This window comes from Syzygium oleosum, unplaced genomic scaffold, assembly GCF_021117445.2.
Source record: "Syzygium oleosum isolate NSW1041296 unplaced genomic scaffold, Sole_v2.1 Sole_v2.10, whole genome shotgun sequence".
Classification (NCBI taxonomy): domain Eukaryota; kingdom Viridiplantae; phylum Streptophyta; class Magnoliopsida; order Myrtales; family Myrtaceae; genus Syzygium; species Syzygium oleosum.
In genome coordinates this window covers 5,360,895-5,416,971 of record NW_026607494.1, presented here as the reverse complement: position 1 = coordinate 5,416,971, position 56,077 = coordinate 5,360,895, and the positions used below count along the sequence as shown (strand labels likewise).

The 56,077-nt window shown below is 42.0% G+C and overlaps 4 protein-coding genes across 8 annotated transcripts; all 4 read right to left on the bottom strand.

Moving 5' to 3' along the window:
- Positions 1–1,700: 1,700 nt before the first annotated feature.
- On the bottom strand, positions 1,701–52,606 carry LOC115683294 (5-methyltetrahydropteroyltriglutamate--homocysteine methyltransferase). 5 transcript variants are annotated; one of them, XM_056315261.1, is made up of 13 exons: positions 7,708–7,856; positions 6,405–6,757; positions 6,236–6,323; positions 5,511–5,638; positions 5,041–5,432; positions 4,778–4,941; positions 4,318–4,398; positions 4,046–4,212; positions 3,839–3,944; positions 3,469–3,719; positions 3,167–3,368; positions 2,672–3,075; positions 1,701–1,871 (listed from the first exon to the last, which is right to left on the bottom strand). In XM_056315261.1, exons 2-12 carry the CDS (start codon positions 6,752–6,754, stop codon positions 2,707–2,709), a joined length of 2,298 nt encoding a protein of 765 aa, XP_056171236.1. In that variant the 5' UTR covers positions 6,755–6,757; positions 7,708–7,856; the 3' UTR covers positions 1,701–1,871; positions 2,672–2,706. The 5 variants fall into 5 exon arrangements, with proteins under 5 accessions (XP_056171236.1, XP_056171235.1, XP_056171233.1 ...); XM_056315260.1 differs by lacking the exon at positions 1,701–1,871 and adding an exon at positions 2,462–2,588; XM_056315258.1 differs by lacking the exons at positions 1,701–1,871; positions 7,708–7,856 and adding an exon at positions 52,601–52,606 and having other exon boundaries at positions 2,462–3,075.
- LOC115683295 (protein VAPYRIN-like) lies at positions 16,521–18,507 on the bottom strand. The gene has a single exon (XM_030607767.2). It carries the CDS (start codon positions 18,367–18,369, stop codon positions 16,723–16,725), a length of 1,647 nt encoding a protein of 548 aa, XP_030463627.1. The 5' UTR covers positions 18,370–18,507; the 3' UTR covers positions 16,521–16,722.
- LOC115683305 (5-methyltetrahydropteroyltriglutamate--homocysteine methyltransferase-like) lies at positions 29,902–35,292 on the bottom strand. Its single transcript, XM_056315255.1, has 11 exons — positions 34,939–35,292; positions 34,756–34,843; positions 32,977–33,104; positions 32,503–32,894; positions 32,240–32,403; positions 31,761–31,841; positions 31,488–31,654; positions 31,283–31,388; positions 30,913–31,163; positions 30,611–30,812; positions 29,902–30,495 (listed from the first exon to the last, which is right to left on the bottom strand). The coding sequence occupies exons 1-11, from the start codon at positions 35,286–35,288 to the stop codon at positions 30,121–30,123; spliced, it is 2,304 nt and encodes a 767-aa protein (XP_056171230.1). The 5' UTR covers positions 35,289–35,292; the 3' UTR covers positions 29,902–30,120.
- LOC115662602 (5-methyltetrahydropteroyltriglutamate--homocysteine methyltransferase-like) lies at positions 48,036–52,495 on the bottom strand. Its single transcript, XM_030584723.2, has 11 exons — positions 52,143–52,495; positions 51,974–52,064; positions 51,118–51,245; positions 50,644–51,035; positions 50,380–50,543; positions 49,894–49,974; positions 49,621–49,787; positions 49,414–49,519; positions 49,043–49,293; positions 48,740–48,941; positions 48,036–48,625 (listed from the first exon to the last, which is right to left on the bottom strand). The coding sequence occupies exons 1-11, from the start codon at positions 52,490–52,492 to the stop codon at positions 48,251–48,253; spliced, it is 2,307 nt and encodes a 768-aa protein (XP_030440583.1). The 5' UTR covers positions 52,493–52,495; the 3' UTR covers positions 48,036–48,250.
- Positions 52,607–56,077: the final 3,471 nt, after the last annotated feature.

The following is a 56,077-nucleotide window of genomic DNA, read 5'->3' as shown; positions in this document are numbered from 1 at the left end:
ATAATATCCGGCTAAATTAGAGAAAGGACTGAATTGACACTGGATCAAAAGGTTTAAGATTAAATTGGTGCAATTAAAAGGTTTAAAACTAAATCGAATAAATTCAGGTTTTTTTCTGACACTTTTCCCCATTGCAAGGTAAAGCTCGGTATGGTGGCGATTCATTTCTCCTGAAGTTAGCTTGCGTAATACGGAATGTCACTAACTGTATCCACCATCAAGTCAGGAAGAGTATAAGAACGCGAGCCAACAGCCAAATACGTTACAAAGTAACCAAAGTTATGCATAGCGATTCGAGATTGTAAGGTATAAGACTCATATTTAGCTATTTATTTTCACTCCGCCAAACTCAAAGAGGTGGCAGATTCGAGTTGATCCACACGAGCTCTAGATCTCTCGGCAATTCTCCGGTATCTTTCCTCGAGGGCGAGGTTGTCGGGCAATAGAGACTTATCAACCGGGTCTAGTGGGATTAAAACTGATGCTGAAGCCATGGGTTCGAGACGGGTCGTTGGCAACGAAAACGCCAAAAAAAAACCTAGAAATGCCAACAAGAGTCACATTATACTTTCTCTTTTCTTTTGCCTTTGTTGTCGGTGTGCGACTACATCTACTTTAAAATGGATTTATGAATTAGGGTTCTGCATAAATTTTTCGGTCGTAGCTCTCTATTAATGATGATGCCAAAATGAAATAAATGAAACAACCGAAGCAAAAAATGAGACAAATCAAATAGACCCTACTGCACCAATTAGATATCTTTTGATTTCTTTCTTGTTTCTTTCTTATTAACTCTCTTCTGTCTGTCTGATACTGGTATTAAATGCTTTGCATTTATTGTGTGATTTCCTTCCATAAGGTCGGATTATGTCGAAGATCTCGCTAAAAGTGCTTATAAAGTTGCGTTTTCATTTATTTTCAAAATCCAATGTTATTTTATATATGCATTTAAAAGTGTTCCTTCCATTTCTAGGTTCTTTATTAAGTGTGCCCACTTGTTAATAAGACCCGTTTAAGGATTTTAAATAGAATGAAAGAGCAAACTGAATACTCAAATTTGTTCTCTTGTCCTTCTACGGTGACATAAATCTTAATGATATGTTTGCGAAGAGGGCTGAGGTGGCGCTGGAGCCAACCTCAAATTTGAGAGAGTGAGAGAGAGAGAGCGTGTTTCATGGTTCGAGCTCGAGGGAGACAGAGCAGCTATGGTCGTGTGCTGATGGACGATATCGACAGGAGAAAATTGCACAAAAAGTCTTATTTTATTGTATTTTTGCCAATTCAATTTTAAACCTTTCAATTTTGCCAATTGAGCTTTAAACTTTTTCACATTTTGCAAATTGTGATTGAAAATCGCTGACGTGAACGCCAGCCATCCTATATGACACTCCAAGCTTCTCCTCACCCAACTCACCAGTGCTAAGTAAGTGGTATACGGATTTGAGGAAGCAAACTTCCCAAGGTAATCGATTCTTCCTACACACAATAGTGTATTCCTTGTCTCTTATTATTGATTAAGAAATTGTGTTTCTTTATGGAATGTTAGGAGCCATTACATAATCTTTGGGGTATTTTATTTGTGCGCTCGTACGCTCTCTCTCTCCTAGAAAATGTTTTGTGTATGTAAGAGGATGGAAAAATGAGTCAGCACTGACTTGGCATTCCAAATCAGAAAATTACAAATGACACGGTGCAGCACCTAACAGAAGAACCGCATTAACTTGATTTTTCAGAGTTTACGGACTATTTTTTTCAAATCAAAATCACATATATATAATTTCATTACGCGGGATCTTCGAATCTTGCAGCTCAACTAACCTCTCGAGATGTATGCAAATCGTCCCGTCCGAGTGTATCGGACAAAGCTCTACCTATGAAGTGACGGACATTGTCCGATCGTTACTATGAGCGGGAGAAGCCATGATTTGAACGCTGAATGTACAATTCAAACGTGACTAATTAACAAAAGAATATCCAACAGCTTCTTCTCACCGAAACAGTTAGTTCCACTGCCAACGTATTACATAGCCTTCTTAAAATTTGCAAGAAACGTGAAACGATCGACAGAATGCTCCAGTTTACTAAGGTTCCACGTCCTCAATCTGTATCAGCGAGCGCAGAAATGAAGATGGACAACGGCTACGTCAGTCGGCTTTGTGTTTGCCGACGTATCATCATTCAAACTTAGAACAGGAAAATGTGTTGTTGTCCCTCCTGATTTGAACTTTTTTCAGTCAAAAGATTGACTTTTGAATAGTGAGATTTTGAAAGGCTCGGAATCACGAGGAATGCTAGCTTATAATTACCCACTATGCGCGAATACTACGGGTGGTAAGAAGACCCGAACCGACCTGAGCCGGTCCACATTTGGCAGTAGGCATCAGAGGTTTTAAAATGAAACAGCAGGAAAGTTTCTTTCGAAGGGGACAGTACCCATAGAAAAGAAGTTGAAAGCATGAAGTTGATGCGCAAGAGGTAATGATGTTTACTCATTTTCCTTCCTCTTACATACACAAAACATTTTCTACGAGAGAGAGAGAGAGTACAAGAACAAAAAATCAAATACCCCAAACAGTATGTTGCGGCTCCTACCATTCCATAAAGAAACACAATTATAGAATCAATAATAAAAGACAGGAATACACCGTCATGTATAGGAAGAATCGGTTACCTTGGGAAGTTTGCTTCTCCAAATCCGTATACCGCTTACTTAGTACTGGCGAGTTGGGTGCGGAGAAGCTTGGCGGCGGCGACCATGTTCTTGAGCGCGGGCCTGACCTCAGGGTATTTGCGGGTCTTGAGTCCACAGTCAGGGTTAACCCACAATATGTTGGTCTCGAGCACAGCAAGCATCTTGGTGATTCTGTCAGCGATCTCTTCAGTTGATGTAATTCTGGGAGAGTGGATGTCATAGACACCGGGGCCAATCCCAGCACCATACTCGACTCCCTTGCAGAAAACTGAAAGGAGCTTCTCATCAGAGCGAGAGTTCTCGATCGTGATGACATCAGCATCCATGTCAATGATTGAGTGGATGATGTCGTTGAAGTGGGAGTAGCACATGTGAGTGTGGATCTGCCAGTCCATAAAAGCCGCCAAGTGGAATCAGCATGCGTAGGAAAAGGAGCTTCTCAAAAAAAAGAAAAAAAGGAAGCTATGAATGAACCTGGGTAGTATCAGTGACACCACAGTTGGTGATTCTAAAGGAGTGGACAGCCCAATCCAAGTAGAAAGATTGCTCAGACTTCCTCAGTGGCAGACCCTCTCTCAAAGCTGCCTCATCAATCTGTATAACATTAATTCCTGCCTTCTCAAGATCCTCGACTTCGTCCTTAATGGCCAAGGCAATTTGATAGCAAGTTTCGAACCTGTGAAATAAATATATATTATCTTAGTCCCAAAAGGAGAAATAAAAATTTTGATCTTTCATCGACCCCAAGTACACATGAAGTTCACGTTCTTCCATACCTGGGTTGGTCATTTCGGACAAAGGACCAGTTGAGAATGGTGACAGGGCCTGTAAGCATTCCCTTCATCGGGCGAGCAGTCATGCTCTGGGCCATGGTGGACCAGAAGACAGTCATTGGCTTGGGGCGGCTCACATCACCATAGATGATGGGTGGTTTCACACAACGAGATCCATAAGATTGCACCCACCCGTTAGCAGAGAAAGCAAAACCTGACAACTGCTCCCCAAAGTATTCAACCATATCGTTCCTCTGCATTGGATACATCCAGATCAAGATGTTAAAGAAAGAAAACATAGCTCATAAGATGCTACCTATTTATCCGACATAACCTGTCTTAATTACAACACCAGATTCTAAGACTGTCTTACCTCAGGCTCCCCATGAACCAAGACATCTATGTCAAGCTCTTCTTGAAGCTTGACAACTTTGTTAATTTCCTCCTTGATGGCCTTAACGTATTCTTCCTCAGAGATCCTATACAGTCAGAGGACCAATGAGGGTCATAACGAAAAAAATAATAAGCCATGTCATATCAAGCATTGTTTAATTAGAAAAGGAAGATCTAGTTTACTCACTTTTTGGCCTTGAACTCACGGCGCACTCTTCTGAGTTCAATGGTCTGAGGGAAGGAGCCAATGGTGGTTGTTGGGAGGACTGGCAAATTAAGCTTCTTTTGCTGAGCATCAAGTCTAGCACTCACAGTTGTGGCACGGCGATGATCAGAGCCCCTCAAAGCGGCAGCCTGAGAGAGATGAGAATATCGAGAGTTCAAGACACCAGTAAAATCATTTAATTGGTAGCATTGGAATGCATAAAAAATGAAGAGTAACTAAGCACAGGAACATACAGCCTTTTGGACAGCTTCGTTTGTGACTCTTGGAGAGGACTTTCTTGAGGCCTGAGCAGCAGCATTAGCTGAGAAGAATGCCTGAAAACAGAGCCATCAGCAGTAAGCATTGAAATATCCTCTCGCCACATTAGCAATCAATACTTTAGAAATTGAACATTATGCTTAGCAAACACCCTAAAGGTGCTAGTTAATAGGCCTAGTTTAACTTAAGAACTTTGCATCCTAGTGACCGTATTTACCCCGTTGTTGCCATATGTATGTAGCTCTGTACAGCCAGTTATTAAGTCCATTGGTTTCTGCTGATGACAATACAGAATAGAGTAGAAGCAACTAATTCTAGAAAATAAGCTAACAATATGGATTACCACGACTGCTAAGACTACCTAGTAGCAACAATGACAGTCATATTATGCTGCTTTTCAGCATCATCTTCAACAAAAAGATAACGATGCCATACCTCATCCTTTTGTCCAGCCAATGCCTTAGCCAAGGCATCGACTTCAACGACCTTCTGAGCAGCAAATGCAAGCCATGACTTGATTTCCTTATCCAACTTAGTCTCATTAACTAGGTCAACAGCAGTGTGCATAAGAGAGCAAGAGGTGGAGACCACAAGTTTGTCTGCAGAAAAATAAGAAATTTCAGATATCAACTTAAGGATCCATAACATCCAGATCTTTAAAACACACTATGCTGAAAAACATATGCAGAAAGTAGTACCTTTTCCCACAATGCTCTCAAGATCATGGAGGGTGCTGAGTGATCCAGCAAGGTCATTGGCCCAGATGTTCCTCCCATCAACAACTCCAGCAAAGAGATACTTGCCTGAGGGGAACCCGCCCTTGATTAATTCAAGGGTCTTGGTTCCACGGATCAAATCAAATCCAAATCCAGAGACACCCTTCAAGGATGTAAGAACTTTATATGCCTCAGCAGGAACATCAGCAAAATAGGTTTCGATGACAACATTCACGCCAGAAAGACACGATTCTAGTTCCGAGTATGCTTCAGTGAATGCTTGCAGTTTGTGAGAATCAAGATCCATCACAAGGGTGGGCTCATCAAACTGAATCCATGAAGCACCAGCTGCCTTAAGTTCAGACACAACTTCCCTGAATGGTTTATGTGGTCAGGAAACATATTCAAAACTTGAGCAAATGAAAACTGCTAGAGAAGAGATAATTTCTTACTTGTAGATGGGAAGTATTTTTCCGAGAAGGGACAGAAGAGAAAAGGTCTTCTCAACACCCTTTGCAGGCTTGGATAGCAGCAGATAGGACACTGGGCCAACAAGGACCGGAACAGTGTCTACTCCAAGCTGGAAATTAGCAAATAGATTAAAAACAAGATAGCTTTAAATAATACTAAAATTTTGCAAAAGCACAAGGAAAACAAAAATGTATGAGCTGACAAAAATATAGAAAAGATAAAGAAATAGCTCCAACCAACAAAGAGTCAGAATTTCCTCAAAAGGGCAAATCCAACTCCACCCCGTCCAAATTATTAAAACGGAAGGAAGAATGCCACGTTTTCGTGAATGCCTTTATTTTCCATCACATGGCACCTTTATGGTAATCAACAAAACTTTAGCAATCCATGATTCTTATACTTTTTTTCCCACAAAATGTGATAACTAGAGTTTCTGTCAATATTTTGTTGAATAAGGCTTTGCTGAAATTATTCCCAACTATATATCTTAGAAGTTCATAAAATTTTGACCCACAGTGAAGGTTCAGATAATTAAATAAGGAATTGGTTAATTAATTAGCCAACAAGCCTTCATCAACCATTGCTTATATTCCCCCCGCCCAGAACAAAAAAGAAAAATAACTCCAAGAACAATCGATTCGCTACTTTAGCCTTTTCAGATCTCATGAGACAGCATAAATGAAATAGTAATAAGACCAGCACATACCGCCTTGGCCTCCTTGTACTCAGTGACAGCCTTGTGAGAAGCATAAGAGAACTTGACATCAGGACCCAATTCAGGCACAATGTAGTGGCTGGACCATATGAAATAGATAGGTTAGTTAAACATCAAAACAAAATGATTTATTCATGCTTCTCCAAGATCCATCACTTACTAGTTGGTGTCAAACCACTTGGTCATTTCCATAGCAGGGACAGAGGCATTTCCTCTGCCCATCGAGAAGTAAACATCGAATCCGATCTCGCCACCATTCCAACCATATCTGGGAGGAACAGCGCCAAGCATCGCCGTGGTGTCGAGCACCTGATCATAGTACGCGAAGGTGTTGCTGGGAATGTACTTGATGCCGGCATCGGCCATCTGCTTCCAGATGGATGCCCTGAGATCAGCTGCAACTTTCTGCAAATCTTCCGCGCTGCTCTTCTTATCCCAGAACGATTCCAGGGCAAACTTGAGCTCCCTCTTGGGGCCCATGCGAGGATATCCAACGATGTGGGACGCCATTCTCTGGATCCCCGCCCAAACATCAACAACAAGAGGTTAGTAACCTAGTCCAACTCACTCACGCACCTGGATAATGTTAATTAGCTGATGCAACGACTATATCATTTTGCTTCTCTTGTCTAGATCCGGTAAGAAACCGACACCCACACAAAATTTGATCTCACTACAACTATTTATGCTCTCATCTAAGAGTAGATCCAACCACACTTGAAGGAAGTCTTGAGTAAATGAGCAGGTATAGTACTTATAAACACACACTCGGATGCCTTACAACTTGGAACATTTTGATTGGAAGGAAGTCCTTTTGGAAAATGGGGTGACATGAATAGGTGAAAAGCAACGAAACAGACATACGACACCAAACAAAATCGCCGGAGTCGGCACAAATGCAGATCTGCCAAATAACCACAAAGAAACGATTCAAAACAAACGGTCCTCCATTCGCAAAACTAGATAAACCGGCGAGATCAGATCGGACAAGACAAAGCAACACCGAGATCCGCCGAAGATCTACAACCGACACGACCACCGCGCACGAGATCTGACGGCACGGGGAGGCACCGGACCTCGATCCGAACAGAAAGCACCGCAGCCAACCCCGTCTAACTCCTAGTACGCGACAAGCCCGCGCTCACCAGTCGATCTCGATCCCTCGAAATGGCTCCGAAGAGATCCAGAAGAAGACGACAGTAGAAAAAACAGAGAGTCCCAAAATCAATCTAACGGCGGAAACCGAACTAGGCGGGACGCGACACTGAACCCAATCAGAGCACGACTCCAGCTACGGTGAGCTAAACGCAAACGCGAACGCAATCACGTCCGCCATGCGCGAGCAAAGCCATGTTCAGTATCATCAGCTCAGAATCTAGCGGCTATCGCGACCGGTCACGCAAGCGACGAAACACGGGGGGAAGGTAATGGAGGAATGCAGGAGCGATGCGAGGAGCCCCTACCTTCGCGGAGATTGAACCGGGGGGGTAGGGAGGACGAGGAGGACTCTGTTCTTCTCTCTCGCGGAGTGACGAGACGGCGATGGTTATAGAGATAGAGAGAGAACGGCGCGAGGAAGAAGAAGAGGTCGCCCGGTTATTTATAGAGAAGAAGGTTGGTGGCGATGGCGGATAGATCTGGGGGCATTTTTTTTTTTTTTACTGTGCCGCCCCCCTCACGCGCTCCGCGACGGCGCGTGGGAGCGAGAATCTGGATCTCGATTGGTCGTCGGTTGGTGTGCCAGCACTGTCGGAACATGGGGCCTGAAAAAATAAAAATTAAATAAATAAGCACTTCGATTCCCGTCTTCGTCAATTTCTTCTTTCTTTATTGGTGGTTTTGGTAAGTGATGCTCGCCAAATTCTACTAGCAAAACTATAATGGTAAAAGACTTTGCGTCAAACTGATCATTGGCCGACTCGATGAATCTACCCCGACTTAAGGTGCATGTACTTCGTCATGGAGAAAATGTGACATTTTCAGGTCGGTTCGAGCTCTATAACTAAGGATGTATTTGGTTAAATTTTTTGAAACTAACGAAAATATGAGGTGTTTAGTAAGTATTTTTGGAACTCTATTGGCCAAATGCTAGCCTTGCAATTCTATTGTGAGAGTTTATTGACTTTTTTTTCTTTTCAATATTGCCCTTACTGACAAAAAAAATACTGTTCATCTTCTTCCTTTGGCTCGATGGTTCATCGTTGAGGTCGAGATCGAGGTCGAGGTAGCCCGCCATCGAGGTTGAGATCAAGGGTCGCACATGCCGTCAAGCCGCTGTCTTCGTCGAAGCTACTATCTTTGCCTAATCTGCCGTGGGTCAAGGATAAGGTCAAGGGTCAAGCGACCAATATTTGGTCCTTCGACCGCGGTCGTGCAACTTTAGCGTTGCGCATCCTCAGTGACTCTCACCTAGGTTGCGGACAGTCGAAGGACCAAATCTGGGTCACCCAGAGGTTGCGCGACTTGACCGTTGCTTTTGGTATGATAAGGATCGCCGGTCGAAGCTCGCCTATGGTCGTCGTCGATGCTTGCCCACGGTTGCTGCCGGCAAAGCTCGCCTAGTCCCTGTCTTCTCTTCTAATACTCGCCCAAGTCTGCCATTTGTTTTTCTTTTTTTTTTTTTTCATTTTAAAGTTGCTTTACAAAATATACACGACAATGAGTTATCCAAACACTATTGATTTCACCAAATGCATCTTCATCTAAAGATACTTGGGGGAAATGCAAAAAGTTGAAACAAACAGGCCCTAAATCCTTTGTTTGAACTCGCCCACCAAACTGCCTTGGAGCACATCGAGCTTTAGGCCTATGGAGTACTAGGAATGTGTTTTTGGATCCTCTGGCATTGGATCGACGCAAATGAATAGAAGCTTGGTTTATGAAACTTCATTTGGATGGACCACACTACATACTACCATGTTAGCAAGAAAGGCTAAACAACTTGTAGTTAGTTATAAGCACTAGAAGGTGTTTATGGACTATATATGATCATCAAGATACTAAGGCTACGTTTGGTAGTCGAAATAAAATTCAGGATAAGATAAAATTTATCATATCATCATGTTTGATGTCTATCCAAGACAGAATAAAGTCGAATATACGAGGGATATAGCCCGGGTAAAATTATCCTTTGAGGGAGGTGGGATAAAGGTGGATAGAATTTCTAATATCCATAATATAAAGTTATTTTTCTCGAATAACAAACTTCTTAAATTAATAAAATTAAAATAACATTTGAATATAAATAATATTTGAATTTTATTATAAAAATTTCAAAATAACAATAATTTCGTTTTTTATTTATTCTTATTTTTATTATATATTCACATGTCTTTCTATCTTATGATATATACATATATATAAATAAATACATTTAGTATTTATATTTAGTACATATTTGAGGTATATTAGTATAATTTACTATTTAATAAAATTTTATTAGAGAATGATGGAAGGGGAAAAAAGAAATAAAAAAGAAAAGAATTAAAAAAGATAGGGAAAAATAATAAAATAATAAGCAAATAAAAATAAATTAGGTAAGAGTATTGTGAGAGATTTTTATCATCTCCGTTTGTACAATTTTTAGATTCATTTACACTGATCTGACATTGATAGCAAATAATGGACATGGTAAGATGTGAAAATATCCGGCTTTATTACTGCGATTCACCAAACAGTAGAATATAACAAGGGTCGCGCTTTTTCCACTCCTCATCCTTTTATGTGTATTTTGACCATACTATCCCTTGTATGGCCCACTACTTCTCTTATAACTCTACAAAAGCCGTCCATTTTTATTTTGTTTCTTTTTTTTTTCCTTGCGAGTCCACTTCTTTCTTATCAAGCCTAAAATCGTCTCTCTGTTTTCTCTCTTATTCTTTTCTTTCTACGCCTCCCTACTCGAATATCTATCATGCCAATCCCATCGTCCTCCACACTTTCCCTAGCATCACACTTTCGCCAGAACCGACATTGGGCTCAACCCAACGAGCCCCTTTTCTCCGCCACACGCAGCCTGAATAATTCCGTACTTGTGAGGGGGTCTCTGAGGTTTTGTGGACCGATGGATTGCTACTTGAATAATTCCGTATTTGCTTTGATTTGTTTCATGAGCAAGTTAGGGAGATCTTTGCTCTAATTATCGATTTAGAAGCACAAGCTAGAAGGAAAACAGAAAGCAAAAAGTATCGGAGAAGCTCTTTTAGCAATACTGTCAATGGAGAGTCATCATCCATCGACATTGTTGTCCATGAACTCTGGCTTTTTGTCTCATGGTGAATTGGAGAGAGAGATAGATGGCTCAATCATCCATGGAGGACCACTTCAATCCCCCTTTGTCATCAAGGCCTAGTCCACCCTCTCTGCTTTGGAACGACCCTTGTGATATTTTAAATGTTGTTTGGGACCCCAACTTTACCAAAGAAAGATGAATGTTAATATCCTAAAAGTGGGGCTTAAGAGTAACAAGCGCCTTGATAATGCGTGGAGCGCCTGATTTTTCTTTAGTTTCTACTTCAGGTCTATTTTGAATGAAAAATCAAAGTCCAAAATAGCTCAAGACCATAATGGTGTGTCCGGCTTTGAGAAATCAGACTTGCCACTCAATGCTTTTTTGGTTCAGCACGACATGGAAAACATTTACATGTGGGTTTTCAAGGAAAGGCCTGAAAATGCTCTCGGCAAAATGCAGTTGAGAAGTTACATAAACGGGCATGGTTGGCAAGGGGAGCATCCATTTCCCTTTAGTGTGGATAGGGGTTTTGTGCGTTCTCACAGGATGAAGAGGAAGCACTACCATGGCCTCTCCAATCCCCATTGCGTTCATGGGATTGAAATTGTACGGTGAGCCCAATGCCAGTGCTAGGGAAAGTATGGAGGACAACGAGGTTGGCATCACATGGAGATGTAGAAAGAAGAGAATGGGAGAAAAAATAGAGAGACGATTTAGGCGTATAAAGAAAGAAGAAAAAGGAAAGTAGGACCCTCAAGAAAAAAGAAGAAGAAACAAAATAAAAAGGAATCGATTTTGTAGAGTTATAAGAGAAGTTGTGGCCATACAAGGGATAATAAGGTCAAAACATAAAGAAAATGAGTGTCTAAGTCATATGAAGAGTGGAAAAAGCGCGGCCCTAAAACAAATCTCTTACATTTCATATTCTATCCTATCCAGTCTTATCTTGACTAGAAATCCAGACGTCCAAACACAGTCTAATAGGAATAGGGATAAGATATGATAGGATGAGATAAGGTGAGGTAAAAGGAAAATTTCTCTATATATCCGGTACACCTAAGATAGAATTGAAAAAGAGAGAGAGAGAAATTCAATAAAATATCGAAAAGGAAAAAACACTAGGTAGGTGAGGGGGAGAGTTCAAGTAACCTCCTTGACTGAGATCAAGGAGGATGGCCACTGCAGCTACAGTGGTGGCTCGGGAATTGCGACCACTGCAAGTGATTGTCGTAAGGCAACTTAGGTCTCAGATCTAACTATGAGGAATGACTCCCGTGACCACCGCATGGTAGTCGCCTAGGAGTAGCAACTACCACATGGAGGTTGCTTGCAACGTCGCTGTGACACTAACGGCACACAACATACGCCAAAGAAAAGGATAGTGGTCCTTTTTTTTCTTTTTTTTTTAAATTACCAATCCTCTCCTAGTGATCCCACCCCTTAGGTGGGTATTTTTTTCTGTCCAGCAATATTTGAATATATCCGATTCCACATTTGCACCAAATAATTTATAGAATTAAAATTATTTAGTTCAGAATTATATCCGGTCCATCAAATATCGCCATGAAGATAAAAGAAAGCTTGGGAATGTTGGTGAGTAGCTTTCCAATGCCTGCTCTAGATAAAGAGTGGTTAAAACATTATTGGTGTTGATTTTTTTTAAAGGATGGTTCCATGATTAGTTTTTAATTCCTAAGAGGAACAAGAGCCTAGCAAAATCGAAAGCGTTATATATGAAATAATGTATTGTTTTTTTTATGTTTATAGAGTATTACAGCTCTTCACATTTTTTTTAAAGATAGATCTAATATATCGATCAATATTGTACATAAATCAAGCTTTCAAATTATATGCTCGTATTTTTAAAAAATTCTAAAATAGTGAAGTAGTCAAGGGGTGATATTGGCTTTTATCATTTTGCAGTTACACTTACTATCCGAAAATATCGTCTACACTATGTAAAAATTGTTTTAGGTCGACAAATAAGAGATAGAGGGAATAATTATATTTTGAGAAAATAAGAGAAACTTATGATTTTATTAGTTTTTAGATATTTATCTAATTTATTAAGTGTCCTCACCTCGTCAGATGAAAATTTGTTACCAACTTACCTAGAGTAACAATTTATTTCATATTTTATTTTAGTAATTACCCATTTTTTGCGCACGTGACGCATGCATTGCTTCTGGTATCTATACTATATATTAAGAAAACTCTCGAATTTTAGTGTCTTTCCAAATTTTGAACTTTACCCTCCCACTCGTATTTTACTTTAAGTTAGTAATAGTTCAGGGATAATACTGACCTTTACCATTTTGCCGTTACAATTACAATTTAAACATCCCAGTTACACTATATACGCATTATTTTAGGTTGTGAAAAAAAAGGGATATAGAGGGAAGATAAATAATTATATTGATGGAAAATCTGAGAAAATTATGCTCTAAATAATAATAAAAAAAACTATTGAGTGTTCTTACCTCGCCAAAAAGGAAAAAAAGAAGAAGTTATTATCAACTTGCATTGAGTAGCCACTCACTTCATGCATTAATTTACTTTTTAACTTTGATGAGCGCATTGCCTCTGGCATGTGTTATAAATTTTAAAACCAAATCTTTTAATTTATTTTTACACACACATATATATTACAAACTTGTATCGTGTCATTAAATGAAGTGCATTCATTATGAGTATTTATTCATTATTCATAACAATTTCTTAAAAAATGTCCATTAAATGACACGAGTCAGTTATGTATTTTTTGGTTGTCAAAAAATAAAAAATCTACAGGATAAGAATGAGAGTAAAAACCTAAACGTGTCTGAGCAAACTACATAGATGTGAATGCCTACGGATTAAATTCAAAATTAGAAAATGCAAAGACACCAAAAGGGTTTTATTTCTCTTCTACTTTTAAATTATCCAAGACCAATTTAATGGGTTGATGAATGACTTAACAAAAATCATCTAACAGATAAAATATTACATCTACCCATGGAAAAATTACCCAAAATGTCCTAAACTTATTGCATTTGTACAAATTCAGTCATAAACATTTTAATTGTGCCAATTGAGTTATAAATCTTTTTATGTCTTGCCAATTGAGTCCATCCGGCTAAAATTGACTGGAAATTACTATCGTAATGGTGGCCATCGGCGCTGACAGTGGACATTTGTCATAATGTTTTGAATTTTTCTAAATATTACATTGAATTTTTTATTTTTTCTCCTTTTCTTTTCTTTTTTTTTACTTGTTTTTTTTTAATTAGGGCCGACGAGGGCCGCGACACCCTCGGCTAGTGCCGATGTGGGTGTCAAGGCCCTCGCCCGCCCTAAATTAATGAGGCAAAAGGAAATAAAATAAAATAAAACAAAGTAAAAAATTTCAAACATTCAAAAAATATATTAAAATATTAATTAAAAATATCCACGTTAGTGCCTACATTGTCATTCCGGCTGTGCCACGTAAGATGGCCGACGTCCACGTCAGCGATTTCCGGTCAAAATTGACCTAGGTTGACTCAATTTGTAAAACGCGAAACCGCTCATGACTCGAATGGCGCAACTGAAATGTTTATGACTGAATTGACATAGTTTTAGGACTCTTTTTTTGGGCAATTCTCTCTCTAACCATCAATCGTGGATCCAAACGCATGTCCTTGCGCGCTCCGCCTTTGACTTTATCTCAGTCATCAATCCGTGTTCGCGCATTTTGATGGGCAAAGCTATTGCCAACTTCTCGACGATGTCAATTTGCCGTCCGCGCGCATAGGGTAGCGCCCGTTCGAGATCCAGTTTGTAAGGAATGCGGTATTTATTTATTTATTTTGGTCGGAAGGAATGCGGTATTTGGTTACATGGTCTTTTAATAAAAACCGACGACTCGGAAAGTCAAAACGCCCCATCGTCGTGAATCACTAAAAAAAAACCAAGCCACGTCAACCGCGTGCCCTCACGCGCCGCGCCGGCGCTTGCGCACATGGTGGGGGTGGGCGGGTGGTAAAATCACGTCAGATAAAAAGGCACGGGAAAAAGATGGGAAGAATAAAATAAATATAAATATGCACGTAAGGACAAAAAAGAAAAAGAAAAAGAAAAAGAGTTGGTGGCCGGGAGTTGGTGAGGGATTGGTAGTGGGATTAACACTTTCATTGCACGACGGTTATAATATATACGAGGATGTCGTTTTTGTTTAAGCCCCCCCACTCCTCGGCGCGAATTGCCCGATTTGCCCTCCGTTCGACGTGGGAATGGCACCGGGGTTTGTTGAGACTGAGGGAGGGGGGTTGGTAGAGGAGGAGGAGGACGTGGGGCCCGCGCCAAGACACCGGAGCTCGTGCTGATTCGCTCGCGCGTCCTATTCGTCGGAGGTGGAGCAGCTGTTGATACTTTTGGGAGTCGCTTGTTTTAGTTTTTGTTCATTTTTTAATCTAGTCTCCCTTCGCTTTGAGCATAAAAAAAAAAAAGAAAAACTTTCTTCTTCTGTTTTTTAAATGAATAAATTGCCCTTTTTCCTCTCATTATTAACCTGGAAAGGAGAGGAGAATAAGGGGGGGGGTGAGATGTTCTGCGGGCAAGTACAGGATAGGGCGCCGAGATCTACACGGTATGATTGGGTACGGTGTGGTGCTTCCATATTTAATGCGACGAGATCACAAGGATGGGGCCAGGTTCAGAGATGAGCTTGTGTCGGCCGAAGGTGCATGCCATGTCGAGGGGGAGTCCCCGACCCCGAGACCGGTTTACAAAATCGATTTATCGAACGGTGTATGTGATAATAAGGCATCGCTTTTTCGAAATCGATATCTATAAATCAATTTTTTTATCCGGTTACATGAATTAGAAACATGTCAAAGAATGTCGTGATTTGTGCCTCCTTTAAAAATATCGTCTCGTGACAATAGACTTGATAATGGAGTGACTCGATTAAAAAGTGACATCATCTCTCTCAACTCAACTTAATTCGTCTGCATGTCGCAATCATGATGCGGTCATCGCCCTCACCGTCACCGTCACCCTCTCCCTCTCTCTCCGCATATATGGGAAGCATTGCCGTCATAATGGTGTCATCCTCGACGGCATCCGGACTTGAGATTTGGGGACAACGGTGCAATGAGTCCAAAGAGGAAAATGATGCGAGGATCCACAATAGCGTCACAACATCTGGACCAAGTCGCTTGGGTAGACTTGGATCTATTCAATTTTCATAAAGTTCCAATTTCTTACTCCCCTTGTCAAGTAGCATGGACTCATTCTAACTTTTCTTCTTGCTGTGGGCTTGGGTTCCACTTAAAAGCATCAGTTGGGCCTCAGATGAATCATCATTTGCTCATACATGTAGTTTTTGTTCATGTACCATGTAAGTTAGGTAGTTCTATACTATATTATCAGAATTTGGGTAAATTTATTTATTCCACCCAATAGCTAATATTTCGTAAAATTCTTTTATTACGACACTAGTAAAAGTTTCTACATCCGCCGCGGTTACCTGTCCCACAACGACTTTTCGATGCGACACTGTTTGAATGAATCCTAAGACATTCATTTTGGGATCATAATACTTGTAGTTTCGCTTTTTCGACGCAACATTCTTTAAGTAAATCATAAGACATTCATTTTAGAATCATATCACTTGTTAGTTTTTTTTATTTTTATCCAACGAAAATATTGACTAAGTTGCAAAATTGATCTGCAAGATGGATGGGCCTTATGTTGTGCATCAATGTTTTTTTTTTATTTCAATAAATTGCGGAATGCATGTATACATGATGTAAAAAAGTAAAATTACGATGTACGCTCGTGAATGACATGTCATTATAGATTGGATCTAAGTGTTTTTATTTCCCGTAACGATGTAACCATGCATTTAACGATGCATCTGCACGATGTATTCGGGAGCGATGATGATCATGCCGTGGAGCATACACACGACGCAACAAACGTGTATGAAACATCAAGTGACGCGACACAAACATGATGGGGCGCGACATTCGTAACTTATGAATCGATTCCCGGGAAATTGGCGACCGCAGAATGTATAATTATTCACAATCCCCGGGACATTGGGATGATGTACATTTGAGAGCATACAAAGTGAAATTTTCATTGGTGTCTCTATGCATGACGAGGATGATAAACATTCACCAAAATTTTGTACAAAACCCTACCGATCCCGTCGTCGCATCGTTATCCGACCCAAGAAGAAGAAGAAGAAGAGGAAACGATTTTACAGTCGATCGATGCCCGCTCAGGCACCCAACACGGCCATCGCCATGGACGACCTGTCGAAGCTGCTACGAATCGGTCGCTCCCTTGCCTGCTTCTTCTTCTTCATCGCCTTCATCTTCAACCCTCGGTTGATCTCCTCGTCGTCGTCCCCCCTCGGCTCCATCGTCTTCGCGAACCGAGCGACCCCGGGCGCCGCTTGCCTGCCCCCGTCCTTGAGCGCGCCGCCGTGGACGAGAATCCTCGTGATCCCGGCGTACTGTAGCGACTCCGCCACCTGCAGCGCCGTCACGCCCTTGTTCGTCCTTTCCTCCACGTCCGCCCCCTTCTTCACCAGCAGCTCCACCACGTCGGACTGCCCCGACTCCGCTGCGCAGTGCAGCGCCGTGTAGCCGTCCTCGTCCCTCGCGTCCACGTCCACGCCCTTGTCGAGGAGCGCCCTCACCGCGTCGGCTCGGCCCTTGAAAGCGGCCCGGTGCAGCGCGGTCCAGCCGTGCTGGTCCCGGCCGTTCACGGCGGCCCCGCTCTCCAGGAGCCGGTTGATCGCCCGGGCGTCGCCCTTCCGGGCCGCGGTGCAGAGCCTGTCGCCGAGCTTGAGCGCGTCGAAGAGCCGCACGTGGCCGTGCTCCGCAGCAAAGTCGTAGGCCGTCTTGCCGTACCGGCTCCGGACGTCCTTGTTCGCCCCCTTCTGCAGGAGGAGCTTCACCATCTGCTCGTCGCCTAGGCGCGCCGCCGCGTGCAGCGGCGCCTCGCCGTCGCCGGATCTCCGCACGTCGGTCCTGGCGCCGTTCGCGAGCAGCAGCCTCGCGCAGTCCCGCCGCCGCTCCTCGACGGCGAGGTGGAGGGCCGTGCTGCCGTCCTTCGCCGGGGAGTCCGGGTCGGCCCCCTTCAACAGCAGCAGCCGCAGGACGTCCATGTGGCCGCCCCCGGCGGCGAGGTGGACCGGGCCGTACGCGGAGATCTCCGACCTCTCCGTCCTCGCCCGCCGCGCCAGCAGCAGTTCCGCGATCAGCGCCTCCCCGGCCGACGCCGCCGCCTCGAGCGGCGTCGACCCGGAGCCGCTCCGGGCCTCGACGCTCGCCCCAAACTCGAGCAGCAGCTGCACGAGGTCGGCCCTCGCCTGCTCGATGGCGAGGTGGAGCAGCGTCTGGCCCTGCTGGTCCGCCGCGTCGGCCGCCCCCCACGACGGGTCGCTCCGCTCGAGCACCTCCCTCAACTCGTCCATCGAGCCCTCCTTGACGAGCCGGACCAGGACCAGCGACCCCACGAACATCACCTTCACCCCGCTATCGATGAAGACCTGCTTCTTCTTGGTGGTGAACCAGTCGCTGGGGACGGAGTCGAGGGTGGAGCTGGGGTCCTTGACGGCGGCGCCGGGGACGACGACGCTGTGGAGCTGGAAGGAGTCGTCGCAGCGGGGGAACGAGGCGGGGAGGGTGGAGCCGGGGGGGAGGTGGTAGGTGACCTCGACGGTGAGCGTCTGGAGTGGGGAGATGATGCCGGACTGCGGCCGCACGGTGTAGCGCGGCCTGTTGAGGGCCTGGAGGCGGAAGGCGACGGGCATGGTGTACATGACGTTGCGGAGGGTGAGCAGGCCGCAGCACTTCTGGCCCGGCTCGATCCGGACCGCCACGACGTTCGACGGCTCCAAGGCTATGAGCCGGTCCATGTTGGATATTTTACGGTCCGAATAATAATGCTTTTTGCGGGTGTCTTCTCCTCTTTCTCCGGGGGGAACTCGCGAGTCGGGGCCTTCAGTTCTGGTGGTTCATCGTTGCCGTCTTAATTGGGGATTAAGGGAGGGAAAGAGGAGGATTAATTAAGGAAGTGTCGAAGGGGAGGGGGGGACGGGAGGGGGGTTTAATACGAGGAGGGAGGGGGGGCCGGCGCGAATGGGAGGGCGCCACGTGGCGGTGTGAAAAACGATGCGGACTTGTTCCATTCGGCGTCACGACTCCCCCTGCTGAAGACACGACCGAGGAAAGTTAAGGAAAGGGAGAAAACTGTAAGTTGCTTTCGGGAGTTGGTTGGGCGCATAGTCACTTTCACTGTGGCAATTGAAAATTTGCATGTTAATGAGAAAAGCACACTTCTCTTCCTATTTTTTATTTTTGTTCTTTTCTGAAGTATACGACGATGTGGGCAATTAAAGGATCTTGTTCGATACGAAGTGGGCGCATTAGGGGTTAAAAGGGATAGGTTCTCTTAATTTGTTTTTAGTACACGATAATGGGTTTCTTGTTAGCAAACTAATTCCACAAAGTACAAGAAGTTAGTGTAACGATGGTCTTGTTGTTAATGTTTGAACATTCCTGTGGGGGGGCCAGAAACTTTTAGGTTTTTCCCCCTCCCCCTTTTGGCCACAATTGGGAGCAAAGTTTCATTTTCATAGGTCGAGAACAAGAAGGACTAAGGGGTGGTTAATTCCAAAGTTTCTTTTGGGTCATCCAATCAAGAAGATAGAACACTACGGATCAAATATGCGCTAGGAGTTGGCTCGTTCAATCAAGAGAAATATGTTGGGAACGAACCTTTTTATTTGTTTATGAAGTGGGTTTTCCCTTCGAGTACGTGAAAATTTCCTTCTAATAAGTAACACGTAAACAAATCGACCTGAACGACGGACAAATCAGCTTCGATGATGTAAGAATGATGTCACTTAGGAGGAGTACCTTTTCTCCTCCTTTTCTTTTGGCTTTACCTAATACACCATGCACAGTAGTCAAATTTGCACATGAATGAGCCAACTATACGAAGCAAATGACGAGGAAGTGTAATTATTATATAAGCGTATACTCCAGATCAAACAAGTATTTGGAGTTGGCTCGTTCAATCAAGAGAAATATGTTGGGAACGAACCATTTTGTTTGTTCATGAAGTGGTTTTCCCTTCGATTACGTGAAAATTTGCTTTTTTAATAAGTAACACGTAAACAGACCAACCTAAACGACGGGCAAATCAGCTTTCGATGATGTAAGAATGATGTCACTTAGGAGGAGTGCCTTTTCTTTTGGCTTTACCAAGTGCACCATGCACAGGAGTCAAATTTGCACAAGAATGAGCCAACTATATGAGGAAAATGACGAGGAAGCTGAGCCACAGGAGCCAACTGATTGGGCATCTACCAACAATGTGAGTGACTTAGACAGTAAGAAAGTTTACTCTTCTCATTGTAATCTTGGGTCCAAGTCTTATTGAGAGTACTCATGAGTAAAATTTTAAATGCACCGCAGTAAAAACGGGAACATGTCCTTTGAATAGCCCGAGTAAGTGGATGAGTTGAATGCTCAAAATTGATCCAAATACTATCCGGTTTTCAAAATCGTTTGAAAAATGCGTATATTATTATCTTGGGGGTAAAAGTTAATGCTTCCTTCTCTCTTCTTTTTCCTTTTATTATTGCATTTCACCGGCAAAAAAGTGTAGGACGTTTGAAAATCACGGGATGAGTCGTTTTACACAATTTTCTTTTTTGAATCGATCATAGTTTGCTCAACTCGTTCAGGCATGGAAGTTTCTTTTTTTTTTTTAACTTTTTCCAAAAAAATTTCGTTTCTCTTTTTGGGGTTAAATCAGGAAATTGAAGGTGCCCCGACATATTCGGAGAAAATGAAGCGAAGTCATTGGGCACAAGAGAGATCGAGCACAAAACAAAGGTGGGGCCCAAGTGTTAAACAAAGTTTCTTAACAATTAATTAACTGTAAATACAATTGAAATTACTCCTCCATGCACAAAATTCCCTTCATAATAACAAATTATTATTATTATTATTATTAATTTTGGTCATTAAATTGCTTTTATTTACTAAGGGGAAATAGCCACCAATTTCGATGCTGACAACATATGGAAGAGGAATAACCGAAAGCATCTTCGTGTTGTGGTGAACTACGAGAGGAGACAATAACATAGACGAAAAGGCCCGTTGTTCTCAACTGACCAAACGGCGCCACTTGTCTTGTTCGTTTGATTAGGTCTTAACGATCCCCTGAGATCATAGGTGATGTGACGGATATCGTTTGGTGTTTTCTATAAGAAGGCAGATTTATATGAGTTATAAATCTATTTTTTAATCCATATATGATGAGTTGAGTTGTTATATGAGTTAAATATATTATAGTAAATGAATCATAAATGAGTTTAGAGTGATAAAACCTAAAATAATATGGGTGTTAAATGGGTTCGCAATTTATTTAGACCCAACTCACTTCTATGACTCTCTCTTCATTTCAATCGATCTCGTGATCGCTCACTCGGCACTCTCATCTCAGTTTGGGTATGTTTGGGTTAGTAATATGTGTTGAGTCGGTATGAATCACTAGATTTATATTGCATAAAATGGATTAAAATGGGATTAATTGGTCATTTTGAATCGAACCATTTTTTAACCCGACCCACCTGTTTAATGGGTCTACCAAAAAGCAATGGGCCTTCTCTTTCGCTGTCATTTTCCTTTTTTTCTTTTATTCTTTCAAAAAAGGAACTTTTTTAATTTAGAAAACCACAGGCATCCAGATATCGCTAATTTATCAGCATCAAAATATCTGCCATCTAAAGATTCAAAATTAATAATAAACCGCTCTCTTATGTACCAAGCCATAATTCTCTCGTCCGTCATGAGATTATAAATTCTCTCTCTTTTTAGGGACGATGTTAAACATCGGTTCAACGTAGAGATTTGGGGTGTCGAATTCTTTTTCATAGCAGCGTATCCATACAAAAATTTTCAAGAAAAAGAAAAGAAACAAATAGCCGCAGAAGGTTAAATTAATTCGCAATAATACATTATGGAATTCTCAACCCAACATTCGAACCTGTTTTTAACGCATGAGAGTTTAAAATATGACTAATCAGTAATCGGAAGCTTAGTTTAAATTATTCTATGCTTAATGCAGGAGACATAAATGGTGTTCATCCGTGTGCAGAATCTCCAACTACGAGATCCCATGTCAATCGTATCGTTTCTTAAAAGCCTAATTTCCTTTTTAATTTATATTTACGACAATCATATCATATAACATAATTTCACGGTTCATCATTTGTCGAACTAAAATTCTAAATACACGGGACAGGTTGGGTACCGCGCCTTTAAAAATTGCACGGAGAGTTGAACTAGTCGCGAAAACCGGATCCACACACCCCCGACCCGACCGCCATACCCAACCAAAAAAAAAAATTAAAGTTGATCGAATTTCCTAAGTTCTGCTTTGAAGCAAAAGAGGAGTTTCTTTCCAACTTGTCGCTTGTCTTTGATTTTGTAGGCTCCAACATGTTAAATCATCGAATCGATGTACAAACCATGCTTTACAAAGAGTCAAAACTGTCGATGTTGTTTAATTAATTTCTTGTGTTACTATGTAATTAAATATTTATAATAGCGATAGCTTCGATGTTTACGAAGTCTGAAACACTACGAATTCCTTTTCTAAATCTAGAGTAGGAGATCAAAACGAGGGCATTTGCACAAAGTTATTTTGGCTTTTTACGGAATGGGCTGTCGTCATCTGATGCATATATGACGCAACAATTTAGTTTAAGGCCAGCAAAAGTTCCTAGTTCGACGCAGGTTGATGGCATTACGGGCATGTTTGGTTCAACATAGACCTGCTAAACGGGTCGGGTCGGGTTGGGTTGGGGTCGGGTCATAAATTGTCCAACCTAAATTGACCCATTAACCCGTTTATGACCCATTTATTTATAATGTAAATATTCCGACCCATGCCCAACCCATATCCAACCCTATCCATATTGCTAAAACACTTCTATATTTAACTCAATATAAGAAAACTTGTTTCTTATGACTTTTTTTAAAAATTATACTACTAAAACATTTTCATACAATACAATTTTTAATTATTATTTTTATTTTATTAATTTTAATATATATTTTTATTTTTTTAAAACCCAATTTTAAATATTTTAAATTTTTAATTTTTCCTTTATTTTTTGCCGGTGGCCAGCCACAACGACGGCCGGCGTCCAACCACCGGCCACCGGCGAGGACGAGCTTGCCAGAGGCTGGCGAAGCCCGAGGTCGCCGATCTGACGAGGTCGAGGCCTCGCCAGCCTCAGGCGAGCCTCGAGCTTGCCCAATTCCGGCGAGCCGAGCCTCGCTAGATCGGCAAGGCCTCGGGTTCGCATGAATCGGGCAAGCTCGGCTTCATTGGCCTGTGGCGAGACTCGAGCTCGCCGGCCTCAAGTGAGCTTGACCTCGCTTAAGGCCGGCGACCTCGAGTCTCGCCATATTGGCCTCGCCATAAGCCGGCGAGGCCGAGCTCGCCCGATTCCGACGAGCCCGAGGCCTCTCCGACTTGTGGCGAGGTCGTTCCTCCCCCGTGACCGGTGGCCGGCCACCAGCCAACAAGAGAAAGAGAAAAAAAATAAAAGCAAAAGAAAAGAAAAGAAAAAAGAAAAATAAAAAAATTCGATGTTTTAAAAAAATATTTTTATAACAAGGAGGTGGGCTTAATGAGTGGATTGGAAATGGATTTCACACTCAACCTATTAAGACCCATTTATGATAGGCTTAAAACTTTAAGACCATTTAAGATGGGCCCTTCAAAGTTGTATTGATCAATTTATTTTTTAAATGGGTCATATATGGGTTTTAAGACCCATTTAACAGATATAGTTCAACATTCCAAATGAGTTTTGGGATTCTAAAGTCCCCTGATCAAATGCAAACGTCGTTTGGTTCGATTTTTGCTTAACTTTTGGGAAATGCAATTGCATTTCCAAAGGCCTCAAGGCCTTTGGCCCAAGATAAGTCCGGAGGTCCTTTAAAAAGTAGCATTCTCAAAATGCAAGTCTTGACACTATTCTTCTTCCCCACAGTTTGCACAAAGGAGTGGGAAGGAGGCCGGCAACTGCCGCCTGGGGGGTCACGTGACCCCGGCAACCACCGCCTTGGGGTCGTGCAACCCTAGGCGATGCCGCCTGAGGTAGGGCGACCTAGGGCGTGGCTCGGGTTGCACGACTCAGGCGACACTTAAGGTCGCGTGACTCAGGCGAGGCTAGCTGGCGACATATTTGGCCGGTGGTGATTGAGCTCCACTGGAAATAGTGTGAGACTTTTTTTAAAAAAATTAGGAAAAGTCTTTTACAAAATTTAGTTTTTACTAAACGGCATTTGAGCCAAAGTTTTTTTTGATGCACTTTAAAATTACAATTTATCGAACACTATTTGCATTTCGAAAAACCCTTTTAACTTAAAAGCATTTGTATTTCCCCAAAGCTGAACCAAACGGGCTCTAAGAGTTTCTTGATGTAGGATTCTACCTTTCCATGTCAAAAGATAGAATTTTTTTTTCTGTACAGATAAATCTTAAGAAATATTTGTAAGTGTTCAATGACACTTGATGACCAACTTTTAGTTATAATCGATGAGCAGTGAGCTCGGTCGATGAAAGCAAAGTTTGGTCAAAACGTGTCGTTGATGGATATTACGATCGACAACTTGAAGGAAATCAATAACGCGCGAATAATGTCATCGACAGAAAATAGTGGTGGAGATTATCAACGATAGCCCTCGCCAGGCGACGATTGATAGATAAAGCCATCAATAGCAAATGATTGCAGATTTTGCTGAGTGTTGAGCCAATGTCGCTTGCGAACAAAATAAAGGCTTGCCAATGCATCGGTCAGAGACGAAGGTGGTGGATCGACACGAGCACGTGATTGCCGGGTAGCTATATATGTCTATAATCTCAGAAATCTGTGAACTTATTGTGGATAATCACCAATAGATAATAGAGAATTGTGGCTCGAATATGGGAATGCTTATCGGTAGGTGCAGATGATGCCGATCAAGGAGCGAATTGGGTCGTCAAAGCCCGACCCCCACAAAACTCTCCCTCCGAGTTGGGTATCGAGCCCCCCTCAACCTCTTTTGGATTTATTATGCACCGAAACCGGTTTGGTGTACTCGTCAAGTTTATCTCCATGAAACGAGACGAGGCTTTTTTCGGCAAAAAAATTATAAAAAAAAAAGTGTAGGAGGTGCTAGGAATTTATTCGTGGATTTAAAAATCCATGAAGTGTTTGCAAATAACTGCTCCTAGTGAAATATGAAAGCCCAAGTTGTAATCTTTGTAAAGCTCTCCACAATCAAGCAACCACAATACCTCCCTTCCTATGCACATTCACTTTTGCCTTTGATTTCTTGTAAGTTTACGTTTTCCAGTGCCTCTAAATTCAAGTACCTTTTATCTCTCTCAAAAGATTGCAAAAAGGAAGTGCCATTAGCAACGATTACGTAATGGGGGTTAGGGCAAAAAGCTTATGTCACGACAATACAGCGTTCAAAAAGGAGCGGTACTTAGTGCCCCCATTATTGCGTGACTACTGATATGTGTTTATGCTTCTTTGGGAGAAGAGAGAGTTGCGACATGTAATTGCATACAAGTATCGTTTTCTCGAGTACTCCGAATTGTCACGGGACGGTATTGTTGTTTCCATAGAAGTCTGCCGATTCTAATGGTCCTAGATCGATTCATCTTGGTCTTGTTAAGCCAAGTGAATCTCATGCGATTTACCACGAGGCATTGCACATGGTCGAATGAAATTAGGCAAAACGAAATCTCAATCAGGATTTCCCCTTCAGTTCCTATTTCGAATTTGGTTTCGGGATAGATAATGCCAATTCGATAACGAAAACGTGCGTCGATTCACAAGTTGGATCCAAATGTTCATTCTATTCCAACCATAAAGATAGCGAAAGTATGCGTTGGTTCACAAGTTCCTATTTTTTTTTTCCTTTTTTTAATTTTTTAATTTTTTTTCCTTTTATTGGTTTTTTCAATCTTCTTCACTGGTGGCCGGCTCTCGCCAGATCTGGGCAAGATGACCCTCACCCAAGCGGTCGGCAAGGGCTTGCAAGCCCTCGCTGGCCCTCGCCGGAAAGAAAAAAAAAGAAATGAGAAAAAGGAAAAGAAAAAAGAAAAAATAATTCAAAATTAGAATTGTCTTTGGACGAACATACCCTTGATTGGCTGGAATATTTAGCCGATCGGTGACCGGCGAGACTAGGCCCTTATTTGAAAATAGGGTTAATACTACGAAAAACCCTAAACTGGTACACTTGTGACACATTTACCCCAAACTATTTTTTTACCATAAAAACCTCAAGCCCATACACATGTGACAATTTTACCCGAACATACCACAAAAAACCCCAAACTGGTACACATGTGACAATTTTACCCCAACTAATTTTTAATATTATTTTTTTGAATTTTTTGAATTTTTCTTTTTTTTTTTCTTTTTTTTTTCTTCACTTCAGCCTCTGGCCGGTCGCCGGTCCGGCGACCGGCCAGAGGCGGAAGCCGGCGAAGGCCGCCCCTTGCTCGGCTCGGCAAGGGCGACCCTCGCCGGATCTAGCGAGGGCGGCCCTCGTCGGCGTCCGGGCGAGGCCGTCCTCGCCCGCCCAGCGAGGGTCGCTTGCCCGGCCGAGCGAGGCGGCCCTCGCCGACGCAGGCGAGGGCGGCCTCGCCCGACGCAGCGAGGCGCCTCGCCCTTGCTCCGGGCGAGCGAGGACGCCTCGCCGACGCCGGCGAGGGCAACCCTCGCCCGACGCAGCCGAGGTCGCCCTCGCCAGATCCCGGCGAGGGCGCCTCACCACGAGTCGGGTGAGGATCGCCTGGCCCCGGGTGGGCGAGGACGGCCCCTCGCCTAACGCCGGCGTAGTGGCAACCCTCGCCCGACGCAGCGAGGGCGGCCGTCGCCCGATCTCGGCCGAAGGTCGCCGATACTCGGCGAGGGTCGCCCTCGCCGGATCTGGCGAGGACGGCCCTCGCTCGACGCCGGCGAGGGCGGCCCTCGCCGGCTTCCGGCGACCGGCCAGAAGTTGAAGATAAAGAATAAATAAATAAATAAATAAATAAAAATTCGAAAAAAATAAAAAATAATATTAAAATTTTAATTCATGGTAAAATTGTCACATATGTACCGGTTTGGGATTTTTTGTGGTAAGTTCAGGGTAAAATTATCACAGATGTACCAGTTTTGGGTTTTTTATGGTTAAAAAAATAGTTCGGGGTAAAATTGTCACAGGTGTACCAGTTTGAGGTTTTTTATGGTCAAAAAAATAGTTTGGGGTAAATGTGTCACAAGTGTACCAGTTTAGGATTTTTCTTGGTATTAACCCTTGAAAATATTATGGCCATTTACAGCTCTTATTTGAGACTGACATGGTCATTTCAGGTCTTTATTTAAGAAAATGAGGATATTTCATATTCTTATTTGGAATTTTTCTTTGAAAACATCAATTTTTAATTTAACACGGTAGTCAGCATCAATGAATGAATTTAATGTATCATGTGATGCTTTATTCATGCTTTCTCTCTCCATTCATGTTGTGGTCCGGAGTTATATTGCAGACTGTGTATTGTCCTCGGGCCCATCACCAAATCAAACTTCACGTCTAATTATGCAATTCTTTTTCAAACCCTAAATAAATTCTTTTTAATGTATCATATGAAATGGTTGTGGGTTTTAAATATGTGGGGTTAGTTTTAAAAATAGACTTAAATAGATCATTAATGAGTTGTTTATTAACTTAATGGATCTTACATGGGTATTAAATGGCTTATAAATGAGTTACCCAAAAAGCTTAAGTGAAAATTTCAATTTTTTTAAATTTTCTGATTTTTATAATTTTTATATTCTCTTTTTCTTTTCCTTTTTCCTTTTCGTTTTTTTCTTTTTTCTTCTTCCTCGCCGATGGTCAGCCACAAGCAAGGCACGAGCTCACCGGAGGCCGGCGAGGGTCGAGCTCGCCGATTTGGCGAGGTCGAGGCCGAGGCCAGCCTCGGCTCGACGAGCTCGAGTCTCGCCAGAAGCCGACGAGGCCTAGACCTCGCCAAATAAGCAAGCTTGAGCCTCGCAGGCCTTCAGTGAGACTCGAGCTCATCAGTGGCTGGCAAGCTCATCCCTCACCTGTGGCCGGCCGCCAGCAGGGGAAGAAAAAAAAAGAAAAAAAGAAAAGGAAAAAGGAAAAGAAAAGAAATTTAATTAAAATATGATATTTTTAAAAATAAAAATATTAAAATGTTAAAATGAGTGCATAAAGGAAAATATGATTTTTCATACCAAATAGTGAAAAATATTTTCTAGTTCATTTCCATGTTCCAGCCAAATATCGAAAAATATTTTTATTTTCCTAAAAACATTTTCCACAAATGTTATATTTTTTCGCGAAACAAACAGAGTCTCAATTTTTTTTAAAAGATTTGCATTGCATGAAGATGTTTTAACAATACAATTTTTTAAAACAATCATCAGAAATAATCTTTCCTAGATTTAGTTAAATGGGTTGGGTATGAATCAGGTCAAGTATGGGTCAAGATTTTTGCTTTATGATAAATGGGCCATAAATGGGTTAAATGAGTCAAGTTGGGTTGGACCATTTATGACCCGACCCGACTGTTTAACAGGTCTAGTCGAGCGATCCAAGCAAGGATCTACACTCAGAGGCAAGTATACCTCGGATGAATGAATGAAAATTTACTCATCTGTATACAGATCAGGTTTCTTTTGTTCCTTCCTTGAAGATGTTTTAAGAGAAGGTCAAGCAGATCGAATATTAAAAGATAAGGGTGTGTTTATTTCGCGAAAAACTCAATGATAAAGAAAAATGATTTCCCGGGAAAACATTTTTCAGGAATACAGTTAGTTTTTCTTTGTTTTGTGATATACGATTGAAATCATTTTCCAATGAAATCGTTTTCCGATGTTTGGATTTCATTGGAAAATGATTTCAATCTCATAAATTCATCTCAGGCAAAAAAATTTGAATTTTTAATTTTTGTTTTTATAAAATCGAATTTTAAATTATTTTGTAATTATCATTTTTGTCTTTTCTTTTTCTTTTTTCTTTTCCCTCCTTCCTCCTTCGCTACTGATCGACAACGGCCACAGGCGAGCTCGAGCTCGCCTAGATTTGGCAAGTCGTGAGCTCACCGGCCTCGGCGGAGCTCAGGCTCGCTTGGATCAGACGAGCTTCGAGCTTGTCGACCTGTGTCTTAGCCGATCGTTGGGCTGCTGGCCGTCGTCGAGGCATGCATCCGACGGAGGAAGGAAAATAAAGAAAAGAGAAAAGGAGAAACGAAAAAGAAAGAAGAAAAAAGAAAAGGAAAGGAAAGAAAAAAAGAAAAGAAAAGATTAAAAATAATAAAAAATATTTAAAAATTCGATTTTAAAAAATATATATTTATATAAGAATAATTCCATCAACCAAGGACACGAGCATAAGCACTGAGGACCTGCCCACGGTCTTTAGGGTTGGGACTAGAGCTCGAGTGTTGGGGACCAAGCACGGCCTTTATGAACTCGAGTTTGGGTGCCGGAGCATGGGGTACTGGCAAGAGGTGTTCGACCCAGCCTTGATGGTCTTAGGCATGGGCGTCGAGGGCCTAGGCCCGAGCACTGTGGTCCTGGGTCTGGCCTCGATGGATACGGGCCCGATCACCGGAGACCTAGTCCTGAATGCTAAGACCCAAGAACTAACGTTGGAGCTTTCAAGCCCAAGCATAGAGTTTCAGATCCAAGCGCCAATACCTAATTATATTTTGAAAAACGTTTTCCAATTCTTTCAAAGATGAAATCATTTTCTTGAATTTAAGCTTTGGTAAAAATACCTATTCCGTTGACTAGGAAAACATTTTCCGTTGACTCATTTTCCTAAGCAAACCAAACACCGGAAAATGAGGAAACTGTTTTCCCGAAAAATATTTTCCGTGAAATAAACGGATCCTAGCAGTCGCTTCACTTATTTCACTTCTTGCTTTCGACCGAGTGGAAAGATGCATTGTAACCGTAAGAATATAACAGCTATTTTGAATTTAACGTGAATAACATTATCATTAGTCCATGACATGAGTACAAGCTTAGCTCAGCACAGCCTTTGCAATGGCTAATTTGTTATCTCGAGTCTCGACTGAGCTGATGCAGCATCTCAAAATGACAGTTTTGCACTGCAGCCCATCAAGTCGAGTATCTTGCGTTACCCAAACTCTCATACTCATTCAAACTCAGCAGCCAGTGCTGCAACCAATATATTTTATAGATGAAACATACATGGACGAGCTAGTTTTAAGCTCGCCATATCATAAGCTGCTAATGCATTTGGCAGCAGATATCAGAAGCGTTTTCACATGAAACAGCAGGAAAGTTTCTCTCCAAGGGACTGTACCCATAAAAAAGAAGTTGAAAGCAAAATGTAAATAATAATTTATTCATTTTCCATCCTCTTACATACACCAAACATCTTCTCCGAGAGAGAGAGAGAGAGAGAGAGAGTACAAGGACAAAACTAAAATACCCCAAAAAGCATGACTCCTAACATTCCATAAAGAAACTCAACTATTGGATCAATTATAAAAGACAGGAATATACCCTCATGTGTAGGAAGAATGATGACGGAAGTTACTCAAACTTTTCTTTTTTAGCATGGGCCAGTTGGGTGCAGAGGAGCTCGGCAGCAGCAACGAAGAACTTGAGTGCAAGCTTGACCCCAGTGTGTTTACAAGTCTTGAGTACAAAGTCTGGGTTAAACCACAATATGTTTGTTGTGAGCATCTTGATGGTTCTGTCAGCAATCTCTTCAGCTGAAGGTATTATGAGAGAGTCGATGTCATAGACAATGGGGCCAATCCCAGCACCATACTCGACTCCCTCGCGGAAAACTGAGAGGAGCTTCTCATCAGAGCGAGAGTTCTCCCTTGTGATGACATCGGCATCCATGTCGATGATTGAGAGGATGATGTTGTTGAAGTGGGAGTAGCACAAGTGAGTGTGGATCTGCCAATCAACAACAGCCACCAAGTGAAATCAGTATACGTTGGAAACGGATCTTCCCACATAAAAAAGAAGGAAAAGAAAGAAAAGAAAAAAAGGAATGGAGCTATGAAGGAACCTGGGTAGTATCCTTGACACCACAGTTAGTGATTCTAAAAGAGTGGACAGCCCAATCCAAGTAGAAAGATTGTTCAGACTTTCTCAGTGGCAGACCCTCTCTCAAAGCTGCCTCATCAATTTGAATAACATTAATCCCTGCCTTCTCAAGATCCTCGACTTCGTCCTTGATGGCCAAGGCAATTTGATAGCAGGTTTCGAACCTGTGAAATGGATATTCATTATTCTAGTCCCGAAAGGAGAAATAAAGATTATGTTCTTTTATCAATCCCATGTACACATGAAGTTCACGTTCTTCTGTACCTGGGTTGGTCATTTCGTACAAAGGACCAGTTGAGAATGGTGACAGGGCCAGTAAGCATTCCCTTCATCGGGCGAGCAGTCATGCTCTGGGCCATGGTGGACCAGAAGACAGTCATTGGCTTGGGGCGGCTCACATCACCATAGATAATGGGTGGTTTCACACAATGAGATCCATAAGATTGCACCCACCCGTTAATGGTGAAAGCAAAACCCGAAAACTGCTCCCCAAAGTATTCAACCATATCGTTCCTCTGCATTGGATACATCCAGATAAAGATGTTAAAGAAAGAAAACACAGCTCATGAGATGCTACCAATTAATCCGACATAATCTGTCTTAATTACAAAACCAGATTCAAAGACTGTCTTACCTCAAACTCCCCATGAACCAAGACATCTATGTCAAGCTCCTCTTGAAGCTTGACAACTTTGTTAATTTCCTCCTTGATGGCCTCAACGTATTCTTCCTCAGAGATCCTATACAGTCAGAGGACCTATGAGGGTCATAATGAAAAGGATAACAGCCCCGTGACATATGCATCGTTTAATTAGAAAAGAAAGATCTAGTTTACTCACTCTTTGTCCTTGTACTCATGGCGCAATCTTCTGAGTTCCATGGTCTGAGGGAAGGAGCCAATGGTGGTTGTTGGGATGACTGGCAAATTAAGCTTCTTTTGCTGAGCATCAAGTCTAGCACTCACAGTCGTGGCACGGCGATGATCAGAGCCCCTCAAAGCAGTAACCTGAGACAGACGAGAATATCAAGAGTTCATGACACTAGTAACATCATTTTAATTAGTATTTTTGGAACGCATAAAAGATGAAGGGTAACTTAGCAGAGGAACATACAGCCTTTTGGACAGCTTCGTTTGTGACTCTTGGAGAGGACTTTCTTGAGGCCTGAGCAGCAGCATTAGCTGAGAAGAATGCCTGAAAACAGAGCCATAGGCAATAAGCATTGAAACGGCCTCTCACGACATTTGTAGTTAATACTTTGGGAATTGAACATTATGATTGACAAACACCCTAAATGTGCTAGTTAACAGGCCTAGTTTAAATTTTAACTTTGCATCCTAGTGATTGTATTTACCCAGTTGTTGCCATATTATGTAGCTTTGCACAGCCAGTAATTAAAGAGACCCACCACAAGGTAACCGCATTGGTTTCAGCTGATTACTGTTCGGAATAGAGTAGCAACTAATTCTAGAAAATAAGCTAACAATATGGATTAACACCACCGTTAAGACTACCTAGTAGCAACAATGACAGTGCGAGCATACCATGCTGCTTTTCAGCATCAACTTTAACAAAAAGATAACAAACCGTACCTCATCCTTCTGTCCAGCCAATGCGTTGGCCAGGGCATTGACTTCAATGACCTTCTGAACAGCAAAAGCAAGCCATGACTTGATTTCCTCATCCAACTCGGTCTCATTATCTAGGTCAACAGGAGTGTGCAAAAGAGAGCAAGAGGTGGAGACCACAAGTTTGTCTGCAGATAAATAAGGAATTTCAGATATCAACTGAAGGATACATAACATGCAGATCTTTAACACACGCTGTGCTAAAAAGCATATGCAGAAAGTAGTACCTTTTCCCACAATGCTTTTGAGAGCATGGAGGGTGCTGAGCGATCCAGCAAGGTCATTGGCCCAGATGTTCCTCCCATCAACAACTCCAGCAAAGAGATACTTGCCTGTGGGGAACCCACCCTTGATTAAATCAAGGGTCTTGGTCCCACGGATCAAATCAAATCCAAATCCAGTGACACCCTTCAAGGATGTAAGAACTTTATATGACTCGGCAGGAACATCAGCAAAATAGGTTTGGACGACAACATTCAAGCCAGAAAGACATGATTCTAGTTCCGAGTATGCTTCAGTGAATGCTTGCAGTTCGTGAGAATCAAGATCAGTCACAAGGGTGGGCTCATCAAACTGAATCCATGAAGCACCAGCTGCCTTAAGTTCGGACACGATTTCCCTGAATGATTTATCATTGGTCAGGAGACGTATTCAAAAACGTGAGCAAATGAAAACTGCTAGAGAGGAGTTTAAATTCTTACCTGTAGATGGGAAGTATTTTTTCGAGAAGGGACAGAGGAGAAAAGGTCTTCTCAACACCCTTTGCAGGCTTGGACAGCAGCAGATAGGACGCCGGGCCAATAAGGACCGGAACAGTGTCCACTCCAAGCTGGGAATTAGTAAATAGACTCAAAACGCAGATAGCTTTAAAATGATGCAAAGATTATGCAACGGCACAAGGAAGACGAAACTGTATGAGCTGATAAAGATATGCGAAAAATAAACATGTGACTACAACCAACAAAAGAGTCAGAATTTGTCGTCGCCGTCGACGAGGACGAGCGCCGAGGGCGGGGGAGCTCGGTCGAGATTTAGGGCCGGGCTTGGCCTCGATCGAGGTCTAGCAAGGCAAGCAACGGCCATAGCTGGTCTGCAGGAGCATTGACTACCGTCGTTGGCCCCGGGTCGAGCGTTGCAGACGCTGGGAGTTGGAAGAGGGAAGAGTCAGGGGACGGTCGGGCAGATCCGAGGCTTTCAGCGGTTGCAATCGAGATCGGAGGTGGGTAGTGGGGTTGGCGGCGGCTGGGAAAGTAGTGAGACGGAAAAGGGAGGCAAGGACAGAGCAAATCGGATTGGGGAAAACATGAAATGGACTTTTTGGAACGTTTCTTTAAAGGGGCCATTATTTCCACTCCTCGGTTTACGGTCCCTACTTGTTTGTTTCACGCTTTTGGATGATTAGCCTCACGTGCGATGTAGTCATCCAAAAACTCTGCAAGAAACCTGACAAAACGCCCCACAACCACAATACTGATCAGAAATCACGATGACACATCAGATACCCAGAAGAAGAAGAAGAAGAAGAAGAAGAAAGCCATGGCCTATTTCTCCCACCTTTTCGACACCGACGACTCCGCAGCGGAAGACCTCATTTCTTAGACCAAGGACCTCTGCGTCCTCGAGCAAATCGCAGCCATCAAACTGCTCCTCCTTTGCCGCCGACGACTTCCCTCTTGCCCTCCGACCTCGAGCCCCCGTCTCCGCGAGCTCAAATCCCCTCCCCTCTCTCCAAACCCCAAACAACGCTCCACAATTCGAGCAATCGCAAGGCGGAGTCGGCGTTTGAAGGAGAGACTCGGCCTAAACCGGACGGGAAGCCGGAGGATTGGCTTACTACTATTCGTGGGATCTTCCGGCAATTTTCTCGCCGCCGAAGCGGAAATTGCCGTCGGAAGTCCACCCCGACGTCCGATCCAGTCTCTTCACCGGCGGCTTCTTCTGATTCGCGGAGGAAGTGGAAGTGGATGTCGAAGGCACCATCGCCGTCGCCCCGAGAGGATAGCCCGCGAGGCGGAGAAGATTCGGACGGATGGCGACGAGGATGATGATGATGATGATGATGAGCGGCAGCGCTTCGAGGACCGGCAGCAAAGAGGAGGAGAGGGGCGGAGCTTACGCTGGCCAAAATGCGTGAAACGAAGAAGAGTGTGGGGACTGTGGGACCCACCATGAGTTTGGTTTTGCCATTTTCAAGTTCTAACGGCGTCGTCGGGCAAACGGAATGATGAAAAAGTGGAACCCATGAATGATAATACTTCCACCAAAAAATCCCCCCAGCCCCCCAAAAAAAAAAGATCCGATAACCCGACCCGATTCGTTATCCAGTTCGGGTTGCATGCGGATCGGGTTTTGGATCAGGTCACATAAAACATAAAAAAACCCCAATTCGATCCCAAAAAAAAAAAGGAAGGATAGAACCCAATGGAACGGGCAGCTGAGACAGCAAGAACGAAGAAATAATAAGAACCAGCGTTTTTTACCTTCTTGGCCTCCTCGTACTCGGCGACGGCCTTGTGAGAAGCGTAAGAGAAGTTGACATCAGGAACCAATTCAGGCACGATGTAGTGGCTGGACCAAAAAAATGAGAGATGGATGGGGTTTAAGTTAAACACCAAGACAAAAACGATTTACTGGCGCTCTTGTCTGAGAACCATAGCACTTACTAGTTGGTGTCGAACCACTTGGCCATTTCCATGGCAGGGACGGAGGCGTTCCCTCTGGCCATCGAGAAGTACACATCGAATCTGATCTCGCCGCCGTCCCAACCATATCTGGGAGGAACAGCACCGAGCATCGCGGTGGTGTCGAGCACCTGATCAAAGTATGAGAAGGTGTTGCTGGGAATGTACTTGATGCCGGCATCGGCCATCTGCTTCCAGATGGATGACCTGAGATTAGCCGCAACTTTCTGAAAATCCTTGGCAGTGCTCCTTCCATCCCGGAACGATTCGAGGGCGAACTTGAGCTCCCTCCTGGGGCCCATGCGAGGATATCCAACGACGTGGGACGCCATTTCTCTGCATCATCGGATAAACATCAAACTACAGGTAAGTAACGCAGGGCAACTCACTCAGTTACCCAGTCTAAGAATGGAGGAATGCGAGCGATGCAAGGATCCTACCCTGGTGGAGACTGAACCAAGATACGAGACGAACTGTTGTGTGTTGGCTAGCTGAGTGACCAGATCGCGAGGGACAGAGAGAAGAGAGAGGGGGCAAGGAAAATGGCAGTTGGGGGATGGTATTTATAGAGGCGTGCCAGGACAAGGTACCCGACCAGGCAAGTACCGGTGGAAAAAGGGTGGGCCGGGGGCATGGGACCTATTAGCACGAAAATTCTTTCCACGGAAAGTTACGGCAAGTACCGGTGGAAAGTTACGTAACTTTCCGTGGAAAGAATTTTCGTGCTAATAGGTCCCATGCCCCCGGCCCACCCTTTTTCCACCGGGCTATTTTTTAAGAGCAGCAATTTTGCTATTTTGCTATCCCTTTTTTTTTGTTTTTGGTCGAAATTTTTTTTGCTATTCTTTAAGAGTTGCAATTTTGCTATTCTTGTGACCGCAAGAATGGGAATGTCACATCCCTCGGCTCACACCTTTTTGGACAGCCCAATTCCAAAAAAACAAAACACAAATTTTATTGAATAACAATTTTGACCCGAACTTTTTTTATCTCATAAAAAATCATCAATTTTAATTTCACATCACTGGAGCCAGATTTAGGACTCGAATAAAATTTGATGCTTTTTATTAGGATAAAAATTATTCAAACTAGAATTGTCATTCAAAATAAAATTTATCTTTTTTTAAATTAGCCCATTTTTTCAACCTGAGGATCCAGGTGACAAAGGGCAAGGAAGGACTTTTGAAAAAAAAAGGAAAAAGAAAAGGGTGAAAAGGGCGACCCGAGTATGCAGCAAACCATTCAGAGGTCAACACGTGGCAATCCGGACCCACCTTCCGACTCCTCCTCGTCGACGAATTTAACTCCATTTTGTTGGCCCCTCCAAACACATTCTATCCTGCCCGTATCTCCATTTTACCCAAACAAAATGGCCGGATGTTTTCAAGTAACAAATGGTATTTTAATCTCCTTCCTTAATGAACAAAACGTATGGCTCAATACATCAATTTTTTATTGATCAATCTTAATAATGGAAAAACACCCCCTGCTTTGTCTTTTAAGAGTATCCTCTAATTCTGCAGATTGCAGGTATGATTGCTAGAGAAGACAGTCAACGGCTCATTTGACTTCGGAAACAGCTCCCAACTGACGCCTTTGAAGATTGAAGGCCTATATAAGCAGATCAAAGGTAACTTCGAAGATGGCCGGAAATTCTGGACTTGCATTCTCACTATGCCTCAACATACGCCCTAGCCTTCGCTTGTGCAATGTTTGCCTTCGGATGGTAATTCTATGCGAGGGCTAAATTATTGAGAGGGGATTTTAGAGTTGTAAGAGGTGCTCGTGCCTTTAGAATCGTCTACTGAGCTTCTTGTAAGGGGGAGCACCGTCTACAAACTGTAAAAATGTAGGCGATTACTTAATGGATTGGAGCATTGGTCGTGGCTGTTAGAGTTGAGAGAGTAAAGTGTGCCAAGTGGAACGCCGAACCACTATAAATCCGTCTTACAATATCTTCTACCTCTTTAACTCTTTTAATATATGTTTGATAGAAGTTACTACATCTGCATAATCAATCTCCTTCTACTAAAGCACATTCTCACATCTTTCACTCAAGAGTTCTAAGTTAAAACTTTTAACGCTCTTAAAACAACCAATCACCCCTACTTAGTTGCTGTTTTAGCCATTTTAATTGGTACTGGAGCATGTTACTCAAGTTTTTGAAGTGCTGCATTTCAAGAGCAAACAGATCATTATGTCTCACATCATAGGAGCATCCTTCAGTGAAGAACCCACCCATTCTTTTTCTCTTTTTTGTCTGATCGAGATCCCATTGACTGTGTTTATACATGTCAGGACTTATTGTTACGTGTGATTTGGTCTATCTTTGGCTCGGTTTGTTGAGGCCACAAGGCACAAGGAATGCTGGTTTCTACCAACGTTCATGGCTCTGTCGATTGGAATGATTAAATGCAGAGTGTTTGAGGAATCTCTTCTCGTCCAATTACTGAAACGGCTTGACTTTCTCAAGTCACTTTTTATGGTGGTTAATCTTTCATTTATTTAGTGATTTAGGTTCTGTTAGTTTTACGGAAAATAACTTTTAGGAAAATATTTTATGGATTTTCCGACATTCGGTTCACGAAAAATAAACAAGTCAAGGAAAACATTTTCTGTCAATGAAAAAAAAAACACATTCAAAAGTGGGGTTCCTCTTCTTCTTTCATCATTCATTTTAATTATTTTTTTTTCTAAAATTCTAATTTTTTATTATTTTTTATTTTTATTTTTTCTTCTTCTTCGGCCAGTCGCCGGTCGTCACCGTGGCTAGCGGCAACCAGCTAAAGAAGAAGGTAAAAAAATAGAAAGAAAATAAAATAATCGATTTTAAAAAAATAAAAAAATTATTAAAAGTAATGCATGGAGGAAAATCAAATCAGATTTTCCATACCAAACGACGAAAAATATTTTCCGGATCTTTTTCAAATTTCAGTCGAACACCGAAAAATAGTGTCATTTTTCGCGAAATGAATGGAGCCTTAAGAAAAGTGATTTCCTTCTTGCTAGAAGAGGAAGTTGTTTTCCTTCAATTTAAGCTTGTTATTTTCCTCCAATCTAAACTTTTTGTTTTTAGTCCATAGACGTAAATCGATTATTTTTTCGTCATCCAAACATTGAAAAGTCAGAAAATAATTTTCAAGAAACAGTATTCCTTCAAACAAATTGATCCTTGGTATGAGACATTGGGTGAATCTCTTTATTTTACCCAATAGCTAATATTCCGTAAAATTCTCTTTTCTTGACGGCAGTAAAGGTTTCTATATCTGTCGTGGTTAACACTCCCACAACGCTTTTTTCAATGCAACATCCTTTAAATAGATTCTAAGGTGCTGCATGAAAATCATTCTGGTTCTATCCAGAACTGGTTTTTTGTTCCCAGAATCAGTTTTGGACCAGAAATCCGTTTGGTAACGCAATTTCATTTTTCTATTTCCGGGACAAGTTTGTTTCCAAAACTGATTCGAAACCAGAAATGAGAACCAAAAAAAAGTTGGTTTTTCATTTTTGGAACAAAAGTGAGAACCATTTCTGAGGAATTCATTTTCTTCAACACACATATTCATATGGAAGTGAGAAAAAAAAGCAAAAAATCAAAAATTTCAAAACTTAACAGAATAGTTTAGAATATGTGGCTACCCACTTTGAGTGAAATTTAAATTTTTTTAGGTACCAAAAAAAATAAATAAAAATAAATAAAAATTTAAAATTTCACAAAATGGCTTAGAAAACCTATGGCCACCCACTTTAAGCAAAATTTAATTTTTTTAGTTGCCAAAAAAAAATAAAAAATAATAAAAAATTCTAAAATTTAAAAACTTCACAGAATATCTTAATAATACTGTGGCCACCTAATTTGAAATGAAATTTTATTTTTTAGGTGCCAAAAAAAAAAAAAAAGCAAAAATCAAAAATTTCAAAATTTCACGAATGGCTTAGAATACTACACCATTCACTTTGAAATGAAATTTAAATTTTTTAGGTAAAAAAAATAAAAAAAAAAAAATTTCAAAACTTCATGCATCAGCTTAAAATACTCCGCCACCCACTTTAGGTGAAATTAAAATTTTTTATATGCCAAAAATAAAAATAAGCAAAAAGTAAAAATTTCAAAACTTTACAGAATTCAGCTTAAAATACCCGTGGCCACCCACTTTGAGTGAAATTTTATTTTTTTAGTTGCCGAAAAAAATTAAAAAAAAATTTCAAAACTTCACAAAATGGCTTAGAATACCCATGGCCATCCACTTTAAGCGAAATTTAAATTTTTTTAGGTGCCAAAAAAAAATAAAAAAAATAAAAACTTCACATAATTGCTTAGAATACCTGTGGCCACCCACTTTGAGTGAAATTTAATTTTTTAGGTGTCGAAAAAAAAAAGCAAAAAGAAAAATTTTCAAAACTTCACAGAGTGGCTTAGAATACATGTGGCCATCCACATTGAGTGAAATTTAATTTTCTTTAGGAACCAAAAAAAAAAAAAAAAAATAAAAATACCATTTGGGCATCTAAAAAAATTAAATTTTACTCAAAGTGGGTGGCTAGAGGTATTGTAAGTCATTCTCAGAAGTTTTGAAATTTTTGATTTTTTATGTTTTTTTTCACCTAAAAAATTTAAATTTCACTCAAAGTGGATGGCCATATGTATTCTAAGTCGTTCTGTGAAGTTTTGAAATTTTTGATTTTTTTTTTTTTCACCTCCAAAAATTAAAATTTCACTCAAAGTGGGTGGCCACAGGTATTCTAAGCCATTCTGTAAAATTTTGAAATTTTTAATTTTTTTAAATTTTTTTTGGGTATCTCAAAAAATTAAAATTTACTCAAAAAGAGGTGGCACAGCAGTATTCTAAGCCATTTTGTGAAATTTTGAAATTTTTTTTATTTTTTTGGGCACCTCAAAAATTTAAATTTTACTCAAAGTGGGTGGCTACAAGTATTCTAAGCAATTCTGTGAAGTTTTGAAATTTTTGATTTCTTGATTTTTTTTGAAAAAATTCAACAAATTTCCTATTTTCCCGAAATCTGAATTTTTTTTTATTTTCTTGACATTTTGATGATTTTTTCTGGAATTTTTCAATTTTTTGGGATTTTCTGATTTTTTTTTGAGAATTTTATGAATTTTTCGGATTTTTTTAATTATTTTTATTCCATTTCTAAAAAAATGGATTTCTGTTCTTGGAAATAGAATTTTCTGTTGTTTATCAAACGGGTTTTTGTTTCAGAAATAGAAATTTTGTCTTGTTATCAAACGCAGTCTCATTATAGAAATAGAAATTTTGGTCGTTATCAAACGGGTTTTTTTTCTCAGAAACTCATCCAAGAACCAGAAATAGAAAAATCTATTTTTGGTTCAGGAACTCATTCCGGAACAAAATGGTTATCATGCGCACCCTAAGACATTCATTTTAGAATCATAATACTTGTAGTTTTTATTTTTAATACGTCCTTATGATCATATATCCAGTTGAAATATTGACTAAATAGCAAAATCTGATCTGTAAGATGGGTTGGCCTTATGTTGTGGGCGTCAATTTTTCAATGGTGGAATACACGTATGCATGATGAAAAACAACTAAAATCATGATATATGTTCATGAATTATGTCATGGTTGGTTGGATCTGAGTGTTTTATTTCCTCTGGCGATGGAGTCATGCATTTAATAGATCTCGAGACGGGGCCAAGATTCCCAGATGAGCTTCCCTTAGCGAAAAAGTAATTTAAGAGGGCGTCTTCGTAGACTCGCTGCGATTGTTTTACATAATTGATATAATTGAGTAACAAGTTTAGTGTTTTAATGAACAAAACGTATTGCTCAATAAATCAATTTTAACAGACCAAAAAAAAAATCAATTATGAATATGCCATAACACTTTCTGAAAGTCGACATCCTTTCAAATTTCAGATAGCCACTCCATTAAGAATATGCCATATGGCATGACTCGATCGAAAGAGCACTTCTCTCTCTTTCTCCATGCGCCTCGCTCATGTCGCGGTGTCGAAGATAGAGTGAATTTATGAACTCTCTTCTCCCCCCTCCCCTGTGATCTCTTTCTTTGATCGAAATGGAAGGTGAATTTATGAACTCGCAATCAATTATGAACGTTCGCTATCAATATCATCGGACTGCTTTTTATGTAAAATGATAAAGTAAGGAAAACACCCTGCTTTGTCTTTTAGGGTATACTCCAATTGTGCATATTGCAGGTATGATTGCTAGAGATAGAGAAGATGGTCCACAGCTCATTTGACTCTGAAACGGGTTCCAACTTACGCTTTGAAGATTAAAGGCCTATATAAACAGATCAAAGGTAACTTAGAAGATGGCCGGAAATTCCGAACAATGTTTGTCTTCAGATTGTAATTCTATGTGAGGGCTAGATTCTTGAAATCTAGGAGGAAAGGGGAATGTAGGGTTGTAAGAGGTGATTGCGCTTGTAGAATCGTCTTCTGAGCTTCTTGTAGTGGGAGCACCGTCTAGAAATTGTAAAATCTCGGTGATTACTTAATGGATTCAAGTCTTGTTCATGTCCGCTGGAGTTGAGAGAGTAAATTGTGCTAGGCGGAAGGTTGAACCACCATAAATTCGTCTTGAAATGTCTTGTATCTCTTTAATTTTTTTATTATATGTCTCATAGAAGCTACTACATCTGCATAATTAATCTCCTTCGATATACAACCAATCACCTCTTCTTGGTTTTTGTTTTAGCCATATCAATTGATATCAAAGCATGTTGCTCTTTTACCCAAAAACAAGAGAAGCATGATGCTCAAGTTTTTGAAGTGCTATAATTCAAGAGCAAAAAGATCATCATGGCTCCAATCATAGGAGCATCGTCCAATGAAGACAATCCATTTCTAGACCACACGTTTTCGATCGTACAATCCATGGATTACATTGCATCCACCCTATCTTTTTCTCTTTTTTGTCTATTCGAGATCCCATTGATTGTGTTTATACACGTCATGACTTAATGCCATGTGTGATTTGGATCTTTCTTTTGACATAGTCCGTGATTGCTCCACATCCATCTTCTATATATATACACGAGGCAAACCCAAAAAGTAAAATTTCATGATGAACACTTAACGGCAAAGAATATCATCAAACTCCATAGCCAATGCTAAGACGAACTATAGCTGCATCTTGTCGCATGCTTCGCCATATCGTGATTCAGCTCAACCAATATAAGCAACGTCATTTCAGAGATCTGCAACAGAAGCATTGAAAATTCTTGGGACGATAATAGAATCATGCTTAGGCGAAGTATGGAACCTCTGGTAAGATAAATCATTGTTGTGACCCTCTCGACACGAGGGTCCAGGGAAAGGATGGATTTAGAGGTAACGCTGAATTGGTGACCTACAGTTTTCAATCGACGCGTTCTTCCAAATCCTGATCTCACGCAACGTTGCGATTTTCATTTTAATTCGATTAACCCTATGAGAATTCTACACGAGGAGTTGCCACTAGCCTATTGCGGTCGCCACTAGCATACCTCACTTCCTACGCAACCAAAGATTTGGAGTATGTGACTTGATTACACTAGTTATCTAATTAGTGTCATTTCGATACTTAAACATGATTGCCGGTACATGCAGTCCTTTTATCAAATTATGAATCCTAAGGTTTTAGTCGCTAAGGGCCTGTTTGGCAACTTGCCAAATAGTAAAAATTTATGTTCTTTTGTTTCCAGAATAAGTTTGGGAACAGAAATCCGTTTGTTAAATTTTTGTGCCCGGGCACAATTTTGCAAAAAATTATTCCCAGAATCAAGAAGCAAAAAAAAGTAGCTTATTGATTTTGGAACAATTTTTTCATTTCTGATTCTTCTTGACTTTCTTCTTCCTTTTTTTATTTTTTGTTGTTTTTCGGCTTGCCACCCGCCGGCCACCGGCAACCAGCCATAGGCCGGGCCGACGAGGGCGTCGCGGCCCTCACCGAGTGGCCGGCAAGGGCGGCTCGCGGCCCGACGGCAAGGCCTCGCCCCGAGCAAGGCCTACCTCGCCGTCGCCACCTGTGTCCGTCGCTACTGGGTTGGCGACGGCGAGGTCGACCTCGCCTCAGACCAAGGCGAGCCCGGCGGCAAGGGCTGCAACGCCCTCGCCGATCCTGGCTCGTGGCCGGTTGCCGGTGCGAGCGACCGGCCATGGCCAAGGAAGGGAAGGGAAAGAAAAAAAAAAAGAAAGAAATATTAAAAAATTTAAAATATTATTAATAAAATGAAATTTTATGTAGTTGCCAAACGCATTTTTGTTCTTTTTTTATTCTAAGAATAGAAATTTTGAATAGTTACCAAACGTTTTCAAATACTTAGAAATTATTTTCGGGTACAGAATAAAAAATAATCATTTCTTAGCAGAATCTTTTTCCAGACACAGAATAATTGCCATGCACAGCCTAAGTGTCCACACAGTGTTTTTACGTTTATTATGTTCCTAGTGTGTGGCCTAACCATCTAACTAGGGTAAACAAAATAAGAGAAACTCAATCAAGGAAATGACACAGAAGAATAGAAACAAACACGTCAAAAGCAACAATAAAAGGGAGTGTAAAATGCAAAGTATGGTAAAGTGACCTGATACAAGTCGGGCAAAAAATATAACATGGCACGATTATTAAGCCACACGACAGCAGCCCCGTGAGCTTAGTTCAAATCAAAGATAAGCCTATCCCTAACTCAAAAGGCAACATGCTTAACCGAAGGAAATATCACTAAACGGAATCATGGAGAAAGCATGAATCCCCTAAATGCCATTCCAATCTAAATGCAATGCAATCCTATTTTTGTTTTTGTCGTTTACTCTTTTTTTTTTCAAAAAAATAAGCTTAACCTAAACATCTATTTTGGCAAAAGTACATCACAAGTGCCATAACTTGTGTACGGCGATCACTTTGGTGCCATAACTTTTTTTCGGATCACTTTGGTGCCAAGTCGGAGGAAAAGAGATCACTTTAGTGCCAATTTGGCCGGAAATCCGGCGTGGCATTTTTTTATTAATTTTGACGCCGACGTGGCTCGCGAGGCTGAGTCGGCGTGTCTGATCAAGCATTTTTATTTTAAATAATATTTTTCAGCGTGTACAGTCAACATTTTTAATTTTAAATATTTTTTTCCTTTTTTTTTTCTTCTTTCCTTTTTCTTTTCTTTTCTTTTTTTTTCTTTTCTCCCCTCGCCGGCCAGTTGCCAGTGGTCGACCGGCCACCAGTGAAGCCCGGGAAGGGCTGGACGAGGGCGACCCTCGCCCGCCCAGGCGAGGGCTTCCCTCGCCCGACGCCGGCGAGGGTCGCTCGACGCCAGCAAGGGTCGCCCTCGCCAGATCCGGCGAGAGCGACCCTCGCCCGCCCAGGCGAGGGCTACCCTTGCCCGACGCCGGCGAGGGCCAGCCTCGCCTATCGCCGGTGAGGGTCGGCCGCCCCTCGCCGGCCATGGGCAAGGCCGCCCTCGTCCAGCCCTTCCCGGGCTTCGCCGGTGGCCGGCCGGCGAGGGGAGAAAAGAAAAAAAAAAGAAAAGAAAATAAAAAGGAAATAAGATAAAAAGGAAAAAAAATATTTAAAATAAAAAATGCTGACTGTACACGCTGAAAAAATTTATTTAAAATAAAAAATGTTGATTGTACACACTGACTCAGCCTCCGACGAGCCACTTCGACGTCAAAAATTAATAAAAAATGTCACGTCGGATTTCCGACCAAATTGGCACTAAAGTGATCTCTTTTCATCCGACTTGGTACTAAAGTGATCCGAAAAAAAGTTATGACACCAAAGTGATCACCGTACACAAGTTATGGCACTTGTGGTGTACTTTTGCCCATCTATTTCTAAGGTGGAAGGCGACAATGTATAAAGATGTTTCGTATTTCTCAAGATACACTAATCGTGCGGTGTAAAGGACAGATGAAATAAAGAAAATGACCACAAATACCCAAACACGAAAAACAATATGCGAAAATGAGAATCCTGACCAACCTACCATCATCTAAAGACTGGAGAGTATGATGCACCCAACGCCCAAACCCTTTAAACAAACCAAAATGCTAGACTTTCATAAGCCCGATCCCTTCAACATCAACATGCCCCTAATTATACTACCAATCAAAACCTCTGATGCCCAGAGGACAGATTTACAAGTAACTACCTGAAGTGCGAATGAGATCCATGACTGGCCACATGGTATATGGCGGAGGCTTATAGTTATGGTCGGCGACGGTGATCATAGGGCAGCCATTGTGCGGCGGCTATGACTTGGCTTCAATCTGCATAGTGCCATGCCTCGAGATGGCTTTATGGCTCGGTTCGAGGTAACCCACAAAACAGAACACAAAAATCAGAATGGAAAAGTCGTGCACGCAAGCATACTCCAAGACACAAGTGGGTAAGAAACGACCTGGAAGTAACGAGGCATATCGATGTAGACGACACGCGATGGAAACAAATGCATAACTCCTGCCAGAGACTTTACGACGATCAAAGCGCGATCCGACTCGTTTGAAGGAACCGCTTTCTTCTCTTATCCGCCCCTCTTCACGATTTTTAATCGAAGTTCCTCTGAGCGGTGGATTACCTCTCCCTTTTTTATTTCTCACGGGAAAAATGTTCAAAAAGTCCTACATCTATTGTACTTTTGCCAATTTAGTTTTAAACATTTTAATTTTGCAAATTGAATCCTAAATATTTTCGCATTTTACTAATTGAGTCCATCCGGCCAATCTTGATCAGAAATCACTAACGTGGACGAAGGCCATCCTACGTGGCATGGCCGGCGCCGACATTGAAATTTTTTAATATTTTTCAAGTTTTTTTATTTTTTTATTTTTCCTTTTTTTTTTTTTCATTCTTCCTCCTTTAGCCAGTTGCCGGGCAAAGGTGAGGGCCGAAGGTCGACCTTGCTTGCCCGGCGTTGGTTCGGATCTCGGACATACACATCAAGCAGTGCTCATTCTTCCAATATATACCTACACAGAAACCACACTCAAAAACAACGCAGACAAACTTCACTGCCCAATGAGATGAGAGAAGTCGAACGATTCAAAATCTAATCGGAGCTCGCACAAGCAAAGCACCGAGACGGAATTTAGCGTACGAAGAATCGATTTAACTGGGGAAACGAAACCGACCGAGGAGCTAGAATCCGGCGAAGGGGACGACAAAGAGGGCGGGCTAAAGGACAAGGAGACGAGATGGTTTTTCAAAAGCTTCGACGAAGGGAGGGTCAAGAAGAGAGCTAGATCTACTTCAGCGGCGACCACGTACGTTAGTATCATCCACTGCAACGCCATTTTCCCTCTCGAGCTTCTCCAATCGACGAACGCAGACACATGCCCTCTCTCTCTCTCTCTCTCTCTCTCTCTCTCTCTCTCTCTCTCTCTCTCTCTCTCTCTCTCCATCGTTGGGCAAGGTTGAGCCTCCTCGGGGGCGGGCGAGGCTCGCCCGAGGCCAACCATCAGCCCTCGCCTCTGGCCGGTCGCCGAGGCCCAGTGACCGGCTAGAGGAGGAAGAAAGGGAAGAAAAATAAAGAAAGAAAAGAAAAGAAAAATAAAAAACAAAAAAATTGAAAAATATTAAAATGTTATTAAAAATTGTCCACGTCAACACTGGTTGCACCACGTAGGACGATTAGCATCCATGTCGGCGATTTTCGATCAAAATTGACTAGATAGACTGAATTGGCACAAATGCAAAAGATTTATGACTGAATTGGCACAATTACAATATGTTTAGGACTGAATTGTTAAAAGTGCAATATATTTAGGACTTTTTAAATAATTTTCCCGATTTCTCACCACTCACCCTCTATTTCTCTCGCTCAAAAATCGTCTAATGATCAACTCAGTAGCGAGATGGGCAAGAAGTGACCTAGTAGGAAGTTCCTACTATAGTCTATACTCGAAGCTTTTTCCTTTTTCTTCTCTTGATTTTCATCCGATTAGTGATGGTTTACAGTGTCGATTTGGGTTTTGACGAGAAAATTAAATGGAACGACAATCCAATCAAATTTGCAGTCGAACTTTAAAAATGCAATACTTGCTCGTCTTTTTAAGGAATGCCGACCTAGAACGCTATTGAACTAGTTAAATTCGTACCTAAATAAGATTAAGATCATTGATATAAACTCATATTAACTCGTGGTCCGACAATAGATAAGTGAAAACGCTCTCTCTGCTACAATTGAAGCTTAAGCATGTGTTCCATGTATTTTCAACATGACTTCATATATCCAGCAACCGGGTGATCCACGCATCATCTCTCATGACACCGCCTGTTTACGGCGAAATGATTCCACGAACACTATCGAGATCGAATTCCAAAGCAAAATTGAGTGGTCTAAAGCGGGATTAGGCGGTACAACAACAAGAAAAATAAGAAAGAGTATGAGTAACATTGCTCTCATTCTCTAGATTTGCTCTCTTTCCCTCCTGATTTTAACCTTTTTTTTCTGTCAAACTGATTAAGTTTTGTATAGTGAGATTTTGTAAGACTCAATGTACATTTATGGATTCGGACGAAGTTTTTACGAGGAATGCTAGTTTATAATTACCCACTATGAGTTGATTATTATGAATTAGTCGAGTGGTCCAAGCAAGGATACACTCGGAGGCAAGTAAAGCTTCGGATGAATGAATGAAAATTTACTCATCTGGATACAGATTAGGTTTCTTCGATTCTGTTCCTTCCTTGCAGATGTTTTAAGAGGAGGTCAAGCAGATCGAATATCAAATCACATGAGTACAAGCTTTAACTCAGCACAACCTTTGCAATAGCTAATTTGTTATGTCGAGTCTCGAGACGGAGTTGATACGGCAAATCAAATATTACAGTTCTGCCCTGCGGCACAGCGAGTCAAAGTATCTTGTGCTACCCAAACTCTCATACTCATTCAAACTCAGCACTCAGTGCCGCAACCAATAGATTTTATAGAAGAAATGTTCATACGTGGACGAGCTAGTTTTAAGATCGTCATATCATCAGCAGCCAATGCATTCGACAGCAGATATCGTAAGTGTTTTCAAATGAAACAGCAAGAAAGTTTTTTTCCAAGGGACAGTATCCAAAAAAATGAAATTGAAAGAAGGATATTGATGCACAAAAGGTAAATAATAATTTATTCATTTTCTATCCTTTTACATACATAAAACATTCTCTACAAGAGAGAGAGAGACAGAGAGTACAAGGACAACTAAAATACCCCAAAGAGTATGACTCCAAACACTCCATAGAGAAACTCAATTATTGTATAAATAATAAAAGACAGGAATACACCCTGATGTGTAGGAAGAATCGATTGACGAGGGAAGTCACTCAAACTTTTCTTTTTTAGCATGGGCAAGCTGGGTGCGGAGGAGCTCAGCAGCGGCAACGAAGATCTTGAGAGCAAGCTTAACCCCAGTGTGTTTACGAGTCTTGAGTACAAAGTCAGGGTTAAGCCACAATACGTTTGATGCGAGCATCTTGGTGGTTCTGTCAGCAATCTCTTCAGCCGATGGTATTATGAGAGAGTGGGTTTCATAGACACCGGGGACAATCCCACCACCAAACTCGACTCCCTCGCGGAAAACTGAGAGGAGCTTCTCATCAGAGCGAGAGTTCTCCATTGTGATGACATCGGCATCCATGTCGATGAATGAGGGGATGATGTCGCGGAAGCGGGAGTAGCAAATGTGAGTATGGATCTGCCGATCAATTATAGCCACCAAGTGAAATCAGTATATATGGGAAACAGATCTTCCCACATAAAAAAAGGGGGAAAAGAAAAAAAAGGAAAAGGAATGGAGCAATGAAGGAACCTGAGTAGTATCCCTGACACCACAGTTAGTGATTCTAAAAGAGTGGACAGCCCAATCCAAGTAGAGAGATTGCTCAGACTTTCTCAGTGGCAGACCCTCTCTCAAAGCTGCCTCATCAATCTGAATAACATTAATCCCTGCCTTCTCAAGATCCTCCACTTCGTCCTTGATGGCCAAGGCAATTTGATAACAAGTTCTGAACCTGTGAAATATAAAAGCTATTATTCTAGTCCCAAAAGGAGAAATAAAAATTATGTTCTTTAATCGATACCATGTACATATGAAGTTCACCTTCTTCCGTACCTGGGTTGGTCATTTCGCACAAAGGACCGGTTGAGAATGGTGACGGGGCCTGTAAGCATTCCCTTCATCGGGCGAGTAGTCATGCTCTGGGCCGTGGTGGACCAGAAGATGGTCATTGGCCTGGGGCGGCTCACATCACCATAGATGATGGGTGGTTTCACACAATAATTACCATAAGATTGCACCCACCCGTTAACGGTGAAAGCAAAACCGGACAACTGCTCCCCAAAGTATTCAACTATATCGTTCCTCTGCATTGGATACATCCAGATCAAGATGTTAAAAAAACGAAAACATAGCTCATAAGAAGCTACCTATTTATCCGACATAATTTGTCTCAATTACAATACCAGATTCAAAGACTGTCTTACCTCAGGCTCCCCATGAACCAAGACATCTATGTCAAGCTCCTCTTGAAGCATGACAACTTTGTTAATTTCCTCCTGGATGGCCTCAACGTATTCTTCCTCGGAGATCCTATACAGTCAGAGGACCAATGAGGGCCATAACAAAAAGGATAACAGCCCATGTCATATCCATCATCGTTTAATTAGAAAAGAAAGATCTAGTTTACTCACTTTTTGTCCTTGTACTCAAGGCTCACTCTTCTGAGTTTTATGGTACGAGGGAAGGAGCCAATGGTGGTTGTTGGGATGACAGGCAAATTAAGCTTCTTTTGCTGAGCATCAAGTCTAGCACTCACAGTTGTGGCACGGCGATGATCAGAGCCCCTCAAAGCAGCAGCCTGAGAGAGATGAGAATATCAAGAGCTCAAGACACCAGCAATATCACTTTAATTGGTATTTTTGGAACGCATAAAAGATGAAGGGTAACTAAGCAGAGAAACATACAGCCTTTTGGACAGCTTCATTTGTGACCGTTGGAGAGGACTTTCTTGAGGCCTGCGCAGCAGCATTAGCTGAGAAGAATGCCTGAAAACAGAGCCATCGGCAATAAGTATTGATTTACCCTCTCACGACATTAGCAATCAACACTTTGGAGATTGAACATTATGCTTGACAAACCCCCTAATGGGCTAGTTAACAGGCCTAGTTTAAATTAAGAACTTTGCATCCTAGTGATTGTATTTACCCAGTTGTTGCCATATATAGTATGTAGCTCTGCACAGCCAGTAATTAGAGAGACCCACCACAAGGTAACCGCATTGCTTTCTGCTAATGACTATTCGGAATAGAGTAGAAGCAACTAATTCTAGAAAATAAGCTAACAATATGGGTTGACACCACTGTTAAGACTACCTAGTAGCAACAATGACAGTGTGGGCATACTATGCTGCTTTTCAGCATCATCTTTAACAAAAAGATAACAAACCGTACCTCATCCTTCTGTCCAGCCAATGCCTTGGTCAATGCATTGACTTCAACCACCTTCTGAGCAGCAAATGCAAGCCATGACTTGATTTCCTCATCCAACTCAGTCTCATTATCTAGGTCAACAGAAGTGTGCAAAAGAGAGCAAGAGGTGGAGACCACAAGTTTGTCTGCAGATATATTAGAAATTTCAGATATCAGCTTAAGGATGCATAACACGCAGATCTTAAAAAACACACTATGCTGAAAAACATATGCAGAAAGTAGTACCTTTTCCCACAATGCTCTCGAGAGCATGGAGGGTGACGAGTGATCCAGCAAGGTCATTGGCCCAGATGTTCCTCCCGTCAACAACTCCAGCAAAGAGATACTTGCCTGCGGGGAACCCGCCCTCGATTAAATCAAGGGTCTTGGTTCCACGGACCAAATCAAATCCAAATCCAGTGACGCCCTTCAAACAAGTAAGAACTTTATATGCCTCGGCAGGAACATCAGCAAAATAGGTTTGGACGACAACATTCACACCAGAAAGACATAATTCTAGTTCCGAGTATGCTTCAGTGAATGCTTGCAGTTCGTGAGAATCAAGATCCGTCACAAGGGTGGGCTCATCAAACTGAATCCATGAAGCGCCAGCTGCCTTAAGTTCGGACACGACTTCCCTGGATGGTATTTCATTGGTCAGGAGACGTATTCAAAAACTTGAGCAAATGAAAACTGCTAGAGAAGAGTTTAAATTCTTACCTGTAGATGGGAAGTATTTTTCCGAGAAGGGAAAGAGGAGAAAAGGTCTTCTCAACACCCTTTGCAGGCTTGGATAGCAGCAGATAGGACACCGGGCCAATAAGGACAGGAACAGTGTCTACTCCGAGCTGGGAATTAGCAAATAGATTCAAAAGGCAGATAGCTTTAAAATCATGCAAAGATTATGTAACGGCACAAGGAAGACGAAAATGTATGAGCTGATAAAGATATACGAAAAACAAACAAGTAACTACAAACAACGAAAGAGTCAGAATTTTGTCGTCGCTGTCGACGAGGACGAGCGCCGAGGGCAGGGGATCTCGATCGACATTTAGGGCCGGGCTTGGCCTCGGATCAGCCGCGATCGAGGTCTTGCGAGGCAAGCGGCGGCCTGAGCTGGTCAGCAGGAGCGTCGACGACCGTCGTTGGCACCTGGTCGAGCGTTGCAGAGTCTGGGAGTTGGGAGAGGGGAGAGTCGGGGGATGGTCGGGCGGATCCGAGGCTTTCGGCTGTTGCCATCGAGATCGGAGGTGGGTCGTGGGGTTGCCGGCGACGTCGCAGCCAAGGGACGGGGCAGGCGGCAGCTGGGAAAGTAGTGAGAGGAAAAGGGTGGGAGGAGAGAGAAATCACACAGGGGAACATGGAATGGACTTTTGGAACATTTCCTAAATGGCAAACCCGATAGCCCGACGCGATCCGACCCGATTCGTTATCCGGTTTGGGTTTCGTGCGGATCGGGTTTTGGATCGGGTCACTAAAACATGAACGCTTCATTTCTGGGTCGGGCTGAATATAAACCCGATCGAACGGGCAGCCGAGACAGCAAGAAGGAAGAAATAATAGACCAGCGTTTTACCTTCTTGGCCTCCTTGTACTCGGTGACAGCCTTGCGAGAAGCATAAGAGAAGTTGACATCAGGACCCCCCAATTCAGGCACAATGTAGCGGCTGGACCAAATAAGATGGATGGGTCAGTTAAACATGAAAACAAACGATTCTCGCACTTGTCTCAGAACTATCACTTACTAGTTGGTGTCAAACCACTTGATCATTTCCATAGCAGGGACGGAGGCGTTTCCTCTGGCCATCAGGAAGTAAACATCGAATCTGATCTCACCACCATCCCAGCCATATCTGGCGGGAACAGCACCGAACATCTCGGTGGCGTCAAGCACCTGATCATAGTATGAGAAGGTGTTGCTGGGAATGTACTCGATGCCGGCAGCGGCCATCTGCTTCCAGATGGATGACCTGAGATCAGCTCCAACTTTCTGCAAATCCTTCGCAGTGCTCTTACCATCCCAGAACGATTCCAGGGCAAACTTGAGCTCCCTCTTGGGGCCGATGCGAGGATATCCAACGACGTGGGATGCCATTTATCTGGATCATCGAACAAAACATCAACTACAGGGAAGTAGCCTAGTGTGACTCACTCGGTTACTCAGTCTAAGAATGGAGAAACGCGAGCAATGCAAGGATCCTACCTTGGCGGAGACCGAACCGGGGAACGAGACAGCACTGTAGTCTATTGCAGTGGCGAGAGTGCGAGGGATAGAGAGACAAAGAAGAGAGAGTACGAAGCGACGAAAAGGAAGTGGAGAGGATTCGTAATTTATATAGCCGGAGGTGGGACAGAACTGGGATGGAAGAAGACAAGAGACCTGCGGGATGGATGAACGAAGACTCGCGGGATTATGTATCTTCTTTTCATAATCCCGCGATGCCCCTTTCAGACTCGCACTTCTTTCATCGGGATTATGTATCTTCTTTTTATAATCCCGCGATGCCACTTTCAGAGTCGCAGTCATAATCCCGCGAGTCTTCTTTCATCCACCCCGCGAGTCTCTCGTCTTCTTCCAACCCCGCGAGTCTCGTCTTCTTCCATCCATAACCGCGCGGGTCTCCTTTCTTCCACCCCGCAAGTCTCTTGTCTTCTTCCATCCCAGGTTGCGAGTCTGAAAGGGGCATCGCGAGATTATAAAAAGAAGATACATAATCCCGCGAGTCTTCGTTCATCCATCCCGCAGGTCTCTTGTCTTCTTCCATCCCAGGTCTGTCCCACCTCCGGCTATATAAATGACCAATCTCTGTTCTCTTGTCCATCCCACCTTCGGCTGCGAGGAGAAAAGCGATGAATATATATGTGTGTGTTTGTGTATTATATATATAATAATATTTGGAAAAGTAAAGAAGATTCCGTGCAGGCAGTTGGAGGTAACTTCCCCCGATGAATTGCTTACTCAGGCATTTTATTAACGAGAAACGTGATGGCCGAGGGACCCACCAACACGTTGAAAAACATGCTGATTTGACCACATTTTCCTAAGAAATGGCCAGGAGTCACCATAGACTACAGATGATCTTCTCTATGCTCCTTCAGCATAGTCACACTCAATCATTCAATATTTACACTTACGAAAATTATATATATATATATATATATATATATATACATACACACATACACAGAGTAAATCTCCGAATCTTTACTTTTTCCTTCGCCCTCCAAAAATCAAAGTACCGAACACTATTCGTTAAAGTATAAAATCATACCTACTCGAAACCATAGCACCACCTAGAGGTGGCAAAATGGGTCTATGATCCATATTTGATGATAAGCCTTAATTTGGAGATAGGTCATAAATGAATTGCCTAGCAACTTTTGCCTTAAATTGATTGAGAACTAATCAATTTCTAACCCATGTGAAAAATAGAGAACTTTTTCACCGATTTTCTAGTAATAAATAAAGTGACCAATACGTCAAGTGGAGTTGGAGATGTAAGGACAATTTTTATAATTTCCTATTTTATCTTATTTTATCTTATTACTTCTTTTCCTTTTTTTTTTCTACGAAGTCCAGCGAGGGTTGCTAGGGTTGACCAGACGAGAGCTCGGCCATTGGCCGAGGGCTGATATTGGCTTAAATATGAAAGTGTTATAACAATCTGGATTGGGTGCAGGTTAGGTTGGGTTTGATTCACTAAATATGAAAGTGACCTGTTTGACGGGTCCAAGCACCACCACCCCCACTTTCCTTTCACACTCAGCACACTTTTTGCCACCCACAAATATTTCTGGCAATGTTTCTGGAACCGCAGAAAGGAGCCTAGAGAAGATCCGGCAGTTTTGCCATTTTTGTGAGGGCAATTCAGAGGGTCGATGCAGACTATACAGAAGCAAAAGGCTCAACACCCTGGTTTGTCTTTTTGAGTGTACTCTAATTGTGCAGATTGCAGGTATGATTGCTAGAGAAGACAGTCAACGGCTCATTTGACTCTGAAACAGCTTCCAATAACCCTTTGAAGATTAAAGGCCTCTATGAACAGATCAAAGGTAACTTTGAAGATGGCCGGAAATTCCGAACTTGCATTCTCACTATGTCGCAAGATGCACTCGAGCTTTCACTTGTGCAATGTTTGTCTTCCGATTGTAATTCTATGTGAGGAAGAGAGGGGAATGGAGGGTTGTAAGAGGTGCTTGTGCTTGTAGAACTCTAAGCTTCTTGTAGTAGGAGCACCGTCTACAAACTGTAAAAAATCGGCGATTACTTGATGGATTCAAGTCTTGCTCGTGGCTGTTAGAGTTGAGAGAGTAAAGTGTGCCAAGTGGAAGGCTGAACTTCGACCAAAAAAAAGAGGCCAAACCACTATGAATTTGTCCTGAAATATCTTCTATCTCTTTAATTCTTTTATTATATGTCTAATAGAAGTTGCTGCATCTGCATAATTAATCCCCTTCCCCCAAAAGCACATTCTCACATCTTCCACTCAAAAGTTTTAATGTTCTTAAAACAACCAATCACCCCTTCTTAGTTGTTGTTTTAGCCATTTCAATTGGTATCGGAGCATGTGGCTCAAGTTTTTGAAGTGTTATAGTTCAAGAGCAAAAAGATCATTATGGCTCACATCATAGCAGCATCCTTCATTGAAGGCAATCCAATTCAGACCATAAATGTTCGATGGATCTAACTATATCTACTGGAAATTTAGGATGAAAATCTTCGAAAAATCCACGGATTATAATCAGTGGAATGCCGTCGAGAATGGACCACACATAACAGCACCGAGAAAATCAGGGCCTCTGTCTGCAGAAACAACTACTTCTTCTACAACAGAATTTCCACCTCCAGCAACCGAAATTTGATAAATATGATACGGTGTTTGGATCATCCGAAAACTCAAGTTCCTTCTCAACCATTGCACCCACCCTTTCTTTTCTCTTTTTTCGTCTGATCGAGATCCCATCGATTGTGTTTATACATGCCATGACTTAATGAAATGTGTGATATGAAGCTATTTTTTGACATAGTCCGTGATTACTCCACATACATCTTCTGTATATATTGTACACAAGATGCAAACCAAAAGAGCAAAATTTTGACATAAACACTTAACGGCAAAGAGTATCATGAAACTCCATAAACCAATGCTAAGACGAACTATAGCCGCATCTTGTCGCATGCTTCTCTATATCGTGATCCAGCTCAACCATTAAAGGCAATGCCATCTCGGAGATCTGCGACGGAAGCATTGAAAATTCCTGAGACAATAATAGAATCATGCTTCAGCGGAGTACGTAACCTGTATTATTGTTATTGTTATGGCCACAAGAGCATTTGTAATGGCCCCTTGTCAAGTGACACGATCTTCGTCAGTAGGGACAGACGAAGCATCACTGAATTTATTAGAGGAGATTAATTTCTTCGGTCACGATGCTAATCAAACAGGGTATAGATTTCTCTCTCTCAAGACCCCTTTTTCCTAACAGGCCCGACCCAGCACTGGCCCAATTGGGTCTGGCCGTACCACGCTTGTGCCAGCACGGCCCATTGGCCATTGCCAAGCTGTAAGTACATCAACCTCAAAAGACTAGACTATCGTACATAAATTAAGAACATCGATATTATTAATCATGTAAATCTCGTGACGGAATTCATGCTATCAATAGCAATTTAACATGA

What these genes read in the sequence shown, in the direction of transcription:
- LOC115683294 (XM_056315258.1), bottom strand. Translation starts at nt 6,754, where the DNA reads ATGGCGTCCCACATCGTTGGATATCCTCGCATGGGCCCCAAGAGGGAG. An exon ending in AAGTGGTTTGACACCAACTA is followed by an intron (nt 6,324 to 6,404) that starts GTAAGTGATGGA and finishes CATATGGTCCAG; the next exon opens with CCACTACATTGTGCCTGAAT. An exon ending in TGAGAGCATTGTGGGAAAAG is followed by an intron (nt 4,942 to 5,040) that starts GTACTACTTTCT and finishes ATTTTTCTGCAG; the next exon opens with ACAAACTTGTGGTCTCCACC.
- LOC115683295 (XM_030607767.2), bottom strand. Translation starts at nt 18,369, where the DNA reads ATGGACCGGCTCATAGCCTTGGAGCCGTCGAACGTCGTGGCGGTCCGG.
- LOC115683305 (XM_056315255.1), bottom strand. Translation starts at nt 35,288, where the DNA reads ATGGCGTCCCACGTCGTTGGATATCCTCGCATGGGCCCCAGGAGGGAG. An exon ending in AAAATACTTCCCATCTACAG is followed by an intron (nt 32,895 to 32,976) that starts GTAAGAATTTAA and finishes TAAATCATTCAG; the next exon opens with GGAAATCGTGTCCGAACTTA. An exon ending in CATGAGTACAAGGACAAAGA is followed by an intron (nt 31,389 to 31,487) that starts GTGAGTAAACTA and finishes CTGACTGTATAG; the next exon opens with GATCTCTGAGGAAGAATACG.
- LOC115662602 (XM_030584723.2), bottom strand. Translation starts at nt 52,492, where the DNA reads ATGGCATCCCACGTCGTTGGATATCCTCGCATCGGCCCCAAGAGGGAG. An exon ending in AAAATACTTCCCATCTACAG is followed by an intron (nt 51,036 to 51,117) that starts GTAAGAATTTAA and finishes AATACCATCCAG; the next exon opens with GGAAGTCGTGTCCGAACTTA. An exon ending in ATGAAGCTGTCCAAAAGGCT is followed by an intron (nt 49,788 to 49,893) that starts GTATGTTTCTCT and finishes CATCTCTCTCAG; the next exon opens with GCTGCTGCTTTGAGGGGCTC.